The sequence below is a fragment of the Uloborus diversus genome, unplaced genomic scaffold, assembly GCF_026930045.1.
Source record: "Uloborus diversus isolate 005 unplaced genomic scaffold, Udiv.v.3.1 scaffold_771, whole genome shotgun sequence".
Lineage (NCBI taxonomy): Eukaryota > Metazoa > Arthropoda > Arachnida > Araneae > Uloboridae > Uloborus > Uloborus diversus.
The window spans coordinates 27,708-96,414 of NW_026558980.1; the positions used below are offsets into that span (position 1 = coordinate 27,708).

The following is a 68,707-nucleotide window of genomic DNA, read 5'->3' on the forward strand; positions in this document are numbered from 1 at the left end:
AAATCCAGTGTAACCATGCCTCGTTCATATTTTTTCAGAAAATCATCCAAAGTTAGGAAAGAAACTTTTATATACAGTGGCTCCCAAAAGTGTTCGTACACTTTGAAATTTTTTAGTAAAACCATAATAACTCGAAACTGAATTCGAATATAAAGTCCAATATTTTTTCACATCATTCCTACGTCATTCTAAATACAACCCATTGGTTTTTTTTTTCAAAATATTGACGGATCTTCTTTTTGAAATGGGTCAGAAAACGAAGAGACAGAGAAATAACACGCCACAAAAGTCATCGCACACTCAAATATTTTCAAATAAATTCAAATTAAAATTATCATATGTCGTTTTATTAATATTTTTGCATTGTGTTGACCCTTATAAGTCATTTGGCTTTAATTTTTTGTTTATTTATTCCTTAATATATTGCTTATTATTGTAAAATGGCTGGTATTCGTAAAAAACCGCAAACACCATTCAAAATTTGAATTTTTTTCCCCCCAGTAGTGGTAAATTGGTTTGAAATGTCTCTAAATTAGTTAATTTATTTGTTTGTATAGTAAGTGCTTGATAAAATGCTTTAAAGAAAGGAATCGGACCGAAAACAAGGTAAGAAAAGGTCAACCGGCAAACTTGGCAAAACGTGATCGTAGATTTAAAGTTAAAAAAATTATGAAAAATACACATTTGAGTACTGTAAAAGTTTCTGCAGAGGAAAAAAAAACATTTTACATTTAATTTTCATCTAAAATTGTTCGCGAAGGTCTCTGATTAGCTGGATTAAATGGGACCTCTTCCCGCAGAAATTTTCTTGGTCGTGCGAAAAACAGAAAGCTTACGCTTTTCGTCTCAAAATCAATGATAAATAAGCTAAAAACGTTTTAGAATCACGTCTTACTTACAGATAAAAATTAGATCAGCATTTTTGGTTGAATTGTTTTAAACTGTAAGTAGAAGAAAAAATTAGACACTTAATCTTAAGAACTTAGTTAGATCAGTTAATCAGGACGGTGAAGGTATTTTAGTGTGAGGGTGCATATCAGCATCAGGACTTGGTAGTTTGTAATTTTTTGATGAAATAATGAATCATGCTGTTCCTTTAAATATTTTAAAAACCAATTTTGAACTCTTAGCCAAAAATTTGGTTATTGGAAACAACTTTGTTTTTTATCAAGATAACGACGAGAAGCACACGGTTTTCAACGTTTGCGTCTAGTTCCTCGAAAATTGTCCTAATGTTTAGAAAATACCCCCTCAATCTCCAGATTTTAACTTAATATAACGTATTTAGAGATATCTGGAGGCTAGATTACGAAAATAGGACTTTAAAACGAAAATAGAGCTAGAAACAGTAAGACTCGAAGTGTGGTAGAACACTTACTCAGAAATTACGCTAAAAAAAGAAAGAAAAATAATGAAATCTATCCCCAGACGTTTAAAAGGTATTATGAGTACTGTATGATATTCTACTAATTAATAACTTAATCAAAAGCTAGATTATTCAATAATATATAGACATTTTATAAAGTGTACGAAAACTTTTGTGAGATAAAATTTCCAGCACTTTTCGGTTTTTGATTTTTAAAAAATTAAGTTTTAATATTTTTTAAAAACTTTTCATGCAGTTTTGTTAAAAATTGATCATAGATCTTATAATTAAATACCTATTCCGAAATACTAATTCTAACCAATGATTTGAGGCCTATTTCGTTGAAAGTCGTAGGTGTACGAAGACTTCTGGGAGCCACTGTAGTTACTCACAGATGCTGTCATCAATGCATAATGTATGTGGTAGAGACGAAACTGGGCCTGGTTAAATTTGTAGTTGTAGTTGAGTTATGGCTATGAATGATTTTATCTATCGTTTTTGCGCCAACTTCAAAAATTATGTTTAAAAGTATTATCGATGGTGTTTAAAGAATAAAATTGTTTTTCCCTTTTTAGAGCCATTTTGAAGTCGGTTCTTTTTTTTTTTTTTCTTCAAATTTTTGTTATTTCATTCTTTTTAATATAAATGTGTTTCAGAAATAGTAAGAAGTTACCGTCAAGAAACTTCATCTTATTTTTTCATAAAAATGCTCCATACTAAAAAACAAAAACTATGAACACGCCTTAAACTTTAAGCGATTGGCACTAAAAATTAATCTTTGTTCCTCCCTGGAATTCATCTGTGCTTTAATTTAATTATAATCATTTAAATATTGCGTTTTAATTAACTGATTTACATTTCACAGCATACAAGTTGCTTGTGATGCAATCCTGTATCGCCTTACTTAGCCCAGATCATTTGTTATTGGTACATAGATGATAAAGATAAAAATACTTCTATACTATAGTTTTTTTTTTTTCAAACGTATGAATAATTACATGGAGAGTGGATTCAACTTTCTGGTTTGGGATAGAGTTATTACTTTATGTATATCTTTATCTTCTTCTTTACTAATAATAAAGCTGAAAGTCTCTCTGTCTGGATCTCTGTGACGCGCATAGCGCCTAGACCGTTCGGCCGATTTTCATGAAATTTGGCACAAAGTTAGTTTGTAGCGTGGGGGTGTGCACCTCGAAGCGATTTTTCGAAAATTCGATTTTGTTCTTTTTCTATTCCAATTTTAAGAACATTTTCTCGATCAAAATTATCATATGATGGACAAGTAAATTACTAAGTTATCATAACGTGAACCGTAACATGGTAATTGGCGAGAAATTCACTATACATTATTTGTAAATATACAGGCGAACTAAAAGACCTTTTAATTTTCTACTGCGGGCAAAACCGTGTGGCTATCACTAGTACAATATAAACCTTGAAACGGAAATATATAGTCACTTGGCTAATGGCTCCGGGGTTTTCTCCCCCGGAAAATTTTCGAAATTGTAGTTTTAAAACTACAGTTTTAGACAATCTCTAGTTATATTTGAGGGATAACAGGTTCGGTGGCCCCTTCCCGGAAATTTTTTAATACTGAAATTTCAAAAACGCAATTGTAGATAGTCTACCGTTGTGTTAAGGGGAGGGAAAGGGTTCGGGGCTCTCCGATAAGTTTTCAAAATTGTAGTTCTAAAAACGCAGTTTTAGACTATCTGTGGTAATGTTGGGGGAAAAAGAGATTCAGGGGCTCGTCTCTGAAAATTTTCGCGATTAAAGTCTTAAAAACGCTATTTTAGGCTATCTATGGTTAGGGGACAGGCAAAATGTCAGTTCTAGAAACGCAGTTTTAGATGAGTCTTGATTATAGAGAGGGTGTTATTCGGGCGTTACAGTAGGGCGTTCTCCTGGAAGTTTTCCAAAATTGAAGTAGCAAAGAAGATGATTCACACACAAATACCCTGTAACAGATATTTTTCGGAAATCCTCAAAAATGGATTCCGCTATTCAGCACACATCGAAAATCAGAACTCGAGAATTTTAACGAATCAAATATCCTTTTATGGCATGTCAGATATAGAAGAAAGCAAAAATGATTTACGAAAAATAATTAAAACACCTTAAGAACAGACTGTTCTGCTTCCATCAATGAAAACCAACATCAATGAAAGAATTAGTATTAATCATCTAATGATAAATTGAAACAATTCGTTTAAAAATAGTAAAGAAGATGATAGTAAAGTGAAATGAAAATTTCTACCTAAACTTAAGCTACTTTATGAAGACAATATGGTAGGGGAACATGGGGCAAAGCGAAATAGCGGAGCAAAGTGAAATGGTGAAATATTTTTTTTTTTTTGCTTTTAGCTCCACCTATCTGGTATTATTTTAACTATTTAGTACCATACTAGAGGACCCAACAGACGTTGTTCTGTTCAAACTTTGTAAATTGAAAAGTTAAAAAACTTCAATAAACTATCAAGTGTATGAACCGTTTTGTTGAAAAAAATAAGTAAAAAGAAAAGGTTTTAAGCTGCTTGGTGTCAGAATGCGTTCATTTATTACAAATTGATTTATAAAATGCCCACTGGACAGTTGGTTTATTAATTATTTTTTCTCCCGTACTAGATGGTTTGTTCCTTCAGCCATACTCAAAGGATAAGAAGCGTCCTCAGATAATAAGTGTAAAAAACGACCCATCCAAAATAAACGGAAAATCCCGCTGCAACATCCCCCATATGAAAAAGAATAAAAGAATCGAAAGGATATCGTTTAAAAAAAATGATAAAGGTAAAAACAGTTCTCTGAAGAGAAAATCATTCATCCTTCCCTCCCGATGTAAAATAAACACATTCTTCAACTAAAATGACTAAACACTCTTTAAAAACGAAAAAAAAAATTCTTTGCAATTCGAAATATTTCGCCAAATAAACAAAAAAAGAAAAAAAAACAATAAATTACATTAACAGTAGCTTTAAAATGTAAACAAATGATCAAGTAACTCTATTGTTTAGAGCCAAAGCCGCCAAGCTACCACGTTACTGTAATCCAGCGGATCAGTGAGCGAAGCTAACGCTGACCGATTAGCGCTCCGATCTTTTGAACGAAAACTTTTAAAACTTCAAATACTTCTGTGTACAGAACTACCCTGTTGTAACTTATCTGGACGAAAATAAAATTTGTTTCGTCTTTAAATTCCATCATCTTTTCCTTTAAGGATTATCAAACTAATCAGTTTAATATTAAAGTATTCTTGACATTGGTGACAAAACTCAGATGGAATTGAGCCGAGAAACAAATATTGCTGGGGTCGGTACTTTCTGATCATTTGGGTTAGGAAAACCTAAATCACCTATCCGGTCACATAGTTCAACTACAACGACAGAGCACACGTTTTGCGTGAACTTGACTTTACCAGTACTTTATTTTAAAATATATCTCGAGACCTAAAATCGTTGCTTTCAAGAAATGAAGGTTTCTCTCTCTCTCTCTCTCTCTCTTTCTACGTTTTATCTATTCTCAACTGACATATCACAATAGGAAATTTCATTACAAAAAGCAGAACTGGCTTTCTCAATGTCCTTTGGCAACGGGTTAGATATTTATTTCAGTTCTCGCTCAACAATAGATTAAAATAAATATTAATCATTTGGGAGATATAGCCATCCAATGTTTAAATTAATTAATTAACTAACAAAAACGTTTCCGATTCTATCCATCGCGCTTCGAAACCATGCTTGCCACAACTTAATTACACACAAAAAATTTGATCAAAATCGGTCCAGCCGTTTAAAAGCCTTATGGTGACAAACGTCCGCACAGAAGATTTTTATATATTAAGATGTAGTCTATTCCACTCAGGAAAAAAATACCGCCGAAGATTAGCATTCGGTAGTACAGGAATTTTTTAAAAAATGATACTCATATTGTAATATTTTGTTGTAAGTCAAAAATTATTTTTGTTACTATACAATGTTTGATTAAGTTGCTGTTACTAACATTTTAAATATTAATTGAGACCTCCTAATATTTAATGCAGTATTAATTTAGTTAATATTAAGCTTATTAGTATTTTAAATAAATTGTACAATTAGTCAAGTACATGCGGGGCAAAGTGGATGGGGCAAAGTGAAATAGTTTGTTTCATTTACTCACTCAACCATTTAACATAAATCACTTACGTTTTCATTTATTAATTAATTCATTTACGTTCCTTCATTTAGTAATTCACTTATTTATTCTTTTATTCACTTATTTTCTTATTCATTCATTCTTTTACTCGATCATTTATTTTTCTTAATATGTTAATTCATTTATTCATTCAACCTTTTATTTACAGATTATTTTGATCAAAAAAAAATTTTTTTTTTAATCGAATGAAAAATATTTAATTGGGAAAATATTTCATTTTTCACTTTGCCCCATGAAAAAAAAAGTGAAATTTTTTTCACTTTTTTTTGAAGACTTAAATTTACTGCCAAAAATAAAAAATACTGTTTCAACACAAGTTTTATTATAAAATACAATGTTCTTTCTTTATGTATTGTAATTTTCAAAACACATTTCCAATTTGTTCATTTTGAATTACCTCAGTCATCTTAACCATTTCACTTTGCCCCACATTCCCCTATTTGTTGATCAGAGGGATTTTTAGTGTTATTCACAAACTTCAAAAATAGTTCTTATCGATTGTCAAGGTGCAAATGAATCAATGAAAGACTAGAGCATAGTGGTCAAAATTATTACAAACAATAAATAAAAGGGAGAGAAAAACTTTTTATTTTATTCATTTTTGATCTCTCTCCCTCTCATCACTGTCACACATATTCATCATGCAGAATTATGCTATTTTCAGAATATTTATAAAAAATTAAACAGAAAGCAAATCGTTTGATTGAGCTTTGAAACGCACACCAATTCCATCCCGTCTCTGATGTTCCCTTAATTGAAAAAGAGACATGGTCATTAAATTTTGGGAAGAATACGTGAAAAAAAAATATGATTTATGCAACTATTTCTTGTTAAATAAGTTAAAATATTTTTTCCTTCAAAAAATCAAAAATCTCATGTTCTAAAGAAAAAAAAAACTTTTGGAAAAAAAATCCCCCCCCCCCAAGAAAAAACTTTTCATGGCACATCTTGCGCCATAATCCCCCCCTCCCCCGTGGGCATTCATGCGTCCTTTTACAAAAACAATGAAGTTTTCGAGTGAAAACACTAGGGTTTCTAATCCCGCGCCGAATTCAGTCCCGCGGGAGTCAGGAACCTATCCCGCGAGATCCCGGGATCCCACGGGATTAAATTTAATTTGAATGTCAAATAGAAAGAGTTGTACTTTTTAGTAGCGTAACTAGGGGTTGGCAGGAGTGACTCTCGCCAGAGGGGCGCAGCAGTCAGACGGGTGGCATTTCGACTGATTAAAAAATTATTTTTCAAAGAGTTTTTTTTTCTTTTTTCTGATTATAGAATTTGAAAAATGCTTTAAAAAAATAAATAAAAAAAATAGGAAGCAAAAAAAAAATAAGAAAAAAAAATTACGATGCTGCCTCCTATTTGTCGAATCAACTAATCAAAATGTTCCAAAAAAAAGGGAGGTCACCATGACCTCCGATGACGTCCCACGTCGGCGACGCTGGGGGGGGGGCGCAATTTCTTTAGTTCGCCAAGGGCGCTGGACCCCCATAGTTACGCTACTGGTGTTTTTTAGGAAGAACTGCTTATTTGAATTAGTAGTTTTCTCTAACTCCGTACAATGATGGGGTTGTTTCCTTCTGTCAGAAGTACTAATTTTAGTCACTGAAATTGGTAGAATAAGCAAAAAAAATAAATAAATAAATAAATAAATAAAAAAAATAAATAAATAAATAAAAAATAAATAAATAAATAAATAAATAAAATAAATAAATAAATAACACTCAGAAAATATTTTTATTTTCCTATAGTTGTTTTTTAATTTATTTTTTTAAATGTCCCAGTTTTCAAACAAGGCGTGAGATTGATGACGTCACAAATGATGCATTTTGGTGCATCTTTCTACCATTCTTCCACGTTATGATAATCAACAAGCGAATTAAAATTGCGCTCTAATCTTGCTATCAACCATATCGTTGCCAATACACCTGAGTAAAGATGCAAATTAAATATTTTGTTCTGTGAATGGGAACACTAAATGGCATTTCATCATTTCTAATGCATCGGCAGAAGCTTAAACAATGAAAGCGCACCGATTTAAGTAATTTTTTAAAATATTAAACTTAAACAAATTATTTAAAAAATGATCAGATCCTACGTTTTTAAGCATGCTCTATCAGAAAAAAATTATTTTTAAAATTTTGGAAACAACCCCATTGTGGAGCACTACAAATCTCAATTAGCAATTATCGTTTGGTATACAAGAGTGCTCTAAAAATGTCCAATGCGTTTTAACAAAGCATCGCTCTTATGGGACGAGAAAGGATTTTTGCTCATAGAATACAGTAGACCCTCGTTTTACGCGGGTTTATTTTACACGATTTCGATTGTACGCGGTTTACGATTTGACACCTTCACTTTATTTTAAGCGGATGAGTTTCGGTTTTACGCGGATGCGGCAATGCAAACAGATAAAATTTTTCCCTCTTTCAAAATCCTAACTCCTAAAGTTTACAGATTACTCGCAATCACTGCATTTTGGCGTGCTAATAATCGAGCTTGGGCCACTGGAGAGATTTTATGCGATTGGTTCCAGAGAAAAATAGTATTTGTGTTGCACTTTGTGCAGGGACGTCAAGAAGGGGGGGAGGCAAACCTATGCATTGCATGAGCCCGCGAAGCGGACCTAAGAAAAAGAAAAAATCCCTCCCACCACTTTCTTTCTTTCTTTCTTTCTTTTTCTTTTCTTTTTTTTTTTTTTAAAGCTTTTTAGTTTAAAGAAATTCTTTCTTCTAGAGATTACAAGTTCTCAATCTTGCAAGTTCGAAGTGAGAATTTTTTTTTTTTTTTGTCCTTATCTTCAGAGCCCTCTATCGATTCTATCAACCAAAAATAAATATGATTTTTTTATTATTTTTTTTGGCGTAAATTGCAAGGCTGAAAAAAAACGCTTATTTCTGAATGATTACCAGAACTTTAGTTAAATGGACAAGGAGTAAAAAATAAAAAATAAAAAAAGCGCTTGCATTTTTAGCGTTCGAAACTTAAAACATTGGCAAACGGCTTAGTTTGATGAAATATTTTAAAATATGTATTGATTTGAGTTTTAAGTTCAGTGATACAAAACGAAACTAATTCTAGCGTTGTTTCAAGAGTAAAAACGGTTGCCTAATTTGGGAAAACATTTTGGACGAAGCACTTCTCATCAAATGTCTAAAAGGGGCACTGTTATGTCACTCAAGGGTGCCCCTCTGGGGGTCAGGGTCATTACATTTTTGGGGGGGGGAGGGGGTGCCCTTTCCCTTGGGGGAGGGAGATGGGCTCCACCGTGTCACTGTATTAATTAGAATCAGTGTTGAATTTACCTATAAGCTAAACAAGCTATAGCTTTAGGTGAACTTTCTGAATGGTTAGGGTGTTGTTTTCTCATTAGTTTAGTACCTATTTTTTTAATATTTCCACCATTTCTTTTAAAGAATTTTATGCATTGTTTAATCTAGATAATTTTTCAATTAATTCAGCGTTGTGTTTGTCGGTGGGCAAAAGGGATAATCAAAATTAACGGGTCGAAAAATAAAATATGTAACCGAAAGTCGATGTGAGAAAGTGATAGACTGTGCGTCATATCGTTTCTTCTCGCTCGCTATTCCTCTCTGCCGATAAATATCAACGATTTGTTGAACCAAGGCAATTTTTCTTTTGTATTGCCTTAATTTGAAAAATAGTGCATAAGTTTTAAAAAATTCTTTATTTTGTTCTCCTATTTTTGCTGATGTTTTTGTAGTTCGAATTACCTCTTATAAGACCTCAAAATGCAGAATTTTTTAATAGAAACCCCCCGATCCCCTCAAATTTGAGGTATTCTACCCTAAACTCAAAGGAGGTCCCTGTATAACTCTCATGAAAACCCTCCTCGTCCAAGGTAAAAAAAAAAGAAAAAGACAGTATAACAAAACATTTTTTAAAACACATTCATGGTTATATCTCTATATGTGTCAGAGGAAAAGACCCATAGTTGGGGAAAAAACTTAAAAAATAGTCTGTTTTGCTACTAATATAATGCTGTCCGAGCTACAAAAAAGGTCCCCCATACAAAAATAGCCTAGGGCCCCATTAAGTCGAAATCCGGTCCTGTATACAAGAATCTCTTTTTAATAACATTACAAAGTTTGGATTAAGAAGAAGCACAGCAAAGCAATTTTAATTGAGAAAAAAAAACTTTCAGGTAAAAAAAAAACCTTTTTATTAGACCTAGACCCATTGCCAATATTTAGGATATTTATGTAAAAGCAGAGCGAAGAAAGAGGAGATTCAAGTAAAAAGTTAGGGGCCCTGAAGAAAGTTGCATAGGGGCCCATAAATCCTGTCGACGGCCCTGACTTTGTGAACTAACAGACCGTATACAGCGTGGTCTAGGAAGATTGGGCGCCTGGAACATTGGGCGCCGAGCGCTTTTGCCGCCGGGAACTTAGGGCGCCGAGCATTTTGGGTGCCGGGATCATTAGGCGCCGAGCATTTTGGGTGCCGGGATCATTAGGCGCCGAGCATTTTGGGTGCTGGACATATTGTGCGTAGGGAACATTGGGAACCGAGCATTTTGAGCGCTGAGTACATTGAGCCCAAGTTCCTGGCACCTTATATGCCCGGCGCCCAATGTTCCAATGTTTCCGGTGACCAAAGTGCTCGGCGCCCATCCAATCTTCCCATTACGGTACAGCGGTACTTATACTGTGGTGCTTTTTCAAGCGAAACATTAATTCTGAAAACAAAAAAGTTAAATTTATTTTCTCTGTAAAGCATTTTTTCAATAGGCTGAGCATAAAAAATATTAAAATTGCTTCATGGCAGAAGCGACGTTTCAGTTAATAGAATTGGGAACGGAAAGTATATACAGTGGCTCCCAAAAGTGTTCGTATACCTTGAAATTTTGTAGTAAAACCAAAATAACGCAAAACTGAATTCGAATATGAAATCCATTTTTTTTCACACTATTCCTATACCATTCTGAATAAAACCCAGTAGTTGTTTTTCAAAATATTGCCAAATTTTGTTTTTTAAATTTGTCAAAAAACGATGAGACAGAGAAAAAATACGCCACAAAAGTCATCGTACACTGAAATATTTTCGAATAAATTCATGATTAAAATTATCATATGTGGTTTTTTTTATTATTTTTCATTGTAATGACACTGTAAAGTCGTTTGCCTTCAATTTTTTGTTTATTTATTCCTTAATATTTTGCTTATTGTTTTTAAATGGCAGGTATGCGTAGAAAACAACAAACACGATTCGAAACTTGATTTGTTTCCCTCACAGTAGCCATAAATTGTTTGAAATGTCTCTAAATTAGTTAATTTATACCATTGTATAGTGAAGTGCTTGAAAAAATGCTCTAAAGACAAGAATCGGATCGAAAACAAGGTAAGAAAACGTCAACTGGCAAAGTTAACAAAGCATGTTGGAGGTTTACAGTTAAAAAGAATTTTAAAAATACACATTTGAGCGCTGAAAAAGTTTCTGCAGAATTGAATGAAACATTTTACGTTTGATTTTCACCTAAAATTGTTCACCAAGTGCTCTGATTAGCTGGATTAAAGGGGACCTCTTCCCGCAGAAATTTTCTTGTTCGTGCAAAAAACAGTAAACTTACGCTTTCCGTCGTAAAATCAATGATAAATAAGCTCAAAACGTTTTGGAACAACGTCTTACTTATAGATGAAAATAAATTCAATATTTTGGATTAAATTTTTGTATAACTGTCAATAGAAGAAAAAATAAAGAATTTAATCTTAAGAACTTAGCTGGATTAGTTAATCAGGACGGTGAAGGTGTTTTTGTGAGAGGGTGCATAACAGCATCAGGACTTAGAAATTTGAAATTTTTTGATGAAATAATGAATCATGCTGTTCACTTAAATATTTCAAAAAACAATTTTAAACTATTAGCCCAAAATTTGGCAATCGGAAACAACTTTGTTTTTTTTATCAAAATAACGATAAGATGTACACGTTTGCGTTTGGTTCCTCAAAAATTTTCCTTAAACTTAGAAATATCTCCTCAATCGCAAGATTTAAATTTAATGGAACATATTTGGAGATATCTGGTGGCTAGATTACGAAAATACACCATTGAAACGAAAAGCGAACTAGAAACAGTAAGACTCGATTCAAAAATTGCGTAAAAAAAGAAAGAAAAAACAATGAAATCTATTCCCAGACGTTTAAAAGCTGTTGTGGATACTGCATGATATTCTACTAAGTAATAATTTTGTAAAAAGTTAGAGTATTTACTAATTTTTTGACATTTTTTCAAAGTGTACGAAAACTTGCGTGAGATAAAATTTCCGGCACTTTTTGGTTTTTGATTTTTAAAAAATTAAGTTTTAATGTTTTATTAAAAATTTTCGTGTAGTTTTGTTAAAAAATGGATCATAGATCTTATAATTAAATACCTGTTCCGAAGTATTAACTCTAACCAATGCATACGGGTCTATTTCATTGAAAGTCGTAGGTGTACGAACACTTTTCGGAGCCACTGTATATAGGTGATGCTTTAAATCGGATAAAAACGAAACCAACTTGTCTGCTTACTACAGTGGCTCCCAAAAGTGTTCGTACACTTTGAAATTTTTTAGTAAAACCAAAATAACTCGAAACTGATTTCGAATATGAAGTCCAATATTTTTTCACATCATTCCTTTATCATTCTAAATACAACCTATTGGTTTTTTCAAAATATTGACGGATCTTCTTTTTGAAATGAGTCAGAAAACGAAGATACAGAGAAATAACACGCCACAAAAGTCATCGTACACTCAAATATTTTCGAATAAATTCATGATTAAAATTATCATATGCCGTTTTATTAATATTTTTGCATTGTGTTGACCCTTTTAAGTCATTTGGCTTTAATTTTTTGTTTATTTTTTAGTGTAAAATGGCTGGTATTCGTAAAAAACCACAAACACCATTCAAAATTTGAATTTTTTCCCCACAGTAGTGGTAAATTGGTTTGAAATGTCTCTAAATTAGTTAATTTATTTGTTTGTATAGTAAAGTGCTTGATAAAATGCTTTAAAGAAAGGAATCGGACCGAAAACAAGGTAAGAAAAGGTCAACCGGCAAAGTTGACAAAGCGTATTTGGAGATTTAAAGTAAAAAAAATTATGAAAAATACACATTTGAGTGCTGTAAACGTTTCTGCAGCGTTAAATGAAACACATTACAATTAATTTTCACCTAAAATTGTTCGCCAAGTTCTCTGATTAGCTGGATTAAATGGGACCTCTTCTCGCAGAAATTGTCTTGGTCGTGCGAAAAACAAAAAGCTTACGCTTTTCGTCGCAAAATCAATTATAAATAAGCTAAAAACGTTTTAAAATCACGTCTTACTTACAGATAAAAATTAATTTAACATTTTTGGTTAAATTGTTGTAGAACTGTAAGTATAAGAAAAAATTAGGCACTTAATCTTAAGAACTTATTTGGATCAGTTAATCAGGACGGTGGAGGTGTTCTAGTGTGAGGGTGCATATCAGCATCAGAACTTGGTAGTTTATAATTTTTTGATGAAATAATGAATCATGCTGTTCCTTTAAATATTTTAAAAACCAATTTTGAACTGTTAGCCAAAAATTTGTTTATTGAAACAACTTTGTTTTTTATCAAGATAACGATAAGAAGCACACGGTTTTCAACGTTTGCGTCTAGTGCCACGAAAGTTGTCCTAAAGTTTAGAAAATACCCCCTAAATCTCCAGATTTTAACTTAATGTAACATATTTAGAGATATCTGGAGGCTAGATTACGGAAATAGGGCTTTAAAACGTAAATAGAGCTGGAAACAGTAAGACTCGAAGTGTGGTAGAACACTTACTCAGAAATTACGCAAAAAAAAAGAAAGAAAAAGAATGAAATCTATTCCCAGACGTTTAAAAGGTGTTATGAATACTGTATGATATTCTACTAATTAATAACTTAATCAAAAGTTAGATTAATAAATAATATATAGACATTTTATAAAGTGTACGAAGACTTTTGTGAGATAAAATTTCCGGCACTATTTGGTTTTGGATTTTTAAAAAATTAAGTTTTAATACTTTTTAAAAACTTTTCATGTAGTTTTGTTAAAAATTGTTCATAGATCTTATAATTAAATACCTATTCCGAAATATTAATTCTAACCAATTGATTGGGGACTATTTCGTTGAAAGTCGTAGGTGTACGAAGACTTTTGGGAGCCACTGTATGTTCTGTTACGGTATTAAGCTAGCAATGTATCATTACTTTATAATTGCTTTTAGTGATATTCATGCCTCTTTTTCATATTTTGTGCTTGGTTTGTAAGGATGTGGTTATTCTTAATGCATTTATAACTCATAAATTGTAGATTTATTGTTACTTTCTTCTATATCTAATATATAGAAGAAAGTATTGGATTCGTGCAAATTTTCGAATTTCGAATTTTGACGGATTCGAACGTTTTGAGGTGTGCTGAGTCCATTTCGACTATTTTTGGAAAATGTCTGTCTGTCTGTGTGTATGTGTGTGTGACCAGTTTTTTGTGGCCGCTCTACAGCAAAAACTACCGCATGAAATCGAACGAAATTTGGTACACATATGTGCCCCTATGTGAACTTGTGCCCATTGGTTTTTGGCGCGAATTCCTCCAAGGGGGGTGGAGCGATTTGACTTTTTTGAGTTACGCGTGCTTGCTATTCCTCAGGAAGTAACTGGCGGAATCAAACAAAATTTGGTCCATATGTTCTATCAACAGGAACAGGTGCTGATTCAATTTTGGTGTCAATAACTCAAACGAGGGTTGAGCTATAGGATGTTTTTTGTCGTCAATTGTGACTGCTGTATCTCAAGAAATAATGTACGGAATGAAAGAAAAATTTATCGGCAAGTAGCCCGTAGTGGTTATAAGAGCTGATTTTATTTTGGTGTCAACAGCTAGAAAGGGAGTAGCGCAATCGCCCGTTCTTTTTTTCCATTGTGAGTGCCCTATCTCAAGAAGTAATACTACGTTCTAGTTGAAATTTGGAATATATGTTAATCCATATGTAAACAGGCTTTGGTTCAATTTTGACGTCAATCGCTACAAGAGGTGTTGATTTTTTTTTTTTTTGCGAATAAAATATTAATGCAACAATAAGAAAGATAAATCGTAATAAATTGTCGTCTGCGTATTTCTCGTGATTTTAATTGTATGGAAATGATCGGAAATATTATCTCAATGATTTAAAATTTTTAACTGTTGCCATCTCATGTTTGTAAACAAATAAAATATTTGTAATTAATTCAAGCAAGGCTTTTAAAATAACTTTCAATTTTCGCTCTTTGCTTTGCTTTTGCAATAATTCGCAACTCCAACGAACTATAGGGGGCACTGCAGTCACTGTTTAATGGCGGAATTGAAAACTAAAACAAACGCATGTGGTAGCGAAGAAAATGCTAAAAGTGTTGTGATTTTTGTTCGTATGTATGATTTTTTCGCTTTATTCGTTTGAAAAGATTTTTCAAAGTCTTGTGGATATTCTGACCCATATAGAAAGAGATTAGAAACCAAAAAGTATTACGAAGGTAAACAATTAATGTAGAACACACAGTAAGTTGTTCTGAAGCAGCCATTTTCACGATGTTGAATTCGGAATTCATAAATTTTTGGTTCGCTTCGAACGGCATTTTCATTTTGTACCGTTTTTTCTATACATTAGTACATATTAAGTTCAGTTTCGTGACATTTCCAGCATTTGTTGACATTTTTGTCACATAGTGCACATACGTGGCAGACTGTCAAGAGTAACGTTTAACACTAGATAATTTATTTCTATGACTATATGATTGGATATCCAAAGAAATCATGCATTTAATTCATTCGTCATGGAAATAATTTACCTGATATGCGAAATCTTGTCAAGATACATTATTCTTTCACATAATTTTAAAACCATAACACTATAAACAGATTTTTGGCGAACTTTTATTTTTTATTGTTCAAATTCTTAACGTTCTTTCTGGATTTTTCAATTTGTTCTGCGATAAATATTTTCAAGAAAATTTATTTGCATACTGTCTATTTCAGTAGGATACTGTAGTAACAAATTTTATTTAAATCATTTATGTGGAATTAGGTTAAAGAAAAGTGTCCAGTCAATGTTGTTAAGTTCGTTTTTTTTTCATCGAATTGAAAAACTGATATTTATTCAAATTCACTCAGAACAAAATAAATAAAATGTGTACTCACAGTTTATATATGGTGGTAGTTTTCTTTTCAGTTGATTGACCATTATTTCTTTTTACTTATCGAATTCTGTAATCTTACTATCATTTTATTCCACTCATGATAAAAATTAAAAATGGTTTAACTAAAAACGCGAAAACTCGCCAAGGCTACTTTGCTTGCACAATACTAAAACTACTATAACCCTAAACAAATTTGGCGAAACCTTTCAGCTGAGAATAAAAGGAATAAAGTAAATTCTTTCTCGGTTATTCATTTTGTTCTACGATAATATATTCAAGAAAATATTTTGCATACTGTCCATTCCAACTAAATGCTGCTGTAAAATATGATTAGTTAAATTAATTTAAGATTAAAAAAAACTCATATTCTTACAAATTCATACAAAACAATAAAAATTTTTACCTGGTATAACGTTATCCAATTTTGTTAATCCAGAGTTTTCTTGTTTACGCTTCCACCATTTAATACTTTTTTGAAAGAAATAAGAAAAACTAACATTATTTTGAGAAGCTCGAGAATACTCTTAGGGGACGAATTAATTTCTGTAGCTGAAAGCAAACTAAGACACATCGATTGCGTTAATAAATACTCAGAACAAACTGCCTGTGTTTACGTCAACAGACACACGTGATGCGCAACGTGGCAATGTTTTAGGTGCAGACGCAGTTTTATAAATCAACGCAAGGTAGCGTATTCGAGCGCTGGAGTTCCGAATTCAGACATTGGGATGGTCGTCTAGTTTTTGCATGTGTAATTTTGTTTTTGTTGGGAATATTGCATATTGTCAAGCATGTTTTTTTCCCCCTATTTTGATTTCTAGTATTGGTATTTGTTTCACGTCCATTTTTTTTTTTTTTTTTTGCTCTTTACTGTTTACAATCATTTCATATCTTTTTCATTTCTAATTTTAGCTTTGATTTATTGTCTACTATCTCCTTTTGCCACTGTTGGTGTTTATTTCTACACAGGAAGATTGCTTATTATTATTCGCACTGATTAATCTAATTGTTTTCGTGCCGATATAAATACCAAGTTTCCGAAAGAAAATGTAGCTAGAAACATACTTGTTACAGATCATATTAATTTAGCAAATATATCAACTCAGGGTCAGTTTCCCAAGTGGTTTATGTTGCAAAATATTTTCGTGTCACACTTCGATGAGTAGGATGATCGTGATAGTAGTATGAATGACAAGACAAGTTTTATTACGATGGCTTTTTTCAGATTTATCAGAAAGATTAACGGTAAAACAAGAGTTTCTGCAAACACAACAGCTTGAGAGCTTTTCATTTTCGCTCATTTTAAGCGCGTCTGGTTATTCATCGGTTGACCGGCTACTATTTTCGAACATAGCCAAGGAGAAAGCACTCCGAGCGTCACTCCACGTTAGTCATACTTCAATGCTCTCCGTTAAGAAGTCTTTAAACTACAACCGTGCAAAGCACTGACTGTTTTGTTTGAATTGCCAAACTAGAGAATTGACGGCAGTATTTGTGAAGTTTTTTTTACAGTATTAATACTGTTCCTGTTATTTATTTCACAAGATTTTGTACCAAAAGTAAATATACCGTATTATTCATCGTATCTTTTGGCCATAATCATTTACTATGTCATATTCGAGTTAGAATTGTTGGTTAAACAAATGAAATGATAAGATAAATAAATACCTTTGTGCTGAATAGTAAAGTCAGACCAAACAACGTAAGTAGAAGCACAAATTTGTAAATTACAGCAAATTTGTGCTTCTACTTACGTTGTTTGGTCTGACTTTAAATGAAATGATGTTACATTTTAATATGGAAAAATCACAAAATATGTTCATGTTCTTGTACTTTAATGTTTCTATTTTTTATAAAATGATATTGCAGTCTCTGTTTCACTTCCTCATTCATTCCATTTTCCATAATGTATAATAGTTTATGGAATAACACAGGAGAACTCCCGCGAGGTCCTGAGTCACCCCAGTCACTGAAATCTTCTATTTTCGAATGTGTACTTCAATAGATTTGAACCCGAACTTTAGTAGCTTAATTTCTAAATGTTTCCTCTCCAGAGCATATGCCTGTAATTATTGTTTTTCATTTGTTGCAAAACCAGTTTCATTTTTTGAAGGAAACTTGTAGTTGGAGGCCAATTCCAAAAAAACGAAATCGCTTGAGTAAAATGTGGACAATTTACTTCAATTTCAATTTTCATACCAATTATACCTGTGAAAAATGCATAAAATTTAAAATGGGTATGCTAAACTTGGATGCCACATTTTGATTGTGTTTAAAGAATTTATTTGTATCATTGAAGATGAAAGAGTTTTCAGTTGATTGAAATTTAAATGTTAAATTGTAATATGTTATCACTTACTAATACTGCTTGATTCATAATTTATGACTGGTATTACTTCTGGAGTAATCTTAACTTACTACTTAAAGTATAAAAATTATTGTTTAAACATGCAGCTTGTCATGTAACCAATTTTTTGATATTTTAAATGGCTAAGTTTATAAGTTGTAACTGATTTCAAACTATTTTTATAGAGATTTTTAAAGCTAATAAGATGTCACATGCACCTTTTTGTTCTCTGTGATGGAGGTTGCCAAGAATTTATGAAGCTTGTTTTTAACTTTTAAAAGTATTTGTTGTGGTCTAGTTTAAAAGTTATGAAGTTTTTTCATTGAATTGTTATCATTTATGACTGGTATGTTTCCAACATCTGAAAAGATAAAAAGAAATTGATCAGTAGTTTTAATTTCATTTTCATTCTCATTGAACGTCACAGACCAGTAAGGTATTGAATGGAAAGACTAATCTAGGGCAAGTGCTTAACCTACGGCCTTTGGGCCACATGCGGTGCGCGATGCTGACCTGTGTAGCCTGTTATTTTGTTGTTTACTGTTACAAATAAAAATGAATTTTTAGTCACTACTCAGTGTCATGAATTTTTCGCTCAATGTTTAGAAATTATGAAAAATTAATACTATCAATAATATACAAGTATTGATTACAGCAATTCTTGGTTTGTAATTTTATTTCTTTTTCCGTATTTAGCCATGTTATTTAGAAAAAAAATCACAAATATTTTGAAATTTTATGTTTATTTTGGCCTGCAAGAATCATTTAAAAATGATGTGTAGCCCTTGGGTACAGGTTGAGCAATGAGAACTGCTGTCCTTCAGCACTCGACTTGTTTATTATATGCCTTACTTCATTTTTTTTTTTATATATTTTAAATTTTATTCTAAAACTTTTGACTCAACCAAAAATCTTTTAAGGGTCTGTTATTAACTTTATTTTAAAGAATGATTACTACGTCGTCAAATCCATGCTGTTAAAAAATGAATGCAAATTTCTTCAGGCATATCGCCAAGATTACCACTTATTATAAGTATAACAGCTATGTTCAAAGCTTTCAGAGCTAAAGTGGATCAAATTCATTTTGACTTTGTCCACTTCAGCTCTAAATGCCTCTACTTTCATCTTTTGATTTATGGCATAGATATAGCTATAAAATTAATAAACATTTTAATTATAAAAAAGTTATGTACTTCTTTTATAACTTTCTATTTTTTTAAAACTATTTAAGCACTTGACTTTGAGTTCCAAAGTCAAAAATGGCTCAACAAAAGTAAGCAAGATGCTTGTTTAAAATTATGAATTGTTATTCAATAGATTACTTCAAGATGACTCTAGCTGACACTCCAAATGAGATCCAGCTGGATAATATGCATACTGATCTTATATCAAATATCACTTTTGGCTCATCATCAAATCAGTTCCTGCTCACTTCATCTTGGGATTCAACTGTGCGATTGTATGATGTTAGTAACAATACAATGAGACTAAAATATACTCATGAAGCACCTGTTTTAGACTGCTGTTTTCAGGTAATGAGGTTTGTGGTGTACTGATAAAAATTTGTATGATATATGTTTAATACATATTTAAATGCTTGTATTTAAAAAATAACCTTTGCAATCTTCCTAGTTACTTAACTTAATTTTTTAACTGTACGCTATTTAAAATATCTCTTTTTGAACTTAAGTAAATAATTACAAAACGTATAGTACAACTGTATACATCTAGGCAGAAGTATACAGTTGAACTCTCTTACAACGAGAGTGGATAATTCAGTATATTTGGTCGTTGTAACTGATTGCTTTTAAAAAACGAGTGCGAAAAAATTTATTTTGGGCTGTCATATGCGTTTCTTTTGCTATTGCTTCCAAAGAACATTCATGACCGAAAAACATTGTCATTTTCACTCTTGGTTAAAAAAAAAGTTTGAAGTATTTCTGCTGATCACAAACCCTCAATTATGTTAAGGTTGTTCAGATTAAAATTCTTCACATTTGTTGTTACTGTTGATTTTGTTATTGTTTCTATTTATTTTTTGATCAGCATTAGCTAAAGTTTGAGCTACAACAGAATTGATAATATTAGCATCAATTGATGTATAATTTTCAAATGCTTCCTGTCATCATTTGCCCCCAGGATTTATGACTTATTACTAACATTTGGTTGACTTCAGAATAGTAATTTTCCAAAAAAAGGTAAACTAAGCCAGAAACCAGTATATAAACGTTATGAATCAAAGAAATATTTCTCGCTTTTAGTGGAGTTGACTCTTCTAAAGTGAGTTATGCTCATATGAACTTTACATTGTACAACCAAATCCTGATTTCATCACTAAATCTGGGTTCTCGTTAAATCAGAGCTCACTGGAAGGGTCTGAATTGTAATTAATGTTATGATATACAGTGGCTCCCAAAAGTGTTCGTACACTTTGAAATTTTTTAGTAAAACCAAAATAACTCGAAACTGAATTCGAATATGAAGTCCAATATTTTTTCACATCTTTCCTATGTCATTCTAAATACAAACCATTGGTTTTTTTTCAAAATATTGACGGATCTTCTTTTTAAATGGGCCAGAAAACGAAGAGACAGAGAAATAACACGCCACAAAAGTCATCGTACACTCAAATATTTTCGAATAAATTCATGATTAAATTTATCATATGGCGTTTTATTAATATTTTTGCATTGTGTTGACCCTTATAAGTCATTTGGCTTTACTTTTTTGTTTATTTATTCCTTAATATTGTGCTTATTACTATAAAATGGCTGGTATTCGTAAAAAACAGCAAACATCATTCAAAATTTGAATTTTTTTCCCACAGTAGTGGTAAATTGGTTTGAAATGTCTCTAGTGTAGTTAACTTATTTGCTTGTATAGTAAAGTGCTTGATAAGATGCTTTAAAGAAAGAAATCGGACCGAAAACAAGGCAAGAAAAGGTCAACCGGCAAAGTTGACAAAACGTAATCGGAGATTTAAAGTTGAAAAATTTATGAAAAATACACATTTAAGTGCTGTAATACTTTCTGCAGAGTTAAGTGAAACATTTTACATTTAATTTTCACCTAAAATTGTTCGTCAAGTTCTCTGATTAGCTGTATTAAGTGGGACCTCTTCCCGCAGAAATTTTCTCGGTCGCACGAAAAACAGAAAGTTTATGCTTTTTGTCGCAAAATCAATGATAAATAAGCTCAAAACGTTTTAGAATTACGTCTTACTTACAGATAAAAATTAATTCAACATTTTTGGTTAAATTGTTGTATAATTGTAAGTCGAAGAAAAAATTAGGAACTTTATCTTTAGAACTTAGTTGAATCAGTTAATCAGGACGGTGGAGGTGTTCTAGTGTGAGGGTGCATATCAGCATCAGGACTTGGTAGTTTGGAATTTTTTGATGAAATAATGAATCATGCTGTTCCTTTAAATATTTTAAAAACCAATTTTGAACTCTTAGCCAAAGATTTGGTTATTGGAAACAACTTTGTTTTTTATCAAGATAACAATAAGAAGCACACGGTTTTCAACATTTGCGTCTAGTCCCTCGAAAATTGTCCTAAAGTATAGAAAATACCCCCTCAATCTTCAGATTTTAACTTAATGTAACGTATTTAGAGATATCTGGAGGCTAGATTACGAAAATAGGGCTTTAAAACGAAAATTGAGCTAGAAACAGTAAGACTCGAAGTGTGGTTGAACACTTACTCTGAAATTACGCAAAAAAAAAAAAAAAAAAGAATGAAATCAATTCTCAGACGTTTAAAAGGTGTTATGAATACTGTATGATATTCTACTAATTAATTACTTAATCAAAAGTTAGATTATTCAATAATATATAGACATTTTATAAAGTGTACGAAGACTTTTGTGAGATAAAATTTCCGGCACTTTTTGGTTTTTGATTTTTAAAAAATTAAGTTTAAATATTTTTTAAAAACTTTTCATGTAGTTTTGTTAAAAATTGATCATAGATCTCATAATTAAATACCTATTAAAAAATATTATTTCTAACCAATGGATTGGGGCCTGTTTCTTTGAAAGTCAAAGGTGTACGAAGACTTTTGGGAGCCACTGTATGCATTACTATGATTCATTTAATACTCATCATGAGGATCTATTATAAAATTTAAATTATTTAAAATTTAAACTTATTTCAATTGAGGGACTTACATTATTGAGGTACATTTGAATTTTTCAATATGAAACATTTAATTTTGCATTTTGTAGCACTACCTTACCCTCTAGAATCCCCCGTACCTACCATTGTATTAGGTAAAACTTTTTGGATGGGGCCTCGAAGACAGCTCTTATGTTTTGATCCTGATCAAGAGCCGAGCTACCCCTGATACAGCATCTCTTAAGATATTGATTTGAACTGGAAACTTGGACGATGTTGTAACTACAACAGGTTGAACATGCCCCAGTTACTATTCATTATCGCACATGTTATCTTTGACCGGCAGGCATTGAACCCACAATTTGTATCAGGTAGCTGCAGGCCCATAATTTCAGAAGTCAGTGTTCACAATTGAGACTTTTCCTTGCTTTTAAATGCACGTATCATGCGGTCAAACCTTGTTATCCCGACACCCAGAAAAAAAAGGTTCACTCTGAGTGTCCCATCATTTTTTCCAAAGACTGGAGCTTTTGACAAATGGTTTTAATCCGTACAGCCCAACCTCCCCCCCCTAAGGCATATTGAGATGAATATCATGAACAAAAACACAGAAAATTTAAAATTGAAGTTTTTTCTAGTTAACATGGGAAAACAGAAAAAAAAAAAGAATGAAAATTACAAAAAAAAAGTTCTTACTTGATGATTACTTCATTTGTACAATGTTTCCATTAAGATAAATATATACCTTTGTGCTGAAGAATGAAATAAGAAATAACAACATCAGAAAGCATAGATTACAGATTCCTGCAGACACGTGTTTTGGCATTACAAGGAACGCCTTTTTTAATGCAAAATGTAATGAGTTTATGGATGAAAAGACATCCGACAAAAGCCAAGAGCTAGATAACAAAACAGCTTAAAAGATAAAAATAGTGGATTAACCAAACACCAATGAGAAAATTATAAACCAATAAAGACAACAGGAATGCAAACAAAGGGCATAAGCTCTCTCACAGGCACAATAAAGCCGAAAGAAAGAATTCAATTGGACCTATATTAAGCCAAAGCTAAAACAAAAAGAAAATGGGATACTGTGAACCGCATGAAAGGAAAAGCTGAATGGAAGAAAAAACATCAGAAAATGAAAGAAAAAATTAAATGAAAAAGTGGGGGGGGGGGGGATGTCAACCTAAACAAAAATGTTAAAAATAAACAAAGCAAGATTGATAAAAATAAATGGAAAAATGTAAATAAAAAAGTATGCAAATTTATAAAAATGGATTTGGAAAGGACTGTTAAAAATATAAGCGCCAAACATATATTGGAAAAATACGGAACTGCTTTAACATCATTAACTAAGTTAGAACTGTTCCTCAAAATATAGAAATATTCCCAAAAGTCAAGATCTCATAAATTGGGGCATTTTTGGATAATCTGAAAAGAGTTGAAATCAAAAGAGTGATTCGAATCCCAACACTGTTGAGCAACATTAGACTTATTTAATTGTTGTTTTCTCACGTAATTTTGATGCTCCTTCAAGCGAAATTTTAAAGCACTCTGAGTCTGTCCAATATAGGCAAGTTTACAACTACAGTTAATTTTATAAATTCCACAACAATTAAGAGGGTGAATAGGTTCTTTAAGAGAAGAGAATGAAAGCTTATTTATAGGAGAGAACACCACCTGTAATTGGAAACGTTTTGGAATCTTAGAAACCTGGTAGCTTACAGATGGAAAAAATGGAAAAAACAATCAAATTCTTTCTGATGAAAGTTCGGTTAAGAACATTAGTTTGGAATTTATTTGAAAGTTTTTTTATAAATGGAATCAATTAAAATTGGTGAATAGTCTCTACCAATTGCCACTGCTTTAAGATAATTAAGTTCTACATTAAGAAGTTCTGATGAAGAACAAATATTAATAGCACAACAAAAGAATTGAAAGCAGAATATTTTTGATTTGGTGGATGAGATGATGGTCTATGAGGAGGTAAAGAAACAGCAAAAGGTTTGCAGTAGTTCCAAAACCAATTTCAATACGAGAAACATGTACATCAAGGAATGAAATGCAATTATCCCGTTCTTTCTCACAAGAAAATTAAATATGAGGATCGATGGAAAATAAAACCTCATCACTCTCAAACTGATTCTGGTTCATTAGAACCAAACAATCATCAACATACCGAACATAGAATTGAAACTGCAGTTTTTGGAACAGCTTAACCTCAAAATAATGCATGTAAATGTCACTAAAAATTGGGCAAAGTGGGTTTCCCATAGCCAGACCATCTAACATAGTATAAAATTTCCCATTAAAAACAAAAAAACATTGCTTAAGACATGTACAAGTAAGGAAAATAAAATCCTCAATTTCATATTGTAGGTGAAATGAAGTTCAGAAAGTCCTCTACGAAGGCATAACAATGAACCCTCAACGAGAACATTTTAAATAAAGAGTTAACATACAATATAATAATAACAACTTATCAAAATAACATTCATAAATAACAACTTATCAAAAGAAGCCATATTTTTTTTTATGAAATAAGTTTTTTTTTTTTTGAAAACTTGTCATAAGGTAGCTGATAGGACACTTGAGAACACAACATCTAGGGCAGAAGTGACCAGTTCCCTTATCATCTCCACAGTATTAATATTAGGGTAGGCAAGGGAAGATAAAGCTTTAGCTAAGGAAGGATGACTTGATAGCATTCTACATTTGAAAATATTTTTAAAATACTGTAAGCATCTTTGCCAAAAATTTTATGTCTGCTGATTCGGCAAGATATTGCTAAACGGTTCCCCAAACCTCGAGCAGCTGCACAGCAAAGCATTTTAGCTAGAAGTACATATATGTTAAAGTTCTAGCTTTCACAAGTTTTAAAAAGTCAATTCTGTTGATTGAGATCATATTTGATTGGCTAGAAGTCTTTATTTTTTATTAATTAGTGACGGTCTTATTTCAGAAAAATATTGTGTATTTTCTAGGATGCTGTGCGTTGTTGCATTGGAGGTTTAGATGGTAATGTGAAAATGTATGATTTAAACTCAGATTCAGGTAAAGTATTTCCTAATTTGGAACTTTTTAAATCATTTTTTAATGATTCATGTTGAATTGTATGACTCAAGCTTAAATACTTAACTTAAATGTTAATTAGTTCACTTGTATATTTCTAATCTAATTTAAATTTTAACAGTAAAAAATCTAAAAAACTGCTTTGTAACATTATCAATTTTTTATGTGTTGAATGTTAGTCTTGTTAAGACTTTTATTTAAGATTTATAATTGTTAAGTCTTTTAGTTATTTACAGTTCTTGAATTGATGTGAAAATATTTCTCATTTATGGTTAAATTAGTTATATATTAACATTATCCATAATCAGGTATTTGAAATTGTAATGTTTTTTGAAAACATAACTCTTATAGGTAACCTGAATTTTAACTAATAATCTTTTTTGATTAAAGTGAAAAACCAACATAAATCAACGTCAATCAAAAAACCAAAAGCACAAATTCTGAAGAAAATACAGCATATAGCTATTTCAAGCATACAATGGAGCCTCTTCATAAGTGCAAAAAGCTCACCAACACAACCAGAAAGTCGTGAGAGAACTAACATCAACCACATGGACACCCGTATTTACAAGTCACCATTACAGGTATGCATTTTAAATAACCGGTGTCCACATGGTTGGTGTTAGTTCCCTAGCCTTAAAATAGCTATATGTGCTGTATTTTCTTCAGAATTTGCTTTATTTACGTTGGTTTTTCACTTCAATCGTAGCACTAAGCCTATTTAATCATTTTTCATTTAAGGTCTTTTTTGTTTAGATAACTATTTGTTAAACTCAACTGGTTCTTCCCTCAGTACATTTGATTTAAATTTAATATTATGAGGCATTGTACAATAACCTAGTTTTGGTTGCCTTTTTGTTTTTAAGAGTAATTTTAATGCAAAAGTAATTATTTATTTTCCGGTTAACGACCAACTTGAAATTTTTTTGCTTTAAATAATAAGCACAGCTCAGTCAGCTGTTCTACAAATATTCAGAAAAATGTGTTTTTATATCAAAAAGTTATCATTGGTTAAAAGGTAAAGTATTTTTAAACAGTATTAGTGTTAAGCATTGCATGAGAGACTAGAGCATTTGCATTAGAGAGGAGAAAGATGTGACATTAATTTGTTTTTTGACCTGTATGACATATGCCAAGATTCTTGTTAGGGAGGAGCAAGAATTAGCACAAAAAGAGGGTAATTTCTTGTGTTTCAGGGGGTTCCCTTAGTGTTTCCCGGGGTTATGATCTCAAAGCCTGCTTGGAATTAAAGTTCCCCCCACCCCCTAAAAAAAGCCATTCTATGCTATTTTTGGTCAGGGAGGGGGAGGCGGTTAAGTGGCTCTCCTCTAGAAGTTTTTAAAAATTTAAGCTGTACAAACACTTTTAGATTATCTTTGGTGGTATTAGGGAGGGGCATGAGGATTAGATTCTCCTTTAGGGAGGGGCTTTTCCCCCTACCCCTCCCCCTGTGACTGCTTCCTTTAATCTATGTTTTGTCTTTTGCAGAGAATTGATACAGTCGTTGTTTTTCCATCCCCATTTAAAAATTTCTAATCTGTTGCTTCCAAGTTAATGCAAACCAACACCAATTGTGAAATTTAGCCTTAAAGCTTAACTGGCTGCTTATCAATTATAGATAATCAAGAGTTTTTTTTAAATAAAAAATTAATTTATTCTAATTACTGTAGTTGGGGGATTTTCATCTAGAAAAAAATAGGCAGACTAAGTTTTGTAAGTTATTCAAATGTAAGGATTATTTTCAGTCTTTCTTAAAGTTTTTGAAAATCATGTCAGTTATTGTAATTATGAAATGTTGTAACTTTATTAATAATATAGCTTTAGAAATGTTTTGCTCAAAAAGTTTTTTGATATGTTTTTCTGATACTTTGGGGGGGGGGGGGGGGGGGTTGAAATATAATTATAAATAAATAACATAAGCTGGCAGCTTATGTGATTCCTATTCTGGGCTGATGCGTGCTAAAAAGCACGAAACTGCAGTCCTCGGATGGAATAACTGAGCTGGTGGTGTATTTTAAGTATTTCTGCCTTAGCCCTAGCTAAGGGCGGTAACTTACTACAAAATTAGTGTAGTAATAGGCAACTTGAAGTAGCTGTCGATCTACTTTCCAAGTTTGGACAACACTAAGATTGACCCTTGCTGTGTTACTGGTAAAATTTCGTTCAAACCAATGTTTTCTTACTTTAAAAATTAGTGAAATATTGGCAAAGTTTTATTTGCAAATCCATTGTAACTTTTGTGGACATTTCTCAAGAACAAAAAACAAAATGAACTTTTTTCTTGAAAATTAAAAATTGAGTCACTTCCAGCAATTGTAATAAGTTTGGGGAAATATTCAAATCACTTTGGATTCAGAAGTTGAGCTTATTTTATTTTCCAGAAAATAACATGTAATATTTCTATGACAAAAAAACATGGTCCAGAATATTCAGTAAATTACCGCCCATTAGCCAGGGCTAAAGCAGAAATACGTGAAATACACCGCCAGCTCAGTCATTTCCAGCCGAGGACTGCAGTTTCGTGCTTATTAGCACTCATCAGCCCGGCATAGGAAAGTGACTGAGCTGGAGATGGAAAACCTCTTAAGGTAGCCAAGAGTGTGAAACAAACTGGTAACTAATCCAGAATGTTGCAACGATTGACTGAAAACAGGATCAAGATTGCTGGGTTAACTACTGCTGAATTAGTGCAATAAAACTGGAAAAAAGTTTCTTGTTTTGAGAATGAAACTTTCAATTACGTTATATGTTGATAGTAAAATTTATGAGATTGATTTACATGTTTATTATCAAATGGCATAATTTGTTTACGCATTGAGCTGTTCTTATGTTACAAATACGATCACAAAGCAGAGTATTCAAAAAGCTGTGTAGTAGATATGCAAATTATTATATGAATTAATGTATAATGAACAGATTTCGGTTCATTGAAAGTCTATACTGCTTTTTTAAAAATTGTTGCCTGTCTTAGTATAGTGCTATTGTTTATGTGTTCTCATTATTCTTTTTTTTTTTTTTTGTACAGAAGCTGTAATTGGTAAACATAATGCTGGTGTAAAATGTATTGAATACTATCCAGAGGGTAATGTTGTTGTTACTGGAAGCTGGGACAAGCAAGTTAAGCTGTGGGACACAAGATCAAATACTTGTGCAAATTCATTTGAGCAGCCAGATAAGGTAAATTTATACCATAGTTTGCATTTTTAAAACATGACTAGCCTGCGTGCCCGGCGTTGCACGGGCTACTTAAAAAATGAAAGAGCTGTTCAATTGATGTTTTTGTATTATTCTGACATCAGTTTCTAAAGCGCTAAGGAGTAAATAATTACGCGTAATGCAAGGTTTGCAAAACACCAGTAGAGCATATTTTTGGCAAAAACCTCTTTAACGTTAATCATATTTATCAATAATACAAGTTATGAGTATTTTCAATTAGCACAAAAGATGAAAATATATGCATTCTCAACTATAATATGTGCTCACTTTAAACTGAATTAAATCTGATAGAATATATCTGAAATATTTATGTACAATTACAATCAGCTTTTTACATAAAATGACACACACTTTTTTGTTGATTACGTGAAACTAAAGCACCAAGACTTATTAAATACCGATAAGCATTAATTTAATATCAAGCCATCAGATTCCAATTAAGCTTTAGTTAAAATCCTTAAAAACAATCTTTTTTGTTCAACTCTGTTTCACTTAAAGAAATCCAAACAATCTTAATTTAACTTGTTCTTTTAACGATACAAACTGTATTGCAAAAATCGAAACAGGAAGGAAAAAGAGATTTATTACAATTCGAAAACTCACCCATGTGACGGAAAAAAGTCCAACAAAATAAACATAATTAGTTGCACATCCTAAATGTACCCAAATATGAGGCCGGTGAATGATAAACTTACACTTCAATCAATAAACATTACTAAAGAAACATTTTTCATATGTTGAAAAGAGTTAAGAACGTTGAATGTGAAGAAATAAGAAAGGACAGACGATAAATGTCCGAATAGAGCAACCAATTTTAAACTAATTAAAAATGAAATTCTAGATTGAAACGTTGTTTTAAGATTTGGACAGCAGCCAAAAAAATCTCTTTTGACACAATTATTAGAATTTTATTTGCTCACCCATATGCAAAATGGCAACAGGAATGAAATAAAAATTCCTGAATAGCGTTATGTTAATTAACGTTTTAATTTTATCTCCGCTAATTAAAGTCGTACAATTATGAGATTGGTCCTATTGTTTTCTTTGGAAAATTTCGAATTGATCGGTATCTCGTTTGACTCCCGATTCGCAGTGGTTCTCGAGAAGATCGATCTTCAGACAGACAGACAGACAGACAGACGGACGGACGCGAACAGATTTTAATATTATAGTGGATTGAAAATATCTCCTTTAAAATTATTTTTACTATTTTAAAATTTTTATTGTATTTTGTTTTTGTTTAATTATTTTTGGTCCAATTTTTTCTTCAAACTAAAGTGTAAAGTCTCTAGGTCTTACTCAGGTGACCCGCAAAGGCGATGGTGCACCCCCCTAAAACTCTACATATCGCCTCTTTCAAAAAATGAAATCAAAACCCCCAATATAATCACCCCCTTTAAAAATTTCATAGCTCAGGCTATGCCATGATCCACTCCCTCTTCTGAGCATTTCTACATTACTAGACTGAACTCCAAAGACATCTTGAATAGGAAAAGTTAAATGTAGTTATTTCAATCTAAACGTTTCTGTTGCTTCATATTCTGAGTATTTTAGCTCTTTCAGTTTTACTTTGAATTTTTTACATATTTAGATACCTATTATGGCTCTTTTATTAGCAAATAAGTGTTGATACAGGAATGCAAAGTATTTGTTTCTACTAAAGCAATTTTTTTGGCTATTTTTAAACTATTATCTTGTCCATAGAAGTGCACTAAGGTTTAAATATTTCCAAAAATTTAGAGGATGAATTTTGCAAATTCTGGAACCTAAAGGCTGTATAGGAAGTTCTCTGGTGGCAAGCCAAGTCTAAAATGTGTAGCTAAGATGAATCGTGTAGTAATGCATCGTGTTTAAAATAATAGTTAGGTAATGCATCATATTTAAAAATTAAATTTTCTACATAAATAAAGAATAAATACCTTTGTGCTGAAAAATTAAAATGTCAGTAATCCAACGTTATTAAGCACAAAACTTGCAAATGATTGCAGACACGTGTTTCGGTGTTACAAGGAACACCTTTTTCAATGCAAAGAATGTGAGCTTTTGGATGAAAAGTCATCCGAGAAAAGCAACACGGTGGAACAGGTGGTAGTATAAATATCAAAAAATAGAAATTAAACAAAACAAAAAAGATAAAATGACACATGGAGACAAAATTTATTGTATAATTCCATCAGGAAAAAACCGTTAAGTAATAAATTTTAAAAGAAAAGCCATAAACAATGCAAAAAGTCCAAAAATGAAACCACTCTGAATAAATTAGCAATAAATTTACCAGCGGGAAAAACTATGTATGGAAGCAATGTATCAAATGGAGAAATGCAGAAAAAACAGAGTGAAGGATAAACATATTGGAATTAGTTAATCACAAAACGAAATAAGAAAGCAAAAAATGAAAAAATAAAAGTAAGAAATGTACGACGTTTACATAAAAATAATAGAAAATCTAAACCAATTTTAACAAAGTAGTCCACACAGAGGAAAAATAGGGAATTGCAGTAAGATCGTTAACTAAATTAGAACGGTTCCTCAGGATGTGAAAAGATTCCCAAAAATCAAGATCCAACGAATTGGGGCATTTTTGGATAATTTGATAAGAGTTAAAATCAAAAGAGTGATTCGATTCCCAACAGTGTTGAGCAATACTGGATTTATTCAGCTGTTGTTTTCTCACATAGCTTTGATGTTCTTTTAACCGAAATTTCAAAGAACGGCGGGTCTGTCCGATGTATCCGAGTCCGCAATTGCAAACAATTTTATAGATCCCACAGCAATTAAGAGGGTGAATAGAATCTTTAAGAGAAGAGAAAGAAAGTTTATTAATAGGAGAAAATACCACTTGGAATTGGAATCGCTTCAGAATCTTAGCAACCTGAAAACTGATACCAGGGAAGAAAGGCAGAACAACTAAATTCTTGGTGTTAAAAGTTCTATTAAGAACAACATTTTGAGATTTTTTGCGAAGTTTTTTATAAATGGAATCAACTAAGGTGGGCGGATAGTCTCTATCAGCAGCCACAGCTCTTATATAGTTAAGTTCCGCATTAAGAAGCTCAGGTGAAGAACAAATATTCATTGCACGATAAACATATGTGTTGAAAGCTGAATATTTTTGATTAGGAGGGTGAGACGATAATCTATGTGGGGGTAAGGATTTGCAATCATTTGCAAGTTTTGTGCTTAATAACGTTGGATTACTGACATTTTAATTTTTCAGCACAAAGGTATTTATTCTTTATTTAGTTGGCTTAAACGGGCCGTACGTTTGCATTCTACTTTCTTTTTTCTTTCTTCTTGCCTTGAATTTTGGTTGTATTTGTTGTATTTGGTAGTTTTGAATTTTGCTTCATTTTTGCCTTGTTACTGTTTTAATTTGATTTGTATTTTTGATAATAATTTGTTCTTATGTACTTTGTTATTTTGTTTTTGGAATGTCTCAAATCAATAGGTTTTGCAATCTTCGTATTAAGAAGTTTCGCTTTTTGAACCACTTAAAATTTCTTCAAGAATGTAGGCGCAGGAAAGTTATTCCGAATTTTATTTCTTTGAAATGTAACTTACCACGTTCTGTAAAAATTGATAAAGTTATTTTTCGGTCGAAATTGGCTCTACTTAGAGCTTCGATCCAAGAAACTAGGAAACGCCTCTCGTTTATTGAACGTGAGCTCTATGATTTGCATCTCTCTATTTCAAATTCTATTTCTGATTTTGATTATGTTGATAGAACTTCTTGGTCTAGAACCCTTCGTTCTACGGAGAATCATCAAGTTGTTTTGAAAAAGAAATTAGCTAAACTTTGTAGAAATTCGAAAGTTGTTCCTTCGGAAAATTTACCAGTGGTAAATAAAAATGTTGTCGTTAATATTTCAAGTGTTCCTTTAAATAGTTCTCAAATTAATGCTCTAAAATGCAATGATAACTTTGCTCTGGCCAGCAAACCTTCTTTTTCTAAGCTTATTGCTCCTATTGAGAAAGCTTTTAAATTTAGTGCCTTATCATCCAATCAAAAAGATTGCGTTAGGCATCTTATTGCTTCTAATGTGGACTTTAATTCTAGAATTTCCAATCCCGTCTTTACTAATACTGTTCGGCGTACTGTAAAGAATTTAACTTCTAATTCAGATATTGTTGTTACTAAAGCTGACAAGGGTGGTCAAATTGTTGTTCTTGACAAATCATCTTATGTTGACAAAACTAATGATTTGATTTCTTCTGGTCCATACTTAGAGATTTCTAAAGATCCTAGTGAAAATGAGTTAAAGACTATTTCTTCGGCTGTCAAGTCTGTTCAGTCTATTCCAATAAATGTTAAATGCTCTGTTATTCCTTCTATTGCTAATTGCGCTAGATTTTATGCTTTACCCAAGGTACATAAAGCTGGCATTCCTTTCAGACCGATTGTTTCCAATATTGGTACGGCTTCTTATAAACTTGCAAAATATTTAGTCTCTGTGTTTTCTCCTCTTATGAGTAATAATGTATTCACTGTAAAAAACTCTATCGAGTTTGTCAAAAAAATTCAGAATTGCGTTCCAAATAATTCTTTTATGGTTTCTTTTGATGTGAACTCATTATTTACGAACGTTCCGGTCGAGGGTTCATTGTTATGCCTTCAGAGTAGACTGTCTGAATTTCATTTTACCTCTAAGGAAATTGAGGATTTAGTTTTCCTTACTCATACTTGTCTAAGGCAAAGTTCCTTTGTTTTTAATGGTAAATTTTATACTATGTTGGATGGTTTGGCAATGGGAAACCCACTTAGCCCCATCCTTAGTGATATTTACATGCATTACTTTGAGGTCAAGTTGTTTCAGAAACTACAGTTTCAATTCTATGTTCGCTATGTTGATGACTGCTTTGTTCTTATGAACCACGGTCAACTAAGCATTGATGATGCTTTATCCATTTTAAATTCCATTGATCCTCATATTCAATTCTCTTGTGAAAAAGAACAGAATAATTGCCTTCCATTTCTGGATGTTCTCGTTTCTCGAACTGAGTCCGGTTTTGAAACTACGGTTTATCGTAAACCTTTTGATGTTTCCTTACCCCCACATAGATTATCGTCTCACCCTCCTAATCAAAAATATTCAGCTTTCAACACATATGTTTATCGTGCAATGAATATTTGTTCTTCACCTGAGCTTCTTAATGCGGAACTTAACTATATAAGAGCTGTGGCTGCTGATAGAGACTATCCGCCCACCTTAGTTGATTCCATTTATAAAAAACTTCGCAAAAAATCTCAAAATGTTGTTCTTAATAGAACTTTTAACACTAAGAATTTAGTTGTTCTGCCTTTCTTCCCTGGTACCAGTTTTCAGGTTGCTAAGATTCTGAAGCGATTCCAATTCCAAGTGGTATTTTCTCCTATTAATAAACTTTCTTTCTCTTCTCTTAAAGATTCTATTCACCCTCTTAATTGCTGTGGGATCTATAAAATTGTTTGCAATTGCGGACTCGGATACATCGGACAGACCCGCCGTTCTTTGAAATTTCGGTTAAAAGAACATCAAAGCTATGTGAGAAAACAACAGCTGAATAAATCCAGTATTGCTCAACACTGTTGGGAATCGAATCACTCTTTTGATTTTAACTCTTATCAAATTATCCAAAAATGCCCCAATTCGTTGGATCTTGATTTTTGGGAATCTTTTCACATCCTGAGGAACCGTTCTAATTTAGTTAACGATCTTACTGCAATTCCCTATTTTTCCTCTGTGTGGACTACTTTGTTAAAATTGGTTTAGATTTTCTATTATTTTTATGTAAACGTCGTACATTTCTTACTTTTATTTTTTCATTTTTTGCTTTCTTATTTCGTTTTGTGATTAACTAATTCCAATATGTTTATCCTTCACTCTGTTTTTTCTGCATTTCTCCATTTGATACATTGCTTCCATACATAGTTTTTCCCGCTGGTAAATTTATTGCTAATTTATTCAGAGTGGTTTCATTTTTGGACTTTTTGCATTGTTTATGGGTTTTCTTTTAAAATTTATTACTTAACGGTTTTTTCCTGATGGAATTATATAATAAATTTTGTCTCCATGTGTCATTTTATCTTTTTTGTTTTGTTTAATTTCTATTTTTTGATATTTATACTACCTCCTGTTCCACCGTGTTGCTTTTCTCGGATGACTTTTCATCCAAAAGCTCACACTTCTTTGCATTGAAAAAGGTGTTCCTTGTAACACCGAAACACGTGTCTGCAATCATTTGCAAGTTTTGTGCTTAATAACGTTGGATTACTGACATTTTAAATTTTCTACGTTTGAGTACAAAAATGTTTTTCTGATACAATTGGTTTAGAGTTTGTGAGGTAAAATTCTTGTGTCCCGGTTAAACATTTCGGAAATCTGGCAAACCTAGTTATTACTATCTTTAACTGTATCTTTTATTAATATAACTATTTTGTACATTTCTTACTACTTACTGTTTATTATTCAAGAACAATGCATTACTTCACTCTATGATTTTGTTTAAAAAATCTTCTGAGATATTTAATTTTTTAACTTTAAGCCTAATAACTAATTTTAGCTCTAAAACATTGATTATGCATAGATTCAGAGGTTCACTAATAAATTTTTCGGAGTGTAAATTAATAAAAAACTAATTTGTAGAATAGTATTTAGATCATGTGAAAACTTCAGCTTTGCTATTAAAAGTTTCAGATTTGAGGTGGAGTAACATATTTTCATTATTATCACATGAGTACTATATATACTAATCTGAGGGATACTTAGTATCCCTTAGAACTCACTAAATTGAAACTCATGCAAATGAAATATTCTGTAATTTGATTTGAAAAATGATGTTAGAATAATAAAAAAATAAATTGAGTTAGTGCAAGTGCATCATCTGGCTTATACTTAAATTTTCGATTTTTTATGAGCAGTTTTGTCAGATTGAAATGGATCTGAAAGTGCAAAAAAGTTGCCATTAATTCTTGAATGCAGTTCTAAACAGCTATGTCTATGCAGGTTTTGAATATTAAGTAATGGCACAAGTACTAGTAGCAATATATTTTGCTATGATGATCAAATTTGCTTTAATGGACATTGTGAACTTTGTGAGTATGCATTACATTAAATCATAGTTGAACACTATTAGTTGTAAAATGCCTTGTAAACGTTTAAAATGTCGAAATATAATTTACTTAGGGGCACACATTTTGTAAAAATAATTGACCAGGGTTTATTTACTTAATATTGCAGCAGAATACACAAAAAATATTGATGAGAGAGAAAAAAAAACATTAACTATGTGATTTAGTATTTTCCATTTCCTTTATATATTTTTTACTAGTAACCATTGCCAGCTAAATAGTTGCTGCATTGTGTTTTCAGTTATTAGTGGATTTTTATCATTTCATCATTCTTCATACAAAATATTAAAGAAGCTAAAAATGACCAAATAGAAATACTAACAAATTAAAAATTGAGTTGATCATTTTGTAATGTAGTACTAAGAGGTAGAATTCTTATTGCTAGATTACTTTTACTCCTTTTGTAGTACAAAACATACATAAAAAAATTTATTTGCAAAAACAAACTTAGTTATCAAACAAAAACATGGGAGGAGGGAAAGTATAAAAAAACTTTCAGCTCTCTTCTTAACAAATAATAAATTATTACAACAGATGAATTCAAATACAGTGACTGGCATCTTATATTTTGTGAAAATAACGTAATAAATGTTTTCAGAAATTAAAAAAATAAATTAAAATATAACACACTTAACATAAAGTGTACATTTGGCCTCCACAATAATTTGCCTATGTTTGTAACAAAATATTTATTTCGTACCTTAATGAAAAATATTAAAAGAGCAAGTACAGAAATATGACAATAACAATTTCAACTTTTTTCTTGTCAATAGTTTCCTGTGCTGTTTAAATGAAAGGTATTATAAAATGAGTATTTAATAATAACTTAAATTTTGTTGGCAGTTACCAAACATGGTGAAACTTCAGTAATTTGACGCGTGAATAACTTGACTATCCCTCTAACTCGACAGCTTTTTTCCGAATGGTTGGCCCAATACTAATTTCAATGGGCAAAAACCTCTCTAACTTGACACACTTTTGTAGGAACCTCTATAAATCAAAGTCGACATACATTTGCTATTCAAGCTCAATTTTGCTACCAACATTTTTTCTTATTGACCTTTTCTCATAATTTTACTTTGTGGTTTCTTGGTCAGTCGATCCTTTTTTGGAAAACTCTTTTAGAGAATTCCATCTTTTGTCCAGGGGAGTCGGCCACCACACTCTGTGCAGTAGGTGCAATTCTAAAAGGCTTGAAAGGGTAGAACAAACATACTCAGAAGAGTCCTCTTGAGAAAGAAGGCATCATGACATGTTTCTCAAAGAAATGTGAGCAGGACTTTTTATCTTTTTTTCAGACATGGGACTGACAAGAAGCTTTTATCTCCAAAATTATGGACTTATTCCTCACCATTGGTGTTCCCATAGGGTATACTTCATATACACCGTATACTCTCAAACATTTTTTAGATATATAGCGTATTATATCCTTAAACTTCAAAAAGTTTCATATTATGACATATTATGCATATAATCGCAGACACATATTGTGCAAAATGGTTTACTGGGAGTATACCCCCGGAAAAATTGATGTAAACATCACTGTTCCTCACAAGGTATTCAAATGATATTAGGGATTTTGTTATGTATTTTTCAAAAAAAAGGAAAGGAAATTTATTTGCTGGAAATTTTCATAATGTGAATGTTTTCATAATGTGAATGTTCCCTTTGGGTTGTCGAGTTACTGAGGTTCCACTTAACTCATTTTATCTGGTACAATTTCTGAGATAGTAAATTTTTCTAATTTAAAGTAAAAGTTAAATTAATTTGTTGTTATGCCATGTGTTGTAGAGAATGACTATCGACAGTTCGTTCTTAAAATTTTTGATAATACTTTGAAGTGCAGCGCATAAAACATCTTTAAATTGAAAGGGAAAACGTTTATTTCTTTTATGTATATTAACAATTTAAATGCCTTTTAGGTTTACACAATGGCTATATGTGATGACAAATTAATTGTTGGTACTGCTGGTAGAAGAGTACTTGTGTGGGACTTAAAAATGGGATATGCCCCACAGCGTAGAGAATCAAGTCTCAAATACCAAACTCGTTGCATTAGATGTTTCCCCAATAAAACAGGCTATGTGCTTAGCTCTATTGAAGGTATGTAACATGTTTCACATTTGATCTCTCTATTTTTCCTCTATAAAAATGAAAACATAAGCTTCCTGAAATTTCTTTTTTTATATTGGACCTCTGAATCTGCTAATCAATTAAAGCAGTAATAATGAAAGCTGTTCATCCCCTTGGAACCCAAAATATTTATATTCATTACTTGACAGTTTCTAGGATAGGAATGGGTGGAGTAAAATAGCTCATGGGATAAAATGGGTGAGGTTGTAATCGTAATATAAACGCAGCCAGTGCCTGACCTGGGAAAGGGGGGGGGGGCCCTGAGTGGCAATGTCTCAGGGGTCGTGAATTCAACCTATTCTTGTGTGTGTGTGTGTGTGTGTTTTTAAACTTGAGGTAAAAACTTATAGGAAGATGGTTAAGAGCAGCAGTTTCAAGCTTTTTCCCCAACTTGAAAAAATCTAAGATCCAACAGATCCAACACTGAAACACAATTAAAATTGATTTTTTGAAGCCAAAATTTGTTACAATATTTCTTAGTTTGTTAGCAGTAATTTTTAATTTACATCATGTTTAAAACATTTTACAGTCAGCCCCGCTTAAACGAATATCAACGGTTCTGACCAAGGGCGGATCCAGAAACTTCTCGGGGGGGGGGGGGGGGTGCGATAGATTTTTATTATTTACCCATATATCTATATCTATATATATATATATATACATATATATATATACATATATATATACATATATATATATATACATATATATATACATATATATATATATGTATGTGTGTGAGGTGTTCAAACATATAATTAAGCACAAGTTAATACAATAATACTTATTACTTAAAATAAACTTTGGAGATGCAATATGATCGGTATCAAAAAGGTGAACTCATGTGCACATTACATTATTTTGGTACAAAAGGCAAGAGGAAAATAAATATGCTGTAAAAAATAAAAGTTTTACGCATTTAGAAGTAAAATATGCCGATTGTTTGAAAAACCTTTCTTTCTAAATCATTAAAATTAAATAGTAAGCCAAATCCAACCCAAGATCGTATGGTTTCCTAGATAAAAATTGATTGAGTTGTTTTAATTTATTGATAAAATTGGAACAAGCTGCATCTGATTCAGAAAAAAAAATGTCTTTCGAACGACATCGAATGCTCGGGGGTATGGGAAATCTTTCATCCCGATAATAGGCAATTAATGTAAAATTCCTGTCTTAAAAATTAATTACAAAAATTCTAATTCGAAGTTTAAAACATAAAACCCCAGGTGAAAACCCTGGGGGGAGGGGGCTCGAAGTAATTTTGTACAAATATTCAAGGTTGTAGGTGCTATGGGGTCTCCTGGACGCAAGCCCGCCACAGACTTCCTTTCATTATTTCTTTTACCTTACTTTTTTTTAATACATAGAGAAAATATAAAACTGACCCCAGCTAGAATGGCCCTAGTCAATTTATGCAATTTTGTTTTTTCTAGTTTTTGATAAATATTATCATCCTGGAACTTTACTTAGGTTTTGTGTTTTCAAAGGCTTAAAACACAAACCGTCAATTACAGTTCACAATATTTTTGAGCCGTCTTTTCGATTTTTAATGCATGTGTTTATGAGGCGTTAAAAATATCTATGCATGCACACTCACATACAGACCAAAACTTGTCAAATCAGAAAAAGAAAAAACGAAAAGAAAATACAAAATACATAAACGTACCTTGTCTAACAACATCTGGTAGCTCACTAGTTTCATGGGTTTTTTCTTGGTCTTCTTTCTTCTTGAAAAAACCAAATAAATTGCTTTGTTTTCTTTTGGACATAGTCTTTGGAAGTTAGATGTATTCAAGAGAGACAATGACTGAACATTTCCCGCGGTTTCCTAGAGTGACGCTATACAGAATGACTGGCGTCATCAAAAAATCGGCGGCGCTCTGAATGTCTGATTGCGAAGGTTATGTTTCCCCCTTTCCCCTTTATGATTTGCATTTTAGCCCGTTAGACTTTTTCTTTCTCGGTTAAAAGATCTTAAGGTTTCTGTTTCATCATACTTTCAAGCCAAAATTCAATCCCAACAAAGAAGAAAAAAATGTTATAAATTCTTATTCCTATAAAGGCAAGAAAGAATGTTCTTTTGCCTCTGAAGAAGATTTTGTTTTGCGAATATTCTTTAGTTGTTTTTTTTTTTTGGTTAATTTCGATAGGTGCCCGGTTATTCATCTCTTGGCTCAAGGGGGGGGGGGGGGGGGGCGATCGCCCCCATCGCCCCCCCCCCCTTGTATCCGCCCTTGGTTCTGACGCACCTTATTCGGTTAAGCAGGGTATTATATTATATGCGGAGTACAAGAAACGTATTTTTGAAGTATTTTGCTGGTATTACGATAAGTGGTAAATGATTCTTTGTTACTTAAATATAATACTCTTAAATTTCATCAATATTAAAATACTTATTTATTCATTTTGTTTTTGTAAATGATAAAAAAAAAAAATATTTGTAGTTCATATGTGAATGCTTAAAAAAATTATATTTTTATTTACTTAGTTTCATTTCTTCTTAAGGAACTCTTCCTCAATTTTGTCAGTATTTTGGTTAATTCTCAAAACCAGAGTTTAGAAATCCCAAGTTCTTTCACAATTATCGGTCTGTATTTTCCTATTTTCAATTGCTTCCAAAACTTTTAATTGAACATATAAGTTTACATTGTTCCTTTTGCGTTCATTTTACCACACAATTAGTCCAAAGCAGAGCAGAAAATCAACAATTAACCGATTTCGGAAAAAGCTTTTCCGTATTCTCCAGCTACAACCTCATCAAACCAAGTCTAACAACGTCATTGACAACTGTCTGTTCCAAGAATAAGAACTAAATAGCCCTGGGAACCACTTTTCTATACAGAAAGCAGCCAAGTTCCTTGAGGCATTAAACGGGACAGGACCAGAGCCGATCAAACGTTTTCATCTCCGCTCAATGCATGGGATCCAATTCTCCAAACACTCAACCCCTGCACAACCCCCGATGCATTTTTCAGTCTGAGATAAGATTACAGCTCGAGGCAAATTAGGATAACTGTTAGCTCCTCTTTTGTGCTTTGTTACAGGTGATCTTTTACTTTCAAGGCGTGAACTGGGATTTGTTCGCAAGAAATAAAAGAAAAATTTGACTTGTAAGTGTACTTGTATGTACAATAAATGAATACAGTCGGATCCCGACTTACGTGAGGAATGTGTTCCAAAACCCCTTGCGCAAGTCGAAATTGCCTCACGTTCAATCTTCGAGTTGAACCAAACCATTGCTTCGGTCACTCGTCTGGTCTGCTAATTCTATATTAGCTACCAGTTTGTTTCGCACTCTTGGCTTCCTTAAGAGGTTTTCAGGGGTCTGTCCAGGATTTTTCACAGGGTCCGTTTTTTGTGAATAATCAATTATTTTTGTGAAAAATCAATTAATTTTGTGAAAAATCAAATTTCGCAAAAAAAAAAAAAAATTTTTTTGTAAAAACGAAATTTTTGAATTTTGAGGTGGCACAAACTGCATCATTGACACTTAATGTTGAGTGTTTTCCCTCTTTTCTGTTGAGAATATCATTCTTGAGTGTGTTTCGAGTATTGGAGTACAGGAGGACGGCATTACACTCTGGGAGATGGGCACCCCTCAAGTATCAATATTTATTTACCATTCTACATTATGTTAAATTATACTAGAAATGTTACATGTATAGTATTTAAAATAATTGTAATAAGGAAATTCAGGCAGAGGTTCAGCATTTAACTTTTTGAACCAAGACATTGTTAAAAAGGATAGAATTTTGTTTAAAACTTATAAACTCCATGATTTTTAGAAAAATAAAAAACATTTTAATTGTTTACCTTTTAACAAAGCGTACTATACTAGCTTGCAAGTTAACTTGTCAGTGACGTCATTAAGCGCGGAGGAAAAACACTGAGTGAAAAGACCGCCTGTAGGTTTGTAAGGAGGATCTCCGATAAGACACCGCACTCGCAGTTGCCTGCTTGGCGAATTAATCCGCTTTGGCATACTTCACACGGAACTGATTTTTATGTTAGAGTCGAGCCCGTATTAATACATGGAATCGCAGTTTTACGGGATAAAAATGAGAAATTAAAATGTTTGGTACGCTCGGCAGAAGAGGGGGGGGGGACTTATTAAGCAGGATCTACTTTCAGTCGAGAAACCAATGAGCGGTATGACAGAATAGCAATTGATTTTCATTTCATTGAATAAGAAATGCTCCCCCCCCCCCACCACTTTATAAAAAACGGTATTTAATTCAAGTATTTTGTTCTAAAAATTATTTCCTCTTCTCAGAAATATAAAAGTCGTTACTGGTAGAAATTATTACTTTTTTTTTATTTTAAAAAAAGCCTGACAAATTTTCTCAAAAACAATCGTAATGCATTAAAATTTACTCAAAAAAAGAAACCTAGGTAAGCAATGTGATTAATGTTCTTACGCTATGAGAAAAACTTGCAAAATGTACTTCATAAACTTTCTACATAAATTTATTATGTGATCAAGTATGTTACACTACAGAGAATGAATAATGATTACTTTTTTTTTTTTTTTTTTTCAAGGAGGGGGGGGGGGCATCCACTCGGTCTCGTGGGTCAGTAGCGCAGCCAGAAAAAATTACTGGGGAATCTTCAAAATCGAAAATTATTGATTTTTATTTTTATTCAGTTCTAATGTAAAAATATCATTCAATATATTCAACCAAAGTTTCTATGACTTATTAACTGTTCATTAATACATCATTATAGTTAGGGCAAACCTAACTTGGCAGCAATATAAATTCTACGCAGATCCTAATCACAGCATTAGACACTGCCAGGTTAGGTTAGCCTCAACTGCAGGAAAGTATTTTTTGTATTGATATATAAAAAGGACTTTGAAACAAAGAAAAGCAGAAGGGGGATGGGTAAAAAAACACAATATATTTATGATTCCCACTGGTAAGTTTTTGATAACCTCGAAATTCCTTTAAAATGCCCTTGAAATGATAAATATTCAAGCAATGCAATGCAATTAAAATATTCAAGAAACTTTTTTAAAAATTACTTTTGGGGTTGTTTGGGGAAAGTGGGTCACCCCTTTAAAACTGAAATATGGATATATCTTTTGTACTTTTTTACACTGATCATATGATATTTCATTACAGTGATTGGTCTTGCATATATTTTGGGTTTCTCGGAATTTTTTTCTAGGTCATAGAACTTTGTCCAAAAAAAAAAAAAAAAAAAAATATGATTTTTTTTTCTTTTTTTTGCGAGTTTAAGCAACATTTTTCAAAAAAGTGTTTCTAGGTTAGTTTTTATTATTTTTTTATAATAATTAAACTTTTGTGTATAGTTTATCTTAAAGTGCATATTGCAGCAAGAATTTTTCAAAGAAGTGTTTCCAGGTTAGTTTTTATTTTTTTTAATAATAATTAAACTTTTGTGTATAGTTTAACTTAAAGTGCATATTGCAGCAAGAATTTTTATTGTTAATAAGTGTTTAAGAAGAGGGGTTTCACTTACCCCGTACATTTTTACTATATAGGAAGTGGGTCCAATTCTAATAGTGAGGAATTTATAATCAATAGCAACTCTGATGAAATATTTATATTAGTGAAATACACAACAACTATGACGATCTAATATGAATTGGTAGTTCAGCTACAGAAGTACTAAAACTGGTGATTTTGTCTTTGTGAAACTTACATAAAGAAAACCATAAATTACTGTTGAAAGTTGATGTTACAAATTAAAAAAAATACTGCTGAATTCGCAAGAACTAAAAGAAATTGTGTCGATTTTTATTGACTTGTTGCAGATGATTTTGGAGTTATTACTGAGGATGAAGTGATACTAGTTCTTCCTTCTTAGCCAACTTTAAATTGACACAGCAATTTTGGGTTTCCAATTTCCTTTTGAACTTAGTTTTGGCTACTTTATCAAGAATGATCTTAATCAACTGTATTACGTTATCCAACGCACCTTTAAATATAAAAGTAAAATACGTACCAATAGGCTTTCAATAAATTTCACAGATGTAATTGTTTTGGTGCATTCAATGAGAGGTTCTTTGTAAACTTGAACACAGGCGTGCGCAGGACTTCAAAAATGGGGGTACCACTGAACAGGGAGGTTGAAATTACAATGGGAAAGGCTCCCATACTTGCTTGCTTAAGGAAAATTTTTAAGTACCACACAGCCCTGGATCTAACGCTGTAATATTTTCTTTTCTGCAGTACCAGCCGCTAATAAAAATCACATTCGTTCTGACATTTGATTTTATAACAGTGTTATATTTTTAATGCGAAATTTTTCTGCTTTTTATTATACTGTATTTTTTAGGTTTATTTTCTGCTATTTCATTTTTTTGAGCAATCACGATTGCTTATTGCTTTCACTTGACTGTTGAATGATGTTAGATGATTTTCCCCCCACCATCACCCTCTGCAGCACCACCTTCGACCTGCCTCTCCCATGCTGCCCCTCTAGCGAGCACCGTCTCTAGGTTGCGTCCATATCCCTCACACACACGCACGCACGCATGCATACACGAGCACACACACACACACAAAAGGCCTGCACACACACATACCTTCACACACACACATGCCTGCACACAGACACAAACACACACTCGTGATTGCGAAAAACATAATTTGAATTCAAGATGTCTAAATTCAAATCAATTTTTTAATTTTTTTTAATGTCTTGCCTAATTATAATATGTTATTTTTCATGTCAGTTGTTTCCGCGCTGGAAAAAACTGCCCCAGACAAAATATCAATTTTATGCCAATGTTTTTTTTTTGGGGGGGGGGGGATGTAAACGCATTTCCATTTTACATCGCAAATTTATCCACATTAAGTGTAATTGTTAATCTATATATATAAAGTTTAAAATAAATCCGAACAAAACCCAGCTTTGTTGAATTAGCTGCTTTACAGTTTAGAACAAACATGATTCATATAAACACTGTATATGATTTGAGAACTCATAATCATGGCAACCTGTTATGTCATAAATAAGGAATCTTGCATTTATCTTACGTACAAATAGAAACCAAAGTTGTTTAAATGATCATTACAAATCACAATTTTTTCAACTGATTTTGTGGTATGTTATTCTCTTTGGTAACTGATAAATTGTATGATCATCATTAAAATTAAGAAAGTCCAACATTGCCAGATATTTTTGATTTCTCTATAAGTGCAAAGGGTTATTAAATTTTAATAACATGATAATAAATAATGATTAAGAATTAAGAAAACATTGAAAAGCAACACAATTTAAATTTAACAAGAGAGTTTTTTTTCTTTCTCTCATTAAAATTATTATAATATGATAAAATTGTTAAGTAACAGTTTCAATTAATTTTGAATTATACTATATTGTAACTTTCATTCAATATATGACAAAAAAAGTTTGATTTCTAATTATCAAACATTTGAATTTGTTTACTATTAGTTGCTGAATATTGAAGTATTCGATAGAACCCAATATACGTTTTATCCACCAAAAACGCAGCATGAATATTCGGTGCATCTCTATAAATGAATATGTTGATTCTTTTCATTTAAGGAACAATTTATAAAACAAAATAGCACATTTAAATTGCTCATTACATACAATTGTGTGTGAAATACTTGAAGTGAAAATAGAGCTTTTTTTACGACGAGATGTTTATTCGGAGATTGATAATTGAAATCAAATTAAAATACATTAAATAACAATTAATAAAACATGTGTATTTGCTGTAAATTTTAAAATATTAGTCTCTGTCACATTGTAATTTCATCTTCGATAATGCATGTAAACAACTAAAACAAGAAAAAATGTCTGAAGTTTTTTGAATCTAGAATCAAAAGTCATATAGGATGAATTAACTAGTCGATGTTGATAAAGAAAATGTTCTAGTCCAACCAAAGCGTTATTTGCATTTCCTTTGGGAATGTAAATGATTATGATTCATATACAATCGTTTTATTTCTATTAGTTGATCAATTTTAAAATATTTTATGAAACATTATAAAATATTTGATATTGCAATAAAGTTTTAATTGAATTGAATTATGTAATAGTTCTATTGCATCATAGCCATAATTTTACTCATTAACATAGATCTGGATTTTCATTTTGTCCAATATCTTTTGCTGTTCTAGACCTTTTACAAAAAACTCGACAAAATACCACCCGAAATTACAGAAGCCTTAATTTTTAGGATGACATGACTTCTTCTGTACTAAGCATTCCTTCAGAAGCAGTGTCGGTCGAATCGGGATCAAAATGAATTATCAAGTTATCAACAGCAGTATCGCACATTCCATCAAGTTCCCACATTAGTTCTTCTTCTTTAATAATGTGGCCAACGCAGTTCTTCCACGTTTCATCTGAGATATTATCAATAGCTTTTTTTGTCAGCTCTTCCACTTCTTTTTCTTTAAATGTTCTGTTTTCTGCTGCCACCTTCCCTTTGACAACACTCCATATGTTTTCAATGGGATTCAGCTCACAGTGATAAGGGGGAAGTCGCAAAACAGTATGACCATGAAGAGCCGCTATCCTATCAACCCGGTACTCCTCATACTTGCTGCGGACATTTTGTACAAGATTCAAAAGTTCAGCTTTCAGCATATCCGAGTTCCAAGCGATATTTTTTGATGTCAGCCATCGTCGAATGTCATCTTTTTTGGTGGAAGTGTTGGGAATGTTTTCCACAAAAACACTGTGGTATGAAGCATTGTCGATAACTATAATACTGTTGGGGTCAAGGTTTGGCAGCAATTTATTTTTAAACCATTGTTCATAGTAATCTCCATTCATTTCTTCATGATAATCTCCTTTGCTTTTTTTTGCCTTAAATACATCAGCAGCTCCTTTCACAAAGCCTTTCTCACTTCCAGCATGAGTAATTATTAACCTGGATCCTTTTCCTGTAGGAGCTTTTAATCCCGTTGAGAGGCCAGACATAAATGCTTCTTTCGGCCTCTTGATGAAAGTGTCCTGCCACACTGTTTGCTTTGTGTGGCCAAAATTCACCCAGGTTTCATCTGTATAGTACACAGTCCTTCCTTCATTTCGGTAGTGGCGAATTTGCCTCAAATATTTTCGTCTCCAGACTTGGATGTCTTCCCTCTCTATCAGCATAGAATTCCTTGATCTCTTCTTGTACACAAACCCTAAATCTTGCATCAATCTTCTTGTTGTGGCGATTGTCAAATTTGGTAGGTCAGTGTCCTCGTTAATAGTCTTCATGACTTTCGCCACCGTTGGTATTTCGTTTCTTTTAAAAAACAAATGCACTTTCCTTCGAATGGCAGACAGGACGAAGTCGTCGAACTTTTGCATTCGCGTTGCTTTGCCTTTTCTTGCGGGCCTTTTTCTCCCAGGTGTAGAAAAAGAGCCTTGGATCTTAAATTCATTTTGCATTCGTAAGATGCTGCGGGTTGAAACACCTGTCAAGTCCGAAGTTTTGTCCAAAATTTCAGTGACAGAATCGTTGGGATTCCTTACTTGCAATTTATGAAACACATTCATAACTATAGTCTTTGCAGAGCTCTTCAAAGCGCTGCCTTGCTTGTGTGGCTGAAACACATAGCTCAATTTTGGCGTCGTAGATTCCATTATCAATGATACAAAAATAGAAAAACGAGCAAGTAAGATAGAAAATAAAACGAGCGAAAATAGTGAACTACAGCGGACGACGAGCGAACGAGAGTGGAGTACTTGAGCAAAATCGCGCCAAACGCAGAATATCCGGAGATCGCCAACTGTTTGTGAGCTCTGATTGGCTGGTTCGTTCAGTTGCAAATGAATGTATGGATCCGCGCTGCACCGCTCTTAAAATTGAAAATATTTAACGATTCACAGAAATTATGACAAAAAAATGTCCCTTTTGCGTCGGTTTAACTAACTAATCCAATTTCTAAAGCAAAGTGCGTAATTTCCCCCGATTATCTGGCAAAGCGCAAGGAACTATTTCCTTCACTTGGCCGCAGCTCATTTCTCCATAGCCAAGAAAACTTGCAATCGAGTATAAACATCGAAAATTCGAAAAATCGGATTCCCATAGCGGATGCAAAGAGGATGCAAAGAAATCGCAATCCTCAAAGTGAAAGCATCAAAAGTATAAAAACGGCTTGTAAAATAAATATTTCTGATAAAATTATTTTAGAATTGCACTTTAGAGTCCTATGGTAAACATTTCATTAATGTCTGGACAAAGTTGAATCAAAATAAATAAATAAATAAAAAATAAACCATCGATTCAACATTTAATTTTTTGACTCATAAAAGAAAATGGAATACCTCTTTAAAAACTTAAAATAAGCATTGTTACAAAAATAAAAAGACTTTTCATTTATTTGCATCCTAATAAAGCGAAGTTAGCTTGAAAAAAGAATAAAGTATGATTCTCATATCGAATGTAAAAAGATTGCGCTTTTCAAAATGTAGGCATCTAAAGAAAAAAACAATAAATAAAAGAGTTTATTTAAAATTAATTATCCTTTTTAGCATCGAAAAATCAAACCCATATAACTTTCTCCCAAAATAACAGTTAAACATCGCACCCACCAGATGCTAAGTGGGGATAAGTTTAAAGTTGGTAACCCTATCTAAAGCGATCACATCCGTGCCCCCCCCCCCCCCCATCCCTACTATCCTTTGCAGTCCTAAGTTCATTTCGCTGTATGTTATTGTTTATTAAATCATGAGCAGGGAGAAAAGTGCTTACCACTGACTTTTTCAGAGAAGTTTGCAACAACACCGCTGCATAAAACAAATAAGCAAAATTATAAATAAACTGACTTTCAGCTGTTAATTTCTTTCATAGAAACCAACAACAAGCATTTATTAGGTTTTAGTAGTTATTTATCGCTTGCAGGAGCATCACAAGAGCGCCTTTTTTTTTTCTTTTGCAAAATTAGCAGATTTTGTATAAGTTGATACCTCTAATGTAACTTTAAAAAAGATTCCAAACATGCTGCGTTATTTTGATTTGAGATTTGCTCTTCCAATAAACAATTTGTGAAAGATCCGTTTTTGTTTATCAGAATTTTGTGAAGGGTCTGTTTTGGTTGGTTGAGATTTTTGTGGAGGGTCCGTTAACAGACCCAAATTTGCTCTGGCCAGACCCCTGGTTTTCCATCTCCAGCTCAGTCACTTTCCTATGCCGGGCTGATGAGTGCTAATAAGCACGAAACTGCAGTCCTCGGCTGGAAAAGACTGAGCTGGCGGTGTATTTCATGCATTTCTTAACTATATATTACCGTATCTTTTACAAAGAATTGACTTTTTTTATGTATTTTAGAACAAGAAGTTCTGTCTAGAACTAGACTAGCCTACTTTCCCGTATACCCATACTACTTACCTGATCAATATTCTCAAAAATAGCTAAAATCGCAAATTTTTTTCAAACATATTTTTAAAATACTTTAAGCTGATTTCTAGGAATAAAATATTCCTCACTCATCTAAAAAAAATCAGATATGTAGAAAAAAAAAAAAAACGAACAAATAAAATAGCAGCAACTTTTAAACAAAGCAGCTAATACACTGTTTTCCATTAAAAAATCTTCAACTGCGTTCAAAACAAAAAATAATAATTAAAATTAATAAGCTCATTAAAATAAATACATCATATCAAAAAAAAAAAATCGTTTCTTTTTCCCCTGTTGCCAAAAACATTTTTTTAAATAAATTAATGCACTTACCAAAAAAAAAAAAAAAAAAACAATAAAATGTCAACTCAAAGAAATAATTTTCATTGTCAAAAAAAAAAAAAAATTGTCTGCGCATATCTTTATGTAGAAATATAAATGACTTCGAGTTTATTCCCCGAAAACTAAATACCTAAATTAAAACTTTAGCGTGAAAATAAAAAAAAAGTCATATCAACAATAATTATTTCGCAGTTAAAACCATAGCTGCGGAGTCAGAGTCAATCTCATTTTGAGATAAAGGAGTCGGAGTCGAATATCCGAGAATCGGACTCGGTCATTTGTCCTCGTTTATAAATTTTTGCCAAAGCTACGAAGTCAAAGTCGAAATCGGGTAGTCGGAGTCAGGTGCTCTTAAATTTTCAGAGTCGGAGTCCGGAGTTTGGCGTCAAGAGCTATTTCCAACAAAATTTGTTTGAAGTAAATCCGCCTTCAAGTACGGAATCTACATTAACTTTCAGTTTCCCCGTAGGCGCTAATGTTAAGGGATTTGAACTGTTCAAAATTGAACGGAAAATTGTTCAAATCAAAAAGATATTTTATATACAAGTTTTTTTATCAAAAGCTTTTTCCTACAAAGTTTGTTTGAAGCAAATTCGCCTCACAGTTCGGAATTGCCTTCAATTTCCCCGTAGGCGCTAATGTTAAGTTTTTTTGAACTGTTCAAAATTGAACAAAAAGTAGTTCAAATCAAGAAGTGAAATATGGGAATGAGGTGTCCTCACCGAGATCTTTTGAACAAAAAAAAGTTTGTTCGAATCGGCTTATTCATTCAAAAGTTATTAGGGGGGGGGGGGGGGACAGACAGACCGACAGACATTTTTCCCCATCTCAATACCCTACTTTCCAATTTTTAATTTTTTGATATTTATTTAATTATTTTATTTATTTTTGACTTTTTTTTGTTTTTCACGATATTTTTAAGATGCACTAAGCCTTCTTTCATGCTTTTTTCTTCTTTTTCTGACTTTTACTGGGAAAGTAGGCTAAAAAGCGGTCTACTATTTAACATAAATTTCAGTTATGAAGCTCAAAATCAATGATCAATGACAGACATGAATTAAAACAGTATGGTACTTACATTAAGTACATTACTGCATTATAATAGTACTGAACAATAGATATCATAAGCTTAATTATAATTTTTAAAATGATAAAAATGATGGTCTATGCAGTGTGGGAACACTCGTCTTTCTAGCCTTTTTAAGCCACAATGAAAGCAGCTTCTAATTTCATGATGTTTCTATTTTGTTCAGACACAAATCTGCGAGCTTCAGTATTAAAACTAAGTTCTGAACTTTTACGGATTTCCTTTTCTTGACTTGTACGTATCGAAGATTCACTCATATCCAATTGTCGCGCTATCTTCGAAGCACTTTTTAATTGTTCAAGCATATCGAGAATCTTGACCTTTTCTTTAATGGTCAGAAACTTTCTCTTTTTCTTTTCACTTTCCCCAACTTTAGACGAAAAAGCGCGTTTGGGAGCCATTTTATTTTATCAACGTTGATATGTAAAATAAAATAATAATAAAAAACCCCTTAAGAATTGGAGCGGTTATTTGTATAAACAAGCAAAGCGTTGTTTAAACTAATACATTTTGTGAACTTCTGCTTTCACCGATGCTAAAGGGGTGAAAGTCCATTCGCAAAACTAATATTTACTGCTTTAGCGTCAACAATGCCCGTTCTAATGCTCCACTGCTCCTTTTTCAAAAAATTTCATGTTGCAGGCGAGCAATTTGTTTCCACAATAAAAAAAAATCATTTCTCATGAAAAACTCGCGTTATAGCCATTTCGCGTAAGTCGGATCGCGTTGTAGCGGGATCTGACTGTATTAGGAAATGCACTTAATTACTAAAGGTGATGCATCTTTATTCAACATACAATTTTATGTATCTAACTAGGGTCAGGTGGGGTAAAATGGGTATAAAATAGCCTACTTTTGGATTTTGACTCAAATATTTTTGTCAAAATATTTTGTTTCTAATTTTTTTTTTGTGTTATGTATACATTACAAATGTTATGAGTAGAATTAAATGATTTTCATACATAATTTGATACAAATTTGTTTTTCAGAGGAGTGTTTATGACTATATGTTTTCTATACCCTTTTACCCCATGCAGGTGAAAATGGGTAGCCTGTGGGGTAAAATGGGTATTGAAGTCTAAGAAGCGATAAAAACGCATACTATTTGTTCATTGCAGTGTGATAATATAGACTTAAGAGTCAGTTAACAAAATTTAACTATTTAATTTTTAAAAAATAGTGCAAACAGTAAATTTGACAAAATATTAATAAGGTTTCTTTCAATGCATGATATCCATACTTGTCATTCTTAAAAAAAAGTAATAGCCTATATAGTTAAATTCTGGCTCATTAAATTTTTTTATTATTTGATGTTTTTCAATGAAATCCATGTTTATATCAGGAAAAATAAAAAAAATCCCCCATCTTGGATTTTTAAAAAATATTTCATCTCATAATATTTCCCTCAACCGCCATATATTTGCCACTAAATTCTTTCTTGCTTGTTTCCTCTAAGCGTAATATTTATACCCAGGCACCTGTGGTTAAACTTTGCTTCATAAGCATATTTTTAGCAGTCTATTCCAGATACTTCCTCTGAATGGAGCCTTTCTTTTTCCACTATTTTTATTTTCTTGTTTTTTAATTCATTATTTTTTTCACTTTCAACTCTTAGCCTTCCTAAAACATCTTTGTCAATACTTCCTGTATTTGCCAGCATACATTTAAGTTGTTTTAAATAACTCATGCAGGTAGTTGTCAAATCAAAGCTCTTATTGAAATTGCAGACAATATTGCACTTTTCAAATCTTTATAAGGTGACGCAATCGTGCTTTATGACGTATATTTTTCGGATTGAAACGAAGATGTGTTCTGAGAATTTAAAGGTACATTAGAGAAATTGGTAGCGTCTGATTGCAATGAAATACTAATGTGACGACCAGCAACAGGCTGGGCCCAGCATTTCTGAGGAAATGGGTATTTTGTGCGCAAGTGCACACAAACTCTAGAATAAGTATACCGCTGGGTTCTTATTATTTTTTATGATGGAGTTAAGTTTATTTCATAAAGTCATGGCATTGCATACTTTTACGTTTAAATCATTATAAATTAACCACAAATGAATTAATATTCATTTAAAGGAAAATATGCTAAATCTTTTAAAACAACTTGCTGGAATGATGAGCCTAACCATATACCCATTTTACCCCATTTTCAAAATATGAGATTAAAAATAGAATTTTTTTTTTCTTCTTCCCTGTAAGTTGAAGCAGCAACAAAAATGTCCAACTAAAGATATTATGACACAGTAATAAAAATTTCTCAAAAATCAGGAGCTGGAGATAGAAGTTTAAGTAGACAACAGGCGGCTTGAATTTATCTACTTCAATTTAAAGTGTTACCTCTCATTAAAAAATAATCTATTGATAAAATATATTTTGTGAAATAGAATTCAGAACAGCCAAGTATAATGTCCCACTCAAAAAAAGGCAAATTTAATTCAAAATAATTTGTTTTTAAAACCATATATTTTGACTACCCATTTTACCCCACTACCCATTTTACCCCACCTGACCCTAGCCATTTTCTTAATTTCAAACTTATCTATATCTGTTGCCACTCATACAATATTATTTAATTTGCACATTATGGTTATTATTATGACAGTAATAAAAGTTATTGCTGAAGAAACTTTGAATTAAGTGAGATGAGAAAGAGCTGCTTAAACGGGGAAATTTAACATTATTGCTATAAGAATTTTTTTTTTGTTCCACAGATTCATATTCCTGTAAGTGGGATATTCAATTATCCGGTACCCAATTAAATGGGGATGACTGTATAAGCATCAGATATTGTTTTGCAATACATACAGTTAATAAATTTCTAAAAATCTTCTGTAGTTTATTAAATCACAAATCAAAGTTCCTTACAGCAGAAGCTTATCAGATCTTCTAAAAGCAGCCAGATAAGAAAATACTGATTATTTTTTTCTGTGTGTGTTTTAGTTCAATTGTTGCTGGGGTAAAATGGTTCATAGTTAAGCTTAGCAGGTTTTTATATCAAATTTGTCATGTTTTTCCTGCAACTTATATGAAAAAAAGTAAACAATCTTTAGTTTACTACCACTCTTAAATTATTCTATTTACACATTTATTTAAATTAAAAAATAGCAGTGATAACAAAAAATAACCACCAGAATCTACATCATCAACTTTAGATCTTAATATAGCATCTGTCCTTCCTTTCCAACTAAACCAGGTGACTAAAAAACAGCGTAATTAACAAACTGCTCAAAATGTCAAAAGAAAGAAAAATAAAAATTTTTACTTGTAAAAGCTGTGTCTCTGAGAAAAAAGGAAAAGTCTATGATAACATTTATAGGACAAATCACACATGTTGATCAGGGACGTACACAGAAATTTTGAGACCCGTCACAAATGACCTTAATGGCGCCCCCCTCTCCTCCATATTGTTTACGCCTTCACCCCTGCATATAGTTCACACCTCATTCAATTTGTATTCTTCACACTTCCCCCCACCCCACCAAATAGTTACATAAGGAAGATTTTAACCTGTTTAAACCAACAGATGTTTTTACAAGTTTGTCGCTTTTGGAACTGCATATTAAAGAATGGTACTTTACAAATAGAATTTGAAGCTTTTAATATCCATTTTGTACATTCTTCAGTTGTTGCTGTTTGTTTGGTTATGCTTGCTTGAAGAGGTTCATCTAGTCAACAATTTATGAAACGTTGAAATGAATACTCAAAAATTTTTTTTCATACATTTAATTGCTTTAAAAAAAAAAAAAGATGCTAAAAGTATGCTCTTCATGAGCTCTATTCCATAAGCTCTCCAAATACAATTTCTGTGGTGACATCCTAGTTAGGATCAAGGGATATCCCCGAGAATTGTCTGGGGTCTGCTCTCTGAAAGTTTTTCACTATTGAATATTGAGTTCTGAAAATGCAACTGTAGGAACTATTTGTTGTAAGATTGTAATTCTTGCTAGTGAGACTAGACGAGAAAAGAACAGAGCCCCCAATCCCGATATTTGCAAAGAGCTTGCCTTTAGCAGCTTAGGACTTCTAGGCATCATTCATCTCCTAGGAGTCCCTTGCAACCATCAATCAGCATTATTCTAAACTTCAAATATGTTTTCCCTCCTTAGAAATGAGCTACTGATAGACATGGCCCAAGATAATGAAGGGCCCTAGGCCAGACTATTTTTGCTAGGTCCTCGGAAGTCAAAACCGTAAAAACACAAACATTCATGAGGAATCGAGAGGGCCCACTTGAGTCGTTCAAACACTTGCTGAAAATGACTCACTTGCACAGAACGTCCCACATTTAAGCAACACCAATTGGTTGTATTAGGTTTAATGCGCAACAGCTTTTATAGGCTAACTGTCCGTTTAAATAAACAGAAAAAAAAAAGGGAATATAGGATAAAATCTCAATTTACTTACTTTTTTTTTTGAAATAGACTAAATCTTGAAGAATTTTACTTATTTGGGGGCCTCTAAAATCAGAAGCCTTAGGCCCTAGACCATGGCTAGTTAGGTTGTTTAGTAATCTGACCATGCTGACAGCATCAAAACTAAGTGGAGAATTTCTTCTCTTTAAAAAAGGATTGGTTGTATCTGTGTATGATGAGTTTTCAAACACTGATATAATGTACTATCTTTTTTTACGTAACTCGTGCTAGGCTCTAATGAGTTCCAATCATTTATTCTTATACAGACCTCCCTCGTACAACATAGTACCAAATTTGCTATTATTATAAAACGGTTTCGATATTACACGGTACAAAACTTTAACTCATAACTACGCGGTTTTGATGTAACACGAATTTTAAAAGAAAAAATTCAATTTTTGTTCAATACACTGTTAAAAAATGTATGATAATAACTAATAAATTTTTACTTGGTTTTTATGAAACTTTTACGAAAAATTGTGTCTTGGGCTCAAAAGTTTGGTTTCCCCGTATAACACTAACTTTCAACTTTTAAATACATACTTGATTTTTCTCATCAGTGTTCTAAAAGCGAAAAGGTGAATATTATTTTGTTTCCAATACATTGTAAGAAAATAACATTAGGATTAAACATAAGCAAAATTTGGCAAACGATAAATAAAAAATGTAGTCGAAACAGAATTTGAAATAAAATAAATAGAATGATTTTATTTTGTTGTTGCTCAGACAAACTTTATTGCTATAGAAAAGCCAGATTTTTTTTCTTATAGAATGCGTTTTGTTCTTAGCAAATAAAGTTTTTTCTTGTTGTGCATAACAGTTTTAACCTCAGGTATGCAAAATAATTAAGTTTTATCCTTTATAACAAATCTTATTTTTAAATCAGTGCGTCTTTGCATGTTCCAGTTACCAGTTTTTGTTTGTATGCTCTATTGAACCGAAATTTCAGCTATTATAATATTTATACCTTATGACTTGGTTTCGATATAACAGGGGACACATTCCTTGATTTACATTATTTCAAGGTCTTGTATAACACGGTTTCGATATAACACGGAACATGGTTTTGATATAACATGGTACACGGTGACATGATCTATGATGTGTACATGATTAATTAGGTTAAAAAATAAGTAAAAAAAAAATTTATAAAAAAAAGTCACGTATAACATGGTTTCGATACTACATGGAACAAATTAACCATGGATAACTGTATTTAATATACATTTCTTATATTTCTTTTCAATAGGTGGCCCCTCTCCACCCCCTGTGCACGCCCCTGATTGTTGACAACAAAGAAATACAAATTGTTTAACAAAATCAAGAATTGCAGTTTTTTAACTTTCCCCCCAAAAGAAAGCTAATATTGTGAAAAAGGCTTTTAAATATTCGATAATTCAATTTTCACTCTGCTTCAATAACATTAATTTAAATTATGAATATTAATTGCTTAGTACAATGTTTTTGTGTTTGTTTATTGTAATTATATCCAAGCCTACATATGTTTAAAATAGCTTGATGACCCATTTTAGCCCATCATGGGGTAAAATAGGTCAAAACTTTTGTGAATATTTTTTGTTAATTAAAAATGCAAAATTGTTTTCCAAAAAAATCATTGAAATATTCAATATGAACATAATGTCAAAATGTAACTTTTCTTAAACAAGGAAAACTATAACGCTTTTGTGCTATAAAACTTCAAATGTGAATCTATCAAAAATAACTATTTTACCCCACCATAATCTACACAAAAAAAAAAAAAAAAGCATTTCATTGGATTTTGAATACACAAGCCATCAGACCCACCATTTAGCGGGATTAGATCCAAAAGGGAAGTCAATTGCAACCCCCCGCTTTGAAACATTGTTTTTACACATATGGGGGAGTGGTTTTTGTTGTTTTTCTGATAAAATTTGCATTGAATACACACCCTTTGTCTCCCCTCTGCTGGAAAAAATTCCAAATGAAGAGCTTGCAAGCCATTTCTTATCTATTCTTTTGTAAAATTTTGGTGATAATGTTCTGCAATTTTTTTTGCAATGATTAAAATGTATAACAAGACCTTTCATTAATTATGGGCATGAGTAGTCATGTGGGAAGGACATTTTTCTAGAAAATTTTTGAGGTCAAACATTCAATTATGTAGTTGTATATTTTTTGTTTGACACAATACAATTTCTGATGTTTTTCTTCTTTGATAAATTTCAGATTCATTCAAACATAACTTTACAATTCCAATTTCGTACTGGAATTTTGTTGCACGGAAAATTTTGCACATTGCTTCATTTGCAAATGACAGCAAGCTGCTTCCGAATTTAATAAGAAGAAAACACTTACAGAAGATAAATAACCTTTTTCTTGATAGGTGAGAAGTGAAGTAGTGAGGAATGGCCATGCAAAAAGGAAAGAAAAAGTACCGGTATTAAATTCAATTAAAAAAAAAAGTGTTCTCATATATAGGTTATGATTAAGAAAATTCTTCATTCTTCTCTTAACTTTTAATCATTTGCTGAGATCATACTAATTTTAGATTCTGCTGATCTTTCCTCAGTATTGTGGTTTGCAACAATTCTTATACAATGAAACTTATATGAGTTGGGGCATAGTGGAATGGTTATGTTACGCATTGCCAAGTAACAACTTAGTTTTCTGGGATTAGAAACTTATTAGTGCAATCTGGACTATTTTCATATACGAATATTTACACGATTTACAGTCGTATTCACCAAAAATGAACATAATCGGTTCTTCGTCTACACTTTGCCTCAAACGGAGGACTTTGCAGGAAATTACGAACAGTTTGTACGTAATAATAATACGGCACTACAACAATTGTGCCTCTGGAACACAGTTCGGCACTTCTAGAAATTTTGTCCTGTACCAGGTACATGAGACCACTGATGTTTTTCCCAACTCCACGGAGTCCTGGTGTCGTCTCCTCAATCCAAAATTTTTTTTTGGAACAGGAACCCAACAAGAGTCATGCCCGTGCCACTTTAATTTTTTTTATTGGTTGACTTCTTGGCACTGCGATCCTAGCTAAGTCAGGAAGAGATTTGATTTGCTTGACCAAAAAAGTCTACAACTGCCCACTGCACTCGGCATCATGGCACAAGATCACACGCGACCGTGATAATTGGCCTTCAAAAGTGCGACACTGCCAAAGGACTTAACGGTGTCTTAGCCTATTCATTGCACAGACTGGGCAGCACTGTCTGTTAATCTTGAGTGACCTAGCCAGGTTGGCCACAAATAGGGACACGTAGAAAGGAGTACGTCACAGAGCAGTCACTTCTATGTAGCAACTACCTCCAATAATGACCAATTTCCTATGGCAATGATTTTCCCTCTTATCTATTTAATGTTACAAATCCTGTAACAGGAGTCATCAAAACCTTTCACAAAGACCAGCAAATTAGGAAAACTCAGCACCAACAAATGAAGGAATTTTCATTGAGAGAAAATAGTAAGAAAAGATAGTGAAAGAAGAACCAAACTACAACATTTAGTTTGTATAAGGCACCCATAATTTATGGAACGGGAAAAAAACTTGAATAAGGGGGTAAAATCATCTTCTGGGGAGGGGGGGGGGGTCAACAAGATTCCTTTCGTGTACTGTGCCCCTCTGTTTAAAAATCATCTGTCCTAAAATTGTTATAAAAAGGAGTAGCGGTTTTTTGTACCCTAGGAATTTGAGAAGCTTCTATACACGTGTTAACTTTGAGACAGGTTATCCATGTATCTACCACCTGCAAAAGTAGAATTAGCAAAAAAAGTTTCATGAACTCCCTTTCAGTTTGCACTCTAAGCGCCGTTGTTTTTAACAAAAAAAATAAATAAATAAATAAATAAATATACAAAAAACAGAAAAGAAAGAAAATGGGAATGCAGTTTGTAAAAACTCTGTTCATGTTCTGTTATTTTCATAGAAATGTCGCACAATTGCATAACACTAAATGCTTTAAAAATGTTATTGCTCTTTGATAATTTTTTTTATTTGTGTAATAATTTTTAGAAGTTTGATCTTATGTTTGTACGTTTTTACTCTCTTTATTAGAGGTGTTAAATTTATAATAATCAGTATTACTTGCTAAAGTTTGTAGGTGTAAAAAAGAGTCCTTTGAAAGAGTTATATGCGTGGTGCTTTGTTGTATTTTTAATTTATAATATTAACTGAATAAGTTAAGTAAAATAGTTGATCAATGTTTTAAGATTTCATGATCATAAGTTAATCTTGAACAAAATAAGGTTTTTATTTCACATATTATATGTGTATTAATTATTTATTTGGTCAGTATTTGTGTGAATGGCCATCGCTATAAATTGCACCCTTTTGCTTTCTTAAGAAAAGGAAAGCATTTATTTTAAACAAGTCCAACTTACAAGTAAAGTATTAACTATTTCCTGGACTATGCTCTTTGAACAAAATTGCATGTTAAATCTTGTTGTATTTTAAAATCTATTCATATGATACTTTGGGGTGGCACCATCAGATGCTATGATGCATCGGCTATTAATGGCTTTGATTCTTTCAGGACGTGTAGCTGTGGAGTACCTAGATCCCAGTACAGAAGTTCAAAAAAAGAAGTACGCTTTCAAGTGTCATCGCATTAAAGAAAATAATGGTGTTGAAATGATTTATCCAGTCAATACAATTGCATTCCACAGTGGTTACAACACATTTGCCACTGGTGGCTCCGATGGTTTCGTGAACATTTGGGATGGCTTCAACAAAAAAAGGCTTTGCCAGTTTCATCGCTATCCAACACACATTTCTTCATTAGCATTCAGTCCTGATGGCACAGCACTGGCTATTGCATCTTCGTTCATTTATGAAGCAGAAGCTGCGCCAGATAATGCAACACATACCATATACATCAAAACTGTCACAGATCAAGAGACGAAGCCAAAATAGTTATCCAACCATTATTTTTAACAAGAAGCATACATACTGTTATATTTAAATGTGCACGAAGCTTGGAAGTTCATGCCGTAACCTGTTTTTCTTATCAGGTTATCATTTTATACTGATTAAAAAGATCATGTTCTTAACATTTGTTACGAGTACAAGAAATAAGTTTTGGAGGTTTGTAATGAGCTCAAGAAACAAGTTTTGTAGTCATCTCAATTTATAAATTTGTTTCTAATTCATGGTGGATGGGGATATCATGCAGATGACGCTTGGTTTTATGAACCTTTAGTTTAAGAGTTTTTTTGATTTTATATACAACTTACTAGCACAGAGAAAGCTTCTATACAAACTATATAATTTTCTAGTTGCTTTTACAATCCTAATTTTTTTTTTAATGAACCCAACATAAAAGTTCAAGCAGCACATTCTTAAAAATTCCAGCAATGAAGACTAAGGGAAGGAAATAATTTTCAGTTTTATTTGGCATCTAACTTTTCCCATCATTGCTTTTATTTCTGCAGAGGGACAGTTTCAAAACGGTTCAATAGACTTTTGCTTTGTATAAAGTTTTAGATGTCTTTTTAAAAGAAAAATTACTTTTTAACAAAATGGAACCTGTTTTTCGTTCAAAATATTGTAACGAAAAAAATTAATGATTATTATGGGAAGCCTGAATGAAAGATTGTAAAAAAAGTAATTCAATTGCAGATACTAATTTAGATACTGCGCGCATTTGATTTATTGAATACAGTGCCCGCTGCTCGTTAAAATCACATTCATTCTGAGGATATTTGATTTTATAATGCCGCTGATTTTATAAAATGGCATGGCTACACTTAAAAAAAAAAAAAAGTTTTAAAGTTTAAATGCTCAAAAGAAGAAATAAATTACGGTTGTTTATATTTTATTTTTACTGTTGCAAAATCAATTGACATTTTAACTTACATAATGTACAAATTTTTAAAAACCAAAGGGTCTTAAAATATTGACATAGCAACAGAATTTGAAAGTAAACATTGAGAAGTCCCCAATTTAATTGCAGCATCACGCTATTTACAGTTAGGAAACTTATCATACTTATGCAAAATTTCAAATTTACTTTTCATACTCAAATGGTGACATTTAGCGTGCTTGAAAGCTAACAATTTTAATTTAAAATGAATGTAAAAATGAACTGTCAACCTCTGTACATAGCTGAATGAGGACGAACTGATTGAAACTCAGTGAGTAGGGCTGCAAGGTTAAAACAGGTCAGCAAGTGGAAACAGCCAGAAAAAAAAAGTACAACCCGCACCTTGATCTTTGTTTTTTTCTTTCTTTTTTTTGGTTATGTGGAATTTGTTATCCTATTAGTACTACACTGCTTTCAAATCTTGAAAGAAAAAATAAAATCCTGGTTCTATTCAGACAAGAAAGATGAAAAACCACCTTTTCCATTTTTAACATATGCTTTCCAAAAGTTTGATTTTATAAAACAGCGTGGATGATTTTATTGAAAGATAATCCTCACATGCTTTACTATGGTAATAATTCTGTTCTTCTAGATTTGATTTTATAAAGCGGCTGAGTTTATAATCCTGTAATTTTATTAGTGGCGGGCTCTGTACATGATTCTTGTTTTTAGTGTAGCTTACTTGGAAAGTTTTTACAAACTTTTCTTGAGTCGAGCTCAAAAATCAAGCGTCAACTGTGTTCTGAAGTGTCCTTTAAAACAAAAAGTGACCAACCATGTTTATGTCAGTAAAATTCCTGTCTTTTTTTCATTTTCATTTAACAAATGTATATTCTTGAATAAAAGGCTCCTAGCTGTAAAATGTTATGGATGCAAAGTTAAAGTTGATACACCCACAATCTAAATATATAAAACTGGTATGTGGGAAGCTAAAAAAAGGCCTCATTGCAACTCATCATTATGAATTGACCAATGGCTGCAGCTGAAAATGTCACTTGTTAGATCTAACTGAGCAGTTCCCAACCTAGGGGAAATCGTCCCCCAAAGTGGCACGATTTGGCTTCTCAAAAGGGTGGTAAGTTTTTGAGGGGACAATTAGTATTTAAAAAATAAAATAAAAATTTTAAAATGCCTGCGAATATTCAAATTGAAAACTTAAAATGAGTAGACCATGGAAGGTCACGATCCTTTGCAGGCCAACTATAAAAAAATGGAAGTTAATATCATGTAATGACAAGTTCCTTCAACTCACACTTAGCTCCATCAAACTCTCCTGTCTAGTGGAGTGCGATGGGCTTAAAAAGGTTGGCAGCGCCACTGCTTTAGCTGATGTGGCTCTGTATAATGCTTTCAAAGACGAAAATTGAAATAACTGACACTTGGTTTAGTTGGCAGATGTAGCCATAAACTTCATTTTAAATGGCTGAGGTTTTTTTGTTTTAAAAACTAAATGTATGTTTCATATTTTATGTATTTCTTTTTATTTACAAAATTGTTTAAAAAATAACCCATTGAATGATACTTGATCGGGATAGAAACTTATAAAAAGAAGTGTCATCAAATTATTTCCCCTTTTAAACGAATTTATCAGATTTATTTTCGATGAATTTTATTTCAAATTAATTTTACTCTCACCTTAAAACATTTTAAAGATGCTAATGGAAGAAATATTTTAGATTAGGGCCTATTGATTAACATAAGAATCATCTATCAAATTTTGTAACTCCTGTATTAAAGAGTTGAGAATGGTCATTGTGGCTAGAATAAAAACTTTTGTGACTAGTGAGCAAGCACAGCAATCTTTAGGGACTGCGTCAGCAGTTCAGGGGGTTGGCCAGTTAGAGCAGGCACGTGACAGAGGCCTCTGATATTAGTTATTTATTACTGCATTAAATCTAATTGTAGACTTCTGTATTTTCTTTTTTTCCCCTCTGAATGGTGGGTGGTAGAATTTCATTATTTATTGTTGTTTTCCTTATTTTTAATCATGAAGAACTTTCACTTTTGTTTACTCAGAATTAACTTATATTTCACTTTCATACTATGCTGTGTTCACAAAAGAGATAGACCAAAAGTAAACAAACAGGTTGCCAGAAGGAATGCCATTATGTCCTTTTTATAGCTTGCCTTGGAAATACAAAAAACTTTGAAAAGTAAAGCAATACTCTGCTGTGCGCCAATTTGTTCTTGTCCAAGCCAAAAATGTGTTTGATGTTGCCAAATGGTGCATTTATTTGTTTACATCTAGTCTTATCTTCCATGAACACAGCATAGGTCCAACAAAATTTGTTCAAGCAATCAAACTATTCCTCAACATCTTTGCATCCAACTGAACATCCAAAATCATTTGTTGTAGCTGCATAAGCAGTGCCTTTAAAAATAGAGGAAAACAATACAGCCCAGGTAATAGGTGCTATATATACACAACTAAAATATGCACTAAAAATATATAATGTGCAGAAATAATTTCTTTCACGTATCGCTTAATATCATTTCTTTGAAGTACTGAATATTCTTTCTGTAAATTACCAGTTGGAAGCCTTTTACTCTCATAAAATGGAAATTTGTTCTCTTTCAATTTAGCATATCATTTACTTTTTTCTGAAAATATAGTTGAATTCTTTGACTTTCATTTTTTCAAATAAATTACATTTCCATCTGTACCAAATCATTTCCTTGATCAGAAATCCAATTCTTTTCACGAGTATACATATTTATACTGTATTTAGGCTTGTTTATTTTAAAAATAAAATATAACTCTGCTAAAAAATCTCGCTCACTTCCCTTCAAACAGATAAGATAGACAAATAGTCATAATTAAAAGGGTTTTTCGCTGACGTTACTTCCTTATTTTGCTCAGAGCTACTTTTTGAGAAAATTGACGGAAAGTATAAAGATGGGTGCCCCTCCCCCAAAAGTGATAAAGCATCCCTAAAAAAAAAAAAAAAAAAAAAAAAAATCAAAACCCTTAAACATAGCTGAAACTTTCAATTTAAGTCTGTGCCATGACCTCCTTCTGAGAAAAATGTTGCGCTATAATTATGAAAATTCGAAGTTTTGGTCATTTATGTATTTTTTTCTCAGATAAGGTTTTCAGAAGTTTAAGGAGTACAATATATTAGAATGACTATATTTGTATAGTATCCCTTTTTTATTTTTTGGTTTATTAAAAATCAGTCTTTAATGAATTGAGTTTTAGTCTTGTTATGTTTTCTTGTGATGAAACAGCATGCTAACCACCATCAAAGCTCCACAAAAGTTTATTGTACCCAAAATTTCAATTTTCTCCCTAAAATTCCCAGTTTTTTTCTTTGTCTTCAAATTTTTAGATCTACTGAACTCAGAACCAGTTGTTGGAAAAACTTTTTTTGTAGCTAACTACAACTACTTAGTTACTAATTTAGTTAACTACAGCTACAACTACTTAGTTACTAATTTAGTTAACTACAGCTACAGCTACTTTTTTTTTAATGTAGCGATTACAAACTACTTTTGAAATGTAGTCACTACTTTGCTACTTTTCAAAAAAATAAATAAAAAGTATTCACATTAGGGTGTCCCGCAAAAAAGTGAAAGTCGATTTTTCAAGTCGCATACCCTTTTATATTTTTCCTCTTATGTCAAAACAATGTAAAAGAAACGCTTGAAATTTCTGTTGATAAAACTTTGCCCCCCTATACCCCACATGTACCACAAAAACATTTATTTCAATCAAAAAACATTTACATATCCCACACTTTGCCTAAAATTTAAAATTTTCTCCAAAAAATTGTTATTTTTTTTATCTTTTAAAAAAATACACAAAAATTTGAATAAAATATCAAGTTTAAAAATTATTAGCGAACACATTTTCAGATCAAATGAATAATTTAAAAAATAATGTAATTAAAATGAAAAATTTAACCTAAACTTGAAAAAAATCCATATTATTTGAGCCCTATGTGGGAGACTAAAGTATTGCAGGAGAGCAAACAATTCTATTCAACGCTAATTACCTACTTTATTGTTCATATTTTTCAGCTTGGTTTTTTCGTAAAATTTACAAAAAATCAATTTTTTTGAAGAAAGTTAATAAATTTTAGGCCAGGTGTGGGATACTAGGACTCAACCGATGCATCAGCGCCGATGGTTCAACAATTTAGCCATCGGCATCGGCGGCCGATGCTAACTTTCAGGAAACATCCGCCCATCGGCCTTAAAAAACATCGAAAAGCCGATGGAATTGGCCGATGTTAAAAAAAAAAAAAAAATGGACCTTTGCTGTTTTACTTTTTTATACAAAGTAAAAGGATTTATTGTTTTCATATAAAATTGTTTAATTAAATTTCACTATGAATTTCCATTTTACTCACCCCTGAAAGAGTTTTTAATACTGCATTCAGGTACCAAACAAGTTAATTATTGCGTTGTTTCTTGCAGCTGGATGTACGTATGTATCTCTCATAAGTCATAATTCAAAAATGGTAAGCTGAGAAGGTTAAAATTTCGCATGTGGGGTGTGCGTAAGTTCCAGTTGTGCACTTCCCTTTTTGTCTTTGATCGGGTGTTCTGAAAAGCCTGTTTACTCATTTTTTGTAGCTATTAATTTCTTATTTCAATGCAAAACTAATATAGCGTCTCTGACTGACGATCATTTGGTGATATATTGCCGAATTGGAGACCATGGAAACAAATATGAGATGCCGAAACCGGTTTTTGTGTCATTTTATTAGAGTCCCGTTGAACCGACTGTAATTTTTAATTTTTCGAAATTTGTAATATGAATTACACTAATGCAGTCTTTTCTGCATCGCTTCGGCGGAGTTACAAGTTTGGGGCCCTATTTCTCTATCCTAGAAGTTGTAAAACGTTTATCAGGAGCATTTTTGTAACTCCTATGGTGTCCTTATGGTTATGGGGCCTCTCGCGCAATTGCAACATTTGCTTTATTTTAAATCCGCCACTGCACGTCAAAACAAACTCGGGTGCAAGTTTTGAAAGGATTTTTCTGCTCAATGTTTATGATTGTTTTGGACTCTATTTTTTACGACTATTTTTTGAATTTCCGAGAACACCTGCGTGCCTCTCCTCCCACTCCCTCAATTTCTGAAATTAAACTCTAGTTGTACTTCTGAGTTGTTTAAAACTAACACCATTCATAAAATTCGAGATTTTTTTTTTTTTTTCACACTTTATCTATTGTTTAGAAAGAATTTAGAGCATAAATGTAAGAAATTGATTAACGACGTTTTGAATGGTGACATAATTCAGAAATCAAAGGGACTTTTGAATTTTTTCTTCGGAAGTGCTGAAGTAGATTCAGAAACTCTTCCGAGGCGTTGGTGGTAGCGGTTCTGTACTACTTTTTTCTGTAGTAAGTAACTGTTTTTATGTATTTATATAAAATCAATGAATTAGTTATTTTCATTTTTTATAGAAAAGTTTCAAAGATTTTCTATTATGCGATTTTTTAAATTTCAGAAAATTATTGTAAAATTGAAAAATCTAATTTTAACTTGTTTGTAAAGCTTCATAAAAGATTAAACAATCAAATTGTTCAATATTATGTGTGCAAACATTAGATCAAGTAGTATATGTATTCAGTTATTAACTTGGTGTAAATATTGAGTTTGTTTATTGTAGCTGCGTTTTACGAACCTCGCTCTTTTCATGGCTATTTCTTTTTTCTGCAAAATTTATGTCACTGATATAGCTTTTATGAAAAATGCAAACTTTTCTATTCATAAATTTTAAATAAATATAAAAATATTCCTATTTTGATTTAATATTGTAATTTATCTGTTACATTTTTTGTTTAACTTGATGACTAAAAAATGTCTACGTGCAATCTTTCCACTTTAATTGCTTAATTTGTTGACGGTTTCATAGTTTTATTCTTATTTTTTTTCGAATGATTAAGCAAAATAATTTAATGTTTTTTAACTATGTTTAGTGTACCTAAATCGATACATTATTAGAATATTACTGAAATCTGTTCAATTTAAAAAAAAAAACCAAATCAATTGGTTATTAAACGGTTTCTTTGTTTATCTTCCTTTTTTTTCTTTTTTCTTTCTTTTCTTTCTTTTTTTTTCGGTTGTTGTTCTTTCTCTTGCATCATACAGCAGTCAAAAAAGGAGAAGCATAACTACACCCATACAGATTGTACGTAGTACGATCTAAAAGTTGGGGAAAAGCTGTATAAAACTTTACCCAGAATAGTTTACATTACCGAAGCACATCCACCTTCAAAAGGTCACCTTGAGGAGCTACTTCTGCCAGTGTTCTTATAACTTTTGGAAACACTCCTGGAAGTCATTTTTCGCTACCTTCTACGATGCAGCTTTATCTTCTCCTGACGGAAGAAAGCGGCGTCCATGCAAATTTTTTTTTTTTTTTTGAACAGGTAAAAGTCACACGGAGCATAGTCCGACGAAACGTTATGTTATTTGTTTGTCATATAAGAGTATTGACTAATCGAACCGTGCATCCTCAACATGAAAGTCGCCTTCTTCCTCGCGATGAAGTTAAAGCAGCAGCGCAATAGGCTTTACAGGAGGTTGCAAAAAATGTCTTCCAGGAGTGCTTCTAAAAAGCTTACGAACGTTGGCAGAAGTGCATAGTCGTTCAAGCTGACTATTTTGTAGATAGATGTGCTTCGATAATGTGAACTATTGAGGGTAAGGTTTCATACAATTTGTTCTCGAACTTTTAGATCATACTACGTACGTATGAGTTTTCAACTTACTACTTCATAACGTTTTTGAGTGACGCAAGACATCACAAGAAAATTTGCGATAATTAACTGATGAGGCGTTCAAAATGGATGTTTCGGTCATCTATATGTTCTTAGGTACATATGTATGTACAGATGCGCCGAAAAAACTTGTGAAGTATTAATTGGGTGATCGTAAAATAGAAATTTAGGTTGAAATCTGATTTTTTTTTTCTTTTTTGTGATTCAATTCCTTATTCGTAGAAAGGAAGTAAAGTGAAATGAATCAATGATCCTTTAAATCCCTGACAATCTTATCAATTTATTTTTGTTTGATTTTTTTTTTTTTTTGCCATCGGCCATCGGCAATCGGCCTTTTTGAGGAAAACAATCGGCCATCTTTGAACAATCGGCCAACAATCGGCATCGGCCCATCGGCCAAAAAATGCCATCGGTCGAGCCCTATGGGATACCTAAATGTTTTTTAATTTGAATAAATGTTTTCGTGGTGCATATGGAGTATAGGGCAAAGTTTTATCAACAGAAATTTCAAGCTTTAAAAAAAAAAATTTTTTAATTTTTATTTGGCCTAGCATTACAAGTGCTAGTTCACACTTTCAGACGCGAATCGGCACGGGTTGCTGTTGTTCAAATAATATAAAATCTTTTTTCACCATTGTTTTGACGTAAAGAAAAATACAAGAAGGTGTGCGACTTGAAAAATCAATTTTTAGTTAATTGGGATACCCTAATACACACACACCATTTGAGGATTGAATGAAAAAAGGTTATAGATTGATAAATTAGCTCATCTGAACATGGACTACTACTAAGAGTTATCTACTGTTTCTTTTTTCTTTTTTTTTCAATTTCGAAACTTTTGTTTTCTTTTTTTTCTATTCTTACATGAAAGTGTTACCTACTAGAAGTAGCTATAAACAATGGCGCAGCTAAGTTCAAATTATTTTACTCATAAATAAAAAAAAATAAAAAGTGCCTTGTTCACAGAAATTTAAAAAAAAGAAAAAAAAAACTTTTGATGTTTAAAAATCGAGGCCAGTTTAATATAAAAGTACTTATTTTGTTAATTGGTGCAAACAATAGGATATTTTAAAGATTAGTGGGAACATAATATTAAGCTCTCTTAATTAAAGTACAGCTTAATTAGTAGCTTCAAATGTATGTTAAAAAATAGTATTTAGTAAATTTGAGGATATGCTGGCAATTT

At 32.2% G+C, this 68,707-nt stretch overlaps 1 protein-coding gene across 1 annotated transcript; it reads left to right on the plus strand.

The window, feature by feature from the left end:
- The first annotated feature begins 17,206 nt into the window (after positions 1 to 17,206).
- Positions 17,207 to 59,836, plus strand: LOC129233883 (mitotic checkpoint protein BUB3-like). Its single transcript, XM_054867812.1, has 6 exons — positions 17,207 to 17,299; positions 19,405 to 19,619; positions 25,193 to 25,262; positions 28,306 to 28,457; positions 37,527 to 37,707; positions 59,457 to 59,836. Exons 2-6 carry the CDS (start codon positions 19,416 to 19,418, stop codon positions 59,834 to 59,836), a joined length of 987 nt encoding a protein of 328 aa, XP_054723787.1. The 5' UTR covers positions 17,207 to 17,299; positions 19,405 to 19,415.
- Positions 59,837 to 68,707: the final 8,871 nt, after the last annotated feature.

What these genes read in the sequence shown, in the direction of transcription:
- LOC129233883 (XM_054867812.1), top strand. Translation starts at nt 19,416, where the DNA reads ATGACTCTAGCTGACACTCCAAATGAGATCCAGCTGGATAATATGCAT. An exon ending in TTTTAGACTGCTGTTTTCAG is followed by an intron (nt 19,620 to 25,192) that starts GTAATGAGGTTT and finishes TGTATTTTCTAG; the next exon opens with GATGCTGTGCGTTGTTGCAT. An exon ending in TGATTTAAACTCAGATTCAG is followed by an intron (nt 25,263 to 28,305) that starts GTAAAGTATTTC and finishes TTTTTTGTACAG; the next exon opens with AAGCTGTAATTGGTAAACAT.